The following is a 72,089-nucleotide window of genomic DNA, read 5'->3' on the forward strand; positions in this document are numbered from 1 at the left end:
CATTGATTTCGGAAATAGTTGGGATCGACATTTACCATTAGCAGAATTTTCCTACAACAACAGCTATCATTCAAGCATTGAGATGGCACCGTTTGAAGCACTTTATGGTAGAAAGTGCAGGTCTCTGATTTGTTGGAGTGAAGTGGGGGATAGACAGATTACGGGTTCAGAGATAATACAAGAAACTACCGAGAAGATCATCCAAATTCAACAACGGTTGAAAACCGCCCAAAGTTGACAAAAGAGCTATGCCGACATTAAAAGAAACGACATAGAATTTGAAATTGGAGAAATGGTCATGCTTAAGGTTGCACCTTGGAAAGGTGTTGTTCGATTTAGTAAACGGGGGAAATTAAATCCAAGGTATATTGGACCATTCAAGATTATTGATCGTGTCGGACCAGTAGCTTACCGACTTGAGTTACCTCAACAACTTGCGAATGTACATAACACTTTCCACGTCTCGAATTTGAAGAAATGTTTTGCTAAAGAAGATCTCACTATTCCGTTGGACGAAATCCAAATCAATGAAAAACTTCAATTCATTGAAGAACCCGTCGAAATAATGGATCGTGAGGTTAAGAGACTTAAACAAAACAAGATACCGATTGTTAAGGTTCGATGGAATGCTCGTAGAGGACCCGAGATCACCTGGGAGCGTGAGGATCAGATGAAGAAGATATACCCGCATCTATTTCCAGAAGATTCGTCAACACTTTCAACAGCTTAAAATTTCGGGACGAAATTTATTTAACGGGTAGGTACTGTAGTGACCCGAACTTTTCCATGTTTTTATATATTAAATGAAATTGATATTTACATGATTAAATGTTTCCAACATGTTAAGCAATCAAACTTGTTAAGACTTGATTAATTGAAATAGGTTTCATATAGACAATTGACCACCCAAGTTGACCGGCGATTCACGAACGTTAAAACTTGTAAAAACTATATGATGACATATATATGGATATGGATATATATATATATATATATATATATATATATATATATATATATATATATATATATATATATAGTTAACATGACTACTAACTTAATGATTTTGACAATGAACTACATATGTAAAAACAAGTCTTAACATATCATTAAGTATATTAACAATGAACTACATATGTAAAAACAAGACTACTAACTTAATGATTTTGAAACGAGACATATATGTAACGATTATCGTTGTAACGACATTTAATGTATATATATCATATTAAGATATATTAATACATCATGATATCATGATAATGTAATAATTTAACATCTCATTTGATTTAATAAACAATGGGTTAACAACATTTAACAAGATCGTTAACCTAAAGGTTTCAAAACAACACTTACATGTAACGACTAACGATGACTCAACGACTCAGTTAAAATGTATATACATGTAGTGTTTTAATATGTATTCATACACTTTTGAAAGAATTCAAGACACTTATCAAAATACTTCTACTTAACAAAAATCCTTACAATTACATCCTCGTTCAGTTTCATCAATAATTCTACTCGTATGCACCCGTATTCGTACTCGTACAATACACAGCTTTTAGATGTATGTACTATTGGTATATACACTCCAATGATCAGCTCTTAGCAGCCCATGTGAGTCACCTACCACATGTGGGAACCATCATTTGGCAACTAGCATGAAATATCTCATAAAATTACAAAAATATGAGTAATCATTCATGACTTATTTACATGTAAACAAAATTACACATCCTTTATATCTAATCCATATACCAACGACCAAAAACACCTACAAACACTTTCATTCTTCAATTTTCTTCATCTAATTAATCTCTCTCAAGTTCTATCTTCAAGTTCTAAGTGTTCTTCATAAATTCTACAAGTTCTAGTTTCATAAAATCAAGAATACTTCCAAGTTTGCTAGCTTACTTCCAATCTTTTAGAGTGATCATCCAACCTTAAGAAATCTTTATTATTTACAGTAATATATCTTTCTAATGCAAGAAATTTCAAGCCATCCAAGGATCCTTTGAAGCTAGATCCATTTTTCTCATTTCCAATAGCTTTATCCAGAAAACTTGAGGTTCGTGAATCGACCAGTGGCCAAGTCTTACTTCCCGACGAAGTAAAAATCTGTGAAAGTGAGTTATAGTCCCACTTTTAAAATCTAATATTTTTGGGATGAGAATACATGCAGGTTTTATAAATGATTTACAAAATAGACACAAGTACGTGAAACTACATTCTATGGTTGAATTATCGAAATCGAATATGCCCCTTTTTATTAAGTCTGGTAATCTAAGAATTAGGGAACGGACACCCTAATTGACGCGAACCCTAAATATAGATCTATTGGGCCTAACAAACCCCATCCAAAGTACAGGATGCTTTAGTACTTCGAAATTTATATCATATTCGAAGGGTGTCCCGGAATGATGGGGATATTCTTATATATGCATCTTGTTAATGTCGGTTACCAGGTGTTCACCATATGAATGATTTTTATCTCTATGTATGGGATATATATTGAAATACGAAATCTTGTGGTCTATTGTTACGATTTGATATATATAGGTTAAACCTATAACTCACCAACATTTTTGTTGACATTTAAAGCATGTTTATTCTCAGGTGAATATTAAGAGCTTCCGCTGTTGCATACTAAAATAAGGACAAGATTTGGAGTCCATGTTTGTATGATATTATGTAAAAACTGCATTCAAGAAACATATGTCGATGTAATATATTTCTATTGTAAACCATTATGCAATGGTCGTGTGTAAACAGTATATTTTAGATTATCATTATTTGATAATCTACGTAATGCTTTTAAAACCTTTATTGATAAAATAAAGGTTATGGTTGTTTTAAAAATGAATGCAGTCTTTGAAAAATGTCTCATATAGAGGTCAAAACCTTGCAACGAAATCTATTAATATGGAACGTTTATAATCAATATCAATGGGACATTTCAGGAAAGATGTAGGAATCTAAGAGTGATGATTTTGATTATATCTCGAGTTGAATTATGAGATTTAAAAATCAGAATATGTAATTGAATCTTGAATGAATATGGTTATTTTGATTATGAAAGAATGTATATTGTTGAGAAAATAGTGAGTATAGTTGATGACTACTGAATCAGTTTCGAAGAATGTAACATATTAATTGTGAATTTATATATTCCTCGGGTATTATCTACCCGTTAAAAAATTTTCACAATTAATATTTTGTACAAACGAATTCAATTACAATCTTTATGAAAATATATATTTATATATGTATATATTTTCTTTAGATGTAACATAGATTTAATGAATTAATATTAAATTAAACTCATTTGATTTACGATTGAAACTAGAATTGAGAAATCCCTAAAACTTTAGAAATTACATAAGTATTTCTTCAATGATATTGAAATTATGAATCAATACTTTGTTATTTGTTGAAGCATGATGTTGGTTTTTGTGAAATTCTTGTGAGCTTCGCAAGGTACGAATGATATTTCTTAGAGAGTTTTGGGTATATCGAAGATGAAGGTGTAAAATCAAACATATATTTGAATAATACACTTGATTTATTATGAGTTATAATTTATTGAATTCGAATGGAAATTGTAGTTAACGATGGTTAAGTTACGGGCAAACGACGTACATTATTGCATATTTGTAATATGAATTAAACGAGTAGTTAAGATTCACACACAATAGCTTAACACGAAAAGATTTATTTTTATTTCACAATATATATATATATATATATATATATATATATATATATATATATATATATATATATATATATATATATATATATATATATATATATATATATAATATACATATAATTTCTTCAGAGGGAATGAAATGCCCCGTTCATATACAATATAAATGATTCACAATAGTTGATTACATCGCGAGGTACTTAACCTCTATATGATACATTTTACAAACATTGCATTCGTTTTTAAAAGACATACTTTCATTTCATCGAAAGTTGACGGCATGCATACCATGTCATAATATATCCAACTATAATTGACTTAATAATAATATTGATGAACTCAACGACTCGAATGCAACGTCTTTTGAAATATGTCATGAATGACTCCAAGTAATATCTCTAAATGAGCAAATGCACAGCGGAAGATTTCTTTCATACCTGAGAATAAACATGCTTTCAAGTGTCAACCAAAAGGTTGGTGAGTCCATAGGTTTATCATAAAACAATAAAATTCATCATTTTGATAGACCACAAGATTTAAATGCTGCATGGTACAAATGGGCCCGAATCCTATACCCACCTGTAATGTATATGCGATATCTTTTAAATACAGTACACTTTTATCGTATACGAAATCCTTTTTCATAAATCTTAGTAATCGTACACATATCTCGTGCACAAAAATAACATACACATAACCTGTGTATAAAATCATTCTCTCGATACATAACATTCACTTTGCTTTCATAGCTTGGCTTGGTAACCGACCTTAACATATAATGCGCATAATAATATCCCCAAAACAGAACAACTCGTCTGTATAATAATCATATAAACTTCGAAGTACTAAACACCACACCCACTAGAAAACACGACTCTTTTTTTTAAAACAACAAACAGTTTCCGCCTGACCATATGCGCGGCGCGCATATGGGTGCACGGCGCGTGTTATGATGTAAAACCATTCTAAAAGTTAACAATAGACCTGGCCACCAGCAATTGGCCTTATGCACGGTGCGCAAGGCCACGCGTGGCGCACGTTAAAGCTGGGAAATCACTGCATCCCATTTTAAGCATGACAAACCATTTTTCCACAATTCGAGTTTCATTAAACCCCAACCAATTCCAACACTTTCAAACATTAAACAACCGGGTTTTTAATTGACAAAAGTATGTTACCACCCATGGGACTCTAACGACCCAAAATTACATGAAAGTGACCATTTCGACCCGTTTATTTTAACACAAAATAAAGACCGAGCATGGTTATTGGGGATATGCTAACCAATACTAATCAATCCAAAAGTACGTCTTCTAAAGAAACCTACGCAAGTCCACTAGTTCCCATGCTTACCCGAGCCACCACCTCCACTCCTATCTATAAAAATGTAAACAACAAGAGGGTAAGCTATGAAAGCTTAGTGTGTATAAACATACTATATACATACATATGCATACAATGAATACATCCACCGCAAGCACAATTAATAAGCACATACCGCAATCCATGTATAACATACACAAGCTATACGATAAGCACATACACAAGGTAGCTACACGCTACATAACTCCAAGCTAACGCCGTAAGATTTGCTACAACACAACAATATATATATATATATATATATATATATATATATATATATATATATATATATATATATATATATATATATATATATATATATATATATATATATATATATATATATATATATATATATATATATCCATATATAGTATATAACCAAATCCGACAAGGTTAACCCCTTAACCTTAAACATATGAAGGTTGGCCGAACTACCCTGGCCTTAGTGAATTTGCACCACCCGAGATTCACTACCTTCATTGTTTCAACAATCGAGGTTGGCCGAACTACCCGTGCCTTAGTGAATTAGCACTACCCAAGAATAGGGATGACCGAACTACCCGCATCATCGTGAATCCGAACTACCCGAGATTAGTCTCCTCAACATCATCAACATCGACGGGGTTGGCCCAACATGTTGACATGAATCCGTATACTCCAAAGATTCACTATCCCAAGGGTGGTAACCCAAAATGCATAAGCGTACAACATGGACCCAAAACTCCAAGAATCCATCATCCCATCATATGTAGATTGAATCCGAGCAAGGATCACTCTACCGACCCGCACCCATCCTATGCATACATACGCATATAATATATTTACACTCACCTTAGCACCATGATGAAGGCAATACCAAAATCCGCAATCGCCAATGGAAAGTACCTATTCCATTTAACACATAACAAACAACACAATTAGGGTGGATTACAAACCAATCCAAGTTGACGCTTAGTGCAATTTTGACCCAAATGCACTTCCAAACGCAAACCACGCCCAAACTAACCCATATCCACTAACAAAAGTGAAAATGGTCCTAATACACCAATTTAACCAAATCATAAGTGTTAAACACTTATCTTACCCAATTTACCACATAAACCCTAATTTTGACCCATTTCAAAATTAGTTAACCAAATACACCCAAATGGGTTTCAACACTTTCATAATCACTAATACTAGTGATTATACCCAAATTTACAACCCCTAATCATGGCCAAGTTGTAGTGACCCGAACTTTTCCATGTTATATATTAAATGAAAACTATATTTGTATGATTAAATGTTTCCAACATGTTAAGCAATCAAACTTGTTAAGACTTGATTATTTAAATTGTGCTTCATATAGACAATTGACCACCCAAGTTGATCGGCGATTCACGAACGTTAAAAATTTGTAAAAACTACATGATGATATATATATATATATATATATATATATATATATATATATATATATATATATATATATATATATATATATATATATATATATATATATATATATATATATATATATATGGTTAACATGAGACTATGATAAGTAAGTATCTCACCAAGTATATTAACAATGAGTGATATACATAAAAATGAGTTTATTGAATTAAGAAACTCGAAACGATATATATAACGATTATCGTTATAACAACGTCTTACTAAATACATATGAATCATATTAAGATATTGATACACTATGTTTAACATGATAAAATGATAATTAAGTATATCATTAAGTGTGTTAACAATGAACTACATATGTAAAACAAGACTACTAACTTAAGAATTTCGAAACGAGGCATATATGTAACTATTATCATTGTAACGATATTTTAATGTATATATATCATATTAAGATATATTCATACATTATAATATCATGATAATGTAATAATTTAACATCTCATTTAAGTATAATAATAATGAATTAATTACATTTAACAAGATCGTTAACTTAAAGGTCTTAAAACAACACTTACATGTAATGACTAACGGTGACTTAACGACTCAGTTAAAATGTATATACATGTAGTGTATTAAGATGTATTAATACACTTTTGAAAGACTTCAAGACATATATCAAAGTATTTCTACTTAGCAAAAATGCTTAAAATTACATTCTCATTCGTTTCCATCAACAATTCTACTCGTGTACACCCGTATTTGTACTCGTACAATACACAGCTTCTAGATGTATTTACTATTGGTATATACACATTTAATCATTCATTCTTAGCAGCCATCTTAGAGTCAAAAACATGTGGAACCATTATTTAACAACTTGTATGAGTAATGAGATAAAAACAAACTTAAGGATCTTTTTTTTTCTCTTTATAATAAGTAATTTCGTTTTTATGATTTCACCCCATTTTTCCATTCCATTTTCTCATACTTACACTCCAAATTCTCTCTCAAAATACTCCTAACATCATACTTGATCATCTCCAAGCATTTTCACCATCTTTTAGCTTCAATTACAAGCTTTAATCATCATAAAAACAACCATTCAAGAACACTTCAAGAAATCCTTCTAGCTTACTTCCAATCTTGCAAATCCATTTTAAGTGATCATCCATTCTCAAGAAATCTTTCTTATTTACAGTAAGATATCTTTCTAATTTAAGGTAATACTCATATTCAAACTTTGATTCAATTTCTATAACAATCTTATTTCGAGTGGAAACCTTACTTGAACTTGTTTTTGTGTCATGATTCTGCTTCAAGAACTTTTAAGCCATCCAAGGATCCTTTGAAGCTAGATCCATTTTTCTCTTTTCCAGTAGGTTTATCCATAAAACTTAAGGTAGTAATGATGTTCATAACATCATTCAATTCATATATATAAAGCTATCTTATTTGAATGTTTAAACTTGTAATCACTAGAACATAGTTTAGTTAATTCTAAACTTGTTCACAAACAGAAGTTAATCCTTCTAACTTGACTTTTAAAATCAACTAAACACATTTTCTATATCTATATGATATGCTAACTTAATGATTTAAAACCTAGAAACACGAAAAACACCGTAAAACCGGACATACGCCGTCGTAGTAACACCGCGGGCTGTTTTGGGTTTGATAATTAAAAACTATGATAAACTTTGATTTAAAAGTTGTTCTTCTGGGAAAATGATTTTTCTTATGAACATGAAACTATATCCAAAAATCATGGTTAAACTCAAAGTGGAAGTATGTTTTTCAAAATGGTCATCAAGACGTCGTTCTTTCGACTGAAATGACTACCTCTTACAAAAATGACTTGTAACTTATATTTTCGACTATAAACCTATACTTTTTCTGTTTATATTCATAAAATAGAGTTCAATATGAAACCATAGCAATTTGGTTCACTCAAAACGAATTTAAAACGAAGAAGTTATGGGTAAAACAAGATTGGATATTTTTTTATTGTTGTAGCTACGGGAAATATTGTAACAAATCTATATTAATCATATCCTAGCTAACTCATATTGTATTATACATGTATTCTAATATATTATGTAATCTTGAGATACCATAGACACGTATGCAAATGTTTTGACATATCATATCGACCCATGTATATATATTATTTGGAACAACCTTAGACACTCTATATGCAGTAATGTTGGAGTTAGCTAAACAGGTTTGAGGTTGATTCCAAAAATATATATACTTTGAGTTGTGATCTAGCCTGAGACGTGTATACACTGGGTCGTGGATTGATTCAAGATAATATATATCGATTTATTTCTGTACATCTAACTGTGGACAACTAGTTGTAGGTTACTAACGAGGACAGCTGACTTAATAAACTTAAAATAGTAAAACATATTAAAAATGTTGTAAATATATTTTGAACATACTTTGATATATATGTACATATTTGTTATAGGTTCGTGAATCGACCAGTGGCCAAGTCTTACTTCCCGACGAAGTAAAAATCTGTGAAAGTAAGTTATAGTCCCATTTTTAAAATCTAATATTTTTGGGATGAGAATACATGCAATTTTATAAATGTTTTACAAAATAGACACAAGTATGCGAAACTATATTCTATGGTTGGATTATTAAACCGAATATCGCTCTTCAAGTCTGGTAGTCTAAGAATTAGGGAAATGGCCCCTAATTGACGCGAATCCTAAAGATAGATCTATTGGGCTTAACAACCCCCATTCAGGTTATGGATGGTTTAGTCCTTCGAGATTATTATACAGACGAGAGGTTCTATTTTGGGGATATTCTATGCATTAAGTTAACGTCGGTTACCATATGTTCAACATATGAATGATTTTTATGCACTTGCGAGTGTAATGATATTTATGAAAAATGAGAAATCTTGTGGTCTATTATTATGATTTGATAATATATAGGTTAAACCTATAACTCACCAACAGTTTTGTTGACGTTTTAAGCATGTTTATTCTCAGGTGATTATTAAGAGCTTCCGCTGTCGCATACTAAAATAAGGACAAGATTTGGAGTCCATGCTTGTATGATATTGTGTAAAAACTGCATTCAAGAAACTTACTTTGATGTAATATATTTTTATTGTAAACCATTATGTAATGGTTATGTGTAAACGGTATATTTTAGATTATCATTATTTGATCATCTACGTAATGCTTTTTAAACCTTTTATCGATAAAATAAAGGTTATGGTTGTTATAAAAATGAATGCAGTCTTTGAAAAACGTCTCATATAGAGGTCAAAACCTCGAGACGAAATCAATTAATATGGAACGTTTATAATCAATATGAACGGGACATTTCAGTTGGTATCCGAGTGTTGGTCTTAGAGAACCAGAAATTTGCATTAGTGTGTCTTATCGAGTTTGTTAGAATGCATTAGTGAGTCTGGACTTCGACCGTGTTTTCTTTAAAAATGATTGCTTAACATTTTTGTTGGAAACTATATATTATTAACATGTAAATATTATGTGATATATTAATCTCTTAACGTGTCTGATATTGTGTGATAGATGTCTACCTCTAGCACGAATCCCATTGACTCACCTAATAATAATGAAGAGTCAAATATATATTGGGAAGATTCACAAATTTCTGAAGAACCGGAAGAAGAAGAAGAACCGGAAGAAGAAGAAGAACCGGAAGAAGAAGAAGAACCGGAAGAAGAGGAACCGGAAGAAGAAGAGGTTCCGGAGGGGGAAATATTAAGAACAACAGAAAAATGGTCAAATAAAAGGAAATCCTCAACCAATGGACCAAAGTTAATAATGGTCAATGGTGTTTCCGCTAAGGAAGCAAAATATTGGGAAGATGATAGGTCAGATCATGTTGAGATTGAGAGAAATGATAAGATAGAATGATATTCGGTATGTAGGAAGGAGACTCGGTATGAGAGAGAATCGGTAAAATTACATTCCACAGCTTCTAGAACTCGGTTACAATACAATGGCTATTTAATTAGGACTACTTAGGTTCCTTATATAGCCCTCTTCTAAGGAACCTTCATTTAAGCTTAATTCACATTAACACTATACAACTTTGGGGTCCTAACAATCTCCCCCTTAGTGTTAAATGTGAACTTTACAATATAATCCTATCGTGAAATCTTGAGAGGTCCAAACGTTAGTTTCCATCGTGAGCCATCTGGTTTTGAAACTTCTACTTGATTTTTTGAAATTTGCTTAGAAGTTTTCCAGACTCCCCATGCTTTCCTTGGATCTCCCTCATGTAATGGATATTCATCCATTTCCTTGAAATACCTTCTCTTTCTCTGGCCACGAAGAATCTCAAATTGTCTTGTACGGATTCGGAGCTTTAAACGATCTCTGATATGCTTTATAAACTCTCCAAGACCGATTTTTGTATCAAAATCATCAACCTTGCTTTGACGAATTTTAAGATACTTCAGTGCAGCCTTAATTGTTCCATCTGAATATTTGTTCAGCTCTTCAGAACGAATGAACACCTTTTCTTTTTGAGAATTTACAAATACAAACCCTTCGGGTTCGAATTGCATTTGAAACATCCTCATATCCTTCAGTCCCTCCGTAAATTGATTCGGACACGTTATTCGAATCTTTTTCCTATTTACTTCGAGACCTATTTGAGAATCTTCACATCTCATCAGTTTAATTGTCTCCATCATGTATCTTTTCACAGCTTCCAAAGCTTGAGCTTTAGCAAAAGGTCGAATGGTGATGATACTGTGGTAGTTGTAGATGTGAATGATGTCAAGCATATCAAGATTATAAAAATTTGCTTCTGTGAACTTGTACTCTTTCTCATCTTCTCTAATAACGTGGAACTGACTGATGACGTCTTTCTTTTCACTTATCTCTACTCCAACTCGAGTAATATTCAACACTTCTGAAATACGATATTTTCTTTGAAGCCACAAATCATCTTCATCTTTGTTGATATGTTTCCTCCACATAAACTCATACCAATTCCTTTCACTTACTGGAAGCAATCGTGAACCTATATAAGTAAACCTTTTACTCCTTAGTGTATCATTGATGCGGAAGATGTTGTAAGCATTTTCTTCGATGAATGTGTTTCGTAACGTTATAAAATCATGTTCAACTCCCAATAACAATCTTTTTTTCCTGATTCTTAAAGAATATTCCATGGTTGTATTTGAATCTGGAATTTACTGTTTCACTTGATGTAGATGTACCAGAAGTTGAGCTTCCATTAGCATTTGTTGGATGTGAACTCGATGAGGGTGTAGAATTTGATGAATGATCAGTAGGATTTGTTGCATCATCATTTGGTACATCATTATCTTCAATATGATCAAAGATATCATCATCATTTGGATTAACATAAAGATTTTCTTCATCGTCATCAGAAGAATCCATTTCAGCATCACTTTCTATTACTGGATCAGGATTCCCTTCATCTACAATCTCTACATCTTCCGGAATTGAAGATACTGAAGATAACTTGCTTAAGATGACAAATCCATCATCTTCCGTCTCTTCAAGATAAAAATCACTTAAGTTCAAATCCTCATCTATTGGTCCACTATCAGCCTCATTATGAACAACTGGAATTATAACTTGCTCAGGCTCCTTATTATCAATTTCATCATATGTAGAAAACATTTCTGATTCAGTCAGAACTTGTTGAGCTTGTGAAGCTAATGAAGTTCTCACACCACCACCCTTGGTTGAAATGTTCACCGATAGATATTCTCCATCTACTCCTATCTCCCCCTCATGGCTATTCTGAGGATCAGAATCGTCATGTTCATCATCACGGTGAGGACTCAAAGGAGAAGAGCAGGAAGTAAGTGGATATCGAACACGAGCACGAAACAATGCTTGAAGCGAAGTGCGTCGAAGAACATCAAGATTGACTCTAGAAAACATACGACTAAAATATTCTTGCTTCAAAGCATCATAGAAATGTGGTAAACGAGAGGGTGATAGTGGAAAAGTAACAATGGGAACAGCAGCAGCAACATCGGTTAGAGGCGATGTCGATGGAAGTGTTTGAGTTACCATGAGGGCAGGTAAGGATGATTGTGCTGTATTATTCTTATATGTAGGGCTGTACATACTACTAGTCAGATTCATGATATCCCCTTCTGATGGAGGTTGGGTAACAACCGGAGTTGTCACCGGTGAAGTTTCTTTCGAAGCATCCGCCTCCATGACTTTAGTCTCATGGGACTCTGATAGAGTAGCATAACTACCCGTCGATTCAGCTCTTGCAGAGATATTGCTATCTCCGACTCCCGAAATCATTGATATACCATGAGGTGGCACATCTCTTTCCGTTAAAGACTCTTCCTCCAAACTCTGAGTTTCAGAATTCGGAAGAGAAGTGGTTTGATCCAATGGATCACTTTCATGAACCAAGGGATCAGTCTGCTGGAAGTCTGATAAATATCCCGAAGGATTGTCATGTTGCCTCGTTTCCATGGGATGCGGCAGATCTCCCTCATTAAGATAAGCCGGACCTCCAGAACCTGTTGTACGTTGAGGCACAAGAGGATTTCCAGCCGATACGCAGGGTGCCTTTTCAAGATTTTTCGGCTCCCCTTCGGCCGTTCTGGACTTCAATGATTGAGTTTCCTCAATCGATTGAGTCAACGCAGAATTTACTGTAGAGGAAGACTTTACTTCCTTAGATGCCGAAACATCTTGCTTTGTAGGATTTATTCTTAAGTCCTGTTTAGATTGGATGGGCTTAGTGGTCTTTTTACCATCGGTGCATTTAGATATCTTGCCTACCGAAGATTGCGCTTCATTTAGCATAGGGCTTACTGTTATTATTGGATGTGATACGGAGATGGGTGAGGGTGACCTAATAGGCTCTAGGTCTTGGTCCGTATCACCAATGTATGTAGTAACTGTTTGGTGGACGATAGGTGTTGAAGTCCTAGATCTAGTTACTCGTTGGGTTGGCGGAGTCTGAATCATCTCATCAGGCACATATCGAGTTCTCTTAGGAGAATGTTCGGGAGACGATTCAGATGCTGTTGCTGAAGTGTCGGTGTCACTGCTCACTTCGGGTGTTGTGGAAAGGGTTGGTTCAATCCTAGTTGAACTAGGTTCCCTGATCCTCACGGGTTGAGCTTGGTATGCTGCCCTAGATCGTTTGAGGTTCACCCTAAGTGGAGGATTTGTTGGTCTGGTTGGTTGAACTACAGGTTCCTCTACAACCTCTGGGGCTGGAACCGCGGCGGGTTCAACTTGTTCTTGTTGTACCGGGTTCGGAAGAGGTATTCCTACAGCCTCAAAATAAGAACACATACGAGCGTCTTGGGGTTCAGCTAGCCTCACTAGCCAATTTGGAATCGGCGCAGTGAATTAATTATCAGATACCATCGAGGTATTCATCTTCAGCTCCCCAAATCGTTTCATCTGTAATCCATGTATACCTGGTACAAATATATTTGCATTTCTGCAAGCATTTATAGCATCATGGATAAAGATACAGAAAAACCTTTCGCAAGGGATGTATGAACCCCTTGGCTTATCAACTTGAGCTTGAACCAAATCCCATATTATTTCTGCATAGTCAGGAACTTCTACTCTTATGAAAGAGTAGAACAACTTCAGCATTGGCACAGTCAGGCTGTCAGATCCACTCCTTGTCATCAGTAAGCATCTGTTGATGATTGAGAAGATCACATACCACCTTGAGTGCAGATATTTCTTCTGAAACTTAGCCGGAGGAACATTGCGGGCTCTAACATAACCAAGATCAAAGATAGATGACATCATCTGCTGAGTAGTAGGAAAAGCAGGAGCATTCTGCACTACAGGAAGTCTGAATATCCTCCTAAAATCAGCCTTAGTGATACTCCTCCTCCCTTGAACTCCTCTTAGTTGAAATTCAAAACGAGCTTGTGTTCCCTCTGGATTTTCAGCAGTAGGTTGTGTAGCTTCCACAAACCTAATTGTTCTGTTAAGTAGCTCCAGATCTGTTACAGGTACACTGACTGTAGAGTTTAGAGCAGGCCACAGAGTGTGCCTCTCTAGAATTGCAGTCCAGTAGTTACAGGGAATGTTGGTTTCAGAGTTGATGAAGTGATTGTTCGTCATTTAGCTGTATAAATAAGAAATAGAAGACCACAAGATATTTAACATAAAGCATATATCTCTATTCTTATTTGCCTTTGAAATCCTTTGTATATGTTTTATCTTTTATATTTTATGTTTTTTTATGGTTTTTCAAAGATATAAAATCCTTTATTCTCAAATATGAACAAGTAATTGACAATCATGACATTCATATGATATTCATCACAATACAAATTCATCATGCAAAGTCAATTATATAACACAAAGAATCAGAACAACACTTAGTCAATTTTTTAAACACAATTCAAGCAGATTCGGTAGTCATGAAAACTTGAGATTCTGTAACCAAATAAGCTTGAGTTTTCAGATCAGAAAGATATAGAATAAACATGTTAAGTGTTTGAAGATAAAAATCAGAAAGTTTCAAGGTACCAAAAGTCAGACTCGGTATCAAGAGAAGAACAGATTCGGTATCTCCAAAATTAACATAAAGTCACTCAAACACGCATATTCTATCATGTAAAATCACAACCATAATCAATTAACCACTCAATTAGAAGCAGAACAACATGTTAATCGTATGAACAGACTCGGTACTGTAGATAGAACATATTCGGTAGATACAGAATCCATCAAACAATCAATTAAACATGTAATCAAACTTGGTCAAATGATAGATGAATTAATATAACTCTGACTAGACAAGAATTCATGTTAATTAACCAAATCAATTAAGTTTAATCAAAGATTAGTAGCATACAACTCATACTCGGTATAATCAACAAAATTTCAAAATTGAGAGTCATAATCCAGTTATTTTGAACTTTCTGGTTGAAAAACATTTAATTATCTCAGATCTACATGTATGTATCTAAAGCAATGATTAAAATGAAATTATACCAAAGATTTGAAGAAACAGAAGAACGGACTCGGTAGATTAGGCAGATTCGGTATGTTCAGTAAAACTCGGTAGGTAATTAAGCACAGTAAGAGAGTTAGTTTGACTTTGACCCTCCTTTATTTAGATACCGAAGATAAAATACCGAATGGGCTTTACCGAATGGGCCTATTTTACCGAATACAGTCCACTATTCAAAACTTTATCAATTTAACTTCAAAATCTTGACAAATTGACTTTTCCTCTTAAAATTCATTTCAATCTTTTCATGGAAAACAATTCTGAGACAATTTTTGGAAAACATTGAACTTACCGAATCTGTACTGTTGGATGTTAGATTCGGTATAATGCTAAAAATAGCATTTATTCAGTAAAAATCAAATATTTTTGGATTTTATCTTTTCCAATTTTTATGAATTTTTCAAAATAAGATTTGTACTTAAAAGAACTTTGAATTTGTGAACAAAGTACAAATCTTCAGTGATACCAATTGTTAAAACGGGTTGCATACTGAGATGTATACAAGCCTTAGTGAATTATTTCAGATAAAAAATAAAGAATTTATGAATTAAGTTTTGAAAAACAATATTTTTGAGTAATTTTCTCATTTTCTCCCTTTTTCTCCCCCTCAAAATGTGATATACAAGAAAGTAAATCAGCATTTTGATAAAATTCTCAAGAAAATGAATTAACTCCTCCTTGAAATATGATATCAATGAGTTACCTCCCCCTTACGTAACCATTGAACAATTATATCTAGGAAGTTATCATAAGTCTAAAGGCTCCCCCTTAAAAGATGATATCCAAAGCATATGAAAGTAGTTGCTCCCCCTAGAAAGTATCTACTCTCCCTAAACACAAGATCCCAAGAATAAGGCCCAACAGATCTAAGGAATATTAAGCACTATACTCTACCATGCCAATCTCTTTGATCAAGAACTTTAGCCCAAGTTCATCTAAGGGCTTAGTGAACATGTCAGCTAATTGTACTTTGGTAGGCACAAAGTATAACTCTACATCCCCTTTCTCTACATGGTCCTTAATGAAATGATAGCGAATATCTATGTGTTTGGTCTTAGAATGCTGGACCGGGTTGCTTGTAATTGCAATAGCAATTTGTGAATCACAATAAATCGGGGTCTTAGAAAACTTAAAACCATAGTCTGAAAGTTGAATTTGCATCCACAAAACTTGTGAACAACAATGAGCTGCAGCAATGTACTCAGACTCAGCTGTTGATAAAGACACACAGTTCTGCTTTTTGGATGACCAACCAACTAGCCTATTCCCCAACATCTGAATTGATCCAGATGTGATTTTTCTATCAACATGCAACCGAAATGATCCGCATCAGTGTAAGCAGTGAGATTGAAATCGGATCCATGAGGATACCAGATCCCAAGGTTAGGTGTACCTTTAAGGTACTGAAAAATCCTAACAACCGCTTTGGAATGAGATTTCTTAGGGTTTGACTAAAAACGGGCACAGACAGTTACAGCAAGTGTAATGTCAGGTCGACTTGCAGTCAGATACATTAAAGAACCAACCATACTTCGATAAAGCGTAATATCAAAGGGTTCCCCATTAGTATCAGCATCCAGTAAAGTCCTCATTGGGGTTGTCATTGCTTTTAAAGCAGTCATTTTAAAACGTTTTAGCATATCATTGATATACTTTATTTGACTGAGAAAAATCCCATTTGGTAATTGTTTTACTTGTAACCCCAAAAAGAAATTTAACTGGTCAAGCATGCTCATTTCGAATTTATTGGCCATAAGGTCACCAAATTCTTTGTATAAGGTCGGGGACGTGGAACCAAAAATAATGTCATCAACATAAATTTGAACCAAGAAAATGTGACCATGGTTTTTACGGATGAATAGCGTTGTATCAATCGTTCCACGAGAAAAGCCATTGTCCAGCAAATACTTGTTAAGGTCTCGTACCATGCACGCGATGCTTGCTTCAGACCATACAAAGCCTTTTCCAAGTAGTATACGTGATTTGGATGAATGGGATCGACAAAGCCTTCTGGTTGATCGACATAGACTTCCTCTTGAAGATGGCCCTTCAGAAAAGAAGTTTTGACATCCATTTGAAACACCGTAAACTTCATAAAAGAAGCAAAGGCAAGGAAAAGACGAATAGCCTCAATCCTAGCAACCGGAGCAAACATCTCGTCATAATCAATACCCTCTTGTTGTCGATATCCCTTGGCCACAAGACGTGCCTTATTCCGAACCACAATTCCATCAGAATCCTTCTTGTTCTTAAAAATCCACTTAACCCCTATTGGTCGTTGACCCGTTGGACATGGAACTAATCGCCATGCTTTCAACCGTTCAAATTGATTGATCTCTTCTTGCATTGCAACCACCCAGTTCGGATCTAGTAAAGCTTGAGCAACTGTTGTTGGTTCAATCTTACTAAGAAAGGCAGTGTATAGACACATATTCCGAGTAGCCCTTCGAGTTGAGACTGGAGCAGATGCATCACCAATAATAAGATCTATTGGATGACTTTTAGTCCATCGGTTGTGTGGAAGAGGTTGTACATCAGTGGTATCCATTGAAACATCAACCATTGTTGACGTTGAGCCTTAATCCGCTTGATCTGATGCAACATTATCTAATGGATTCAATTGAATATCTGGATAAACAGCTGGAGTTGTATCAACTGATGAATCTTGAATAGGTTCAAGATTATCAGTAACAGGAGGTGGTAGGGAGGATGAAGAAGCAACAGGTGAATCAGTTGGTGTTGTATCTTCATCAAAAAGACTTTGTTGAGTCTCCACAGTAGTTGACTGTGACGGTGTAACCGGTACGGCTTAAAAATTTGAATTCCGTTGAGGAGCATAAAGTCTATCAAACAAGATATCCAATTCCTCTGATGTAACCGTAGGAACACCCTTCCTCGAGAAAATTGAGTTTTACGCGGAAGAAGTAGTAGCCAGGGTAGGATCGGGTTTTGAACTGAGTTGTTCAAAAGCCATTCCTGGAAATTCATCGAACTTGACATTTATGCTCCCTTTAATCGTTTTTGTCCGTTTGTGATAAACCCGAAAGGCAACTTTGTTCGAAGAATAACCGAGAAATATAGCTTGATCGCCATTTGGATCAAACTTTCCGAGGCTGTCAAAATCGTTAAGCACATAGCATATACAACAAAAGACACAGAAATATTTGACATTCGGGCGTCTACCATATAATAACTCGTATGGAGTTTTATCAAAACGTTTATTAACAATACAACGATTTTGGATATAGCATGCAGTTGAAATGGCCTCCCCCCACAATTTTGGATGTAGTTTGGAGTAAGCAAGCATCGTTCGAGCTGCTTTTTACAACGTACGATTACGTCGTTCGACTACTCCATTCTGTTGGGGGGTCCGAGCAGCAGAGAACTGATGTTTAATGCCTTGATCTTTCAAATAACTATCAAGCGGGTCATTCTTAAATTCCGTCCCATTATCAGTTCTAATGCTCTTAACATGTTTGTTAAAAGAGCGTTGAGTCTTTTTAATGAACTCAATGATAATGGCGGGGGTTTCTGACTTAGTTCACAAAAGAAAAATCCATGTAAATCAAGTATAGTCATCGACAATAACAAGCACATGTTTCTTGCCACCGAGGCTAGAAATACGCATGGGTCCACATAAGTTCATATGCAATAATTGCAAAGACGATGAAGTACTGGGGTTTTGCTTAAGCGGATGATTAGTCCGTTTCAGCTTACCCATCGCACATGATGGACACACATGATGCTTATCATATTGAAAGTTTGGAATACCATCAACTAAGTCTTTAGAGACAAGTCGATTGATACCCTTGTAATTCAGGTGTGACATCAGATGATGCCATAACCATGAATTTTCTTTGGTAGAATGAGTAGCCAAACACATGGTTGTATGTGAAGGTGCATCATTGAGGTCAATAGTATATAGTGAAGCACAACGTTTACCAACAAGAAGATCATTTCCTTTGGTGAATTTCACCGAGCATTGTCGACGTTCAAACAGAACTTTAAGATCTCCATCGCAGAATTGACTCACACTAAATAAACTGCACCTCAAACCTTTAACATATGAAACCCGTTTGATTGTTATGCCATTTTGCACATAATCTCTGTAACCCGTTATCGCTGCAATTTCATCATTTCCAAATGTAACCGTTCCTAGGAATTTGTCAATGAAGTTGACAAGCAAGGATTTATCGCCCGTCATGTGTCGAGAACAACCAGAATCGATATACCAAACACAGACGTCGAAAGCCTCATCATCGTCAGATGTTGAGTCAGAATTCTCCAATGCTTCCTTAGCTTTGATGAGTTTAGTCACCTTGCAAACATTTTCATGTTCCACCTCTGAGTCTGAATCATCAGTCCAGTTAAACCAAGTATCATCAACCGGTTTCAGCTCTCCCCCAGTTTCCACAATCTTAGCCATCAACATTTTCTTCTTGTAGTAAGCTGCGTCCTTCTTCTTAGGCATCTTGCACTCACGAGAGTAATGACCAGCTTTGCCACAATTGAAACAGATTGAATCTTCCTTCTTGGAATCATCAGCACGTTGTTGTTTGGATTGATCAGCTTTCTTGTAGTACGAGGAAGATGATGAGTTTTTGCGTTGATTGCTTGATGTGCCTTTAAATTTGTGTTTATTCAAGGCGTTTGTGAACATGGCTGCCATCTTGACTAATTCAAGGTGAGAATCATCAACATTAGAAAGATTCAACTCTTCAGAATCAGGTGATTCTTCAACAAGCACTTTCTTGGACAAGCTTTTGGAAAATGATTTGCTCTTCTTTTTGGCAATTAGGGCAAGAGGATCGCCCGGAGAAGACTCTTTCCTTCCTTCTTGAAGTTTAGACACCTCAGGTTGGTAATGCATAAGAACTCCAACAAGCTCATGAATAGTCAACTTGTCAATCTCTTTGGTAGATCGAACAATGGTTCCATAAGGAAGCCAATCAGCATTGAGCTTTTTGAGGAATTTCATGTTGACTTCAGCATGTACTTTTACAATCTTACACCTTTTCAACTCATTGAGAACACCATTGAAACGACGGTAGGTATCCTTGAGTTATTCTTCTGGTTCCTGCTTGAAATATTCATACAATCCCAGAGCCTTATTCAATTTAGTAACATCTGACATGTCATAACCTTCTTGTTGTCATTTGATCTCATCCCATATATCTTTTGCAATAGTGTTGCTATCAACATTTTTAAATAGCTCATATGGGATAGCTTGCATGACAATATTCTTAGCCTCTATGTCACCCTGAGCTCTTTCACGTTTATCACCAGAAAGTTCATAGACTGGAATTGGCATACCAGTATCCGGATGAAAATCAACAACTGGACCATCTCTCAGAGAAGCCCATATATGTTTAGCTTTCTCACCCTTATAGTCTATGTACTAAGTGATACGATGAAGCCACTGAGTGTACTTGCCATCAAACAATACTGGAGGTCAGGAATCTGATCCAATGATAAGAGTATCTTGAGTAGACATCTTAAATTGAGGTAGATTCGGTATCGATTCAGTATTAAACACAATCTATGATCAGGGTTCAGTATAAAATCTAACAAGAATGTCAGATTCGGTAAAGATTCGGTACAGTATCAGAGTCGGTAAGTGGTTTGGTACTGTAGCAGATTCGGTAACAATTCGGTAAACCAGATTCTGTATCAGAAACTGATAAGAATCACAAGTAACACACCCAGATTCGGTATGGATTCGGTAACCACACAACTTGAAGCCTCAGAATACTTAAAACTAAAGAATTAAGCGAAACCGAGATTCTGATTCGGTAAATGACTCGGTAGTCAAATTCTGTAAAATATTATGTGTAAACACAATCCAATTCCCTTGAATTAGATTAAGTAACCTTACTGCACAAGAAAACAAGTTAGTAACAAACAGAATATCAATGATACTTAAGATTCAGGATGCCGAATGTCAACTGTAGCAGTTGGTAATACCGAGTCAAAGTCTAAAACTTAGAAATATAACAGAATCCTTTCTCAAACCACACCAATTAGTTACGTATATTCAAATCGAATGTGATAGAATCACAAACACACCACAATCTGCAACACTTAAGATGAATTTTCAGTAATGAAGCAGACTCGGTATGACGGTTACGATACCAAGTGTTGATCAAATCTTCAAAACTTGAAGAATTGAAGAAATTGAACCAACAGAAATGTGATTTAACACTTCACGAACACAACTGAATCTTTAAATCTTCACAAAAATCCAGAATCAAGCTTAAATTAAGCAATACCGAGAATTTTAGCCACAAACTCTAAAAATCAACTTGATTCTCCATAATTGAAGTTAAAAAGCTGTAATGATGATCGAAACTCTTTCTAATAGACCTAATACACCTTCGCTGAACTTATCACAAGAATCTGAACGTCAGATTATCAAATTCGATAATACCGAATCTGATTCATTTTACCGAGAGTATTCAGATTCTATAATCTACAATCTCTGGATCGATATAGTGATGTAGAATCACTTCCTGGAAGCTCTGATACCAAATGATAGGTCAGATCATGTTGAGATTGAGAGAAATGATAAGATAGAATGAGATTCGGTATGTAGGAAGCAGACTCGGTATGAGAGAGAATCGGTAAAATTACATTCCATAGCTTCTAGAACTCGGTTACAATACAATGGCTATCTAATTAGGACTACTTAGGTTCCTTATATAGCCCTCTTCTAAGGAACCTTCATTTAAGCTTAATTCACATTAACACTATACAACTTCGGGGTCCTAACAGAAGATTACCAATTCTCTAATGAATCGGATCCCGATGAGGATTCCGATGATGTTATAGAAATTACCCCGACTTAAAGAGGCAAAAAAAAATAATAAGGGAAAAGGTATAAAAATAGAGAAACTTGATTCCAACCCTGATGAACTTTATATGTGTCGGCAACATCCGTATTTTCTAAATTGTAACAATAACCTGGGAACCTCTAAACCACCAGGTTTTTCTAAACCATTGTGGAAAACGACAGCTCGTATTAGGGGAGCACCATATATCCCTAGAAAATTAGCGAAACGAACTAAGTCCGAAGAAGAAGAAACAAGCGAGTCGGAATAAAGGGTTGTAATCATGCGGTGTAATGTATGTAATATAAGTGTGCTTGTACTTTTATGTTGTATGTAAAAAAAAAATTTGGTTGTATTATTTGATAATTATCTTTTACAAATCTAATCCTCGTTTGTTTTACAGTATAAAAACACAATGGACGTTAAGGATAGACAACCAAAAATTTTAGAAGACCTACCCGGGGACATGATTGATGAAATCTTGTCTAAAGTTGGTCAGAATTCGTCGGCACAATTATTTACGGCGAAATTAGTTTGTAGAACATTTGATGAAAATTCCAAGAATGCCTTAGTTTATAAAAGGAATTCCTTTGAAAGTTAGGGTATATCACATTGGGGAGACCGTAAGCTACGTCGTGTTTTATTTAAAGCATTAAATGCGGGGAACCCAAGTGCAATTTTACGCTACGGATTAAGAACCTATTTTGACTCAACTTATCCCAACATATGACTTCGTGAATTAGAAAGAGCTTCTAACATACAACATAAAGAAGCATGTTATGCTTATGGGTTAGTGGTGTTCGCTTCTCACCAAAGTGAGAAAAAGAACATCGGATTACAACTATTAAACAAAACATTCCCACAAGTAACGGACTCAGTAGTTGGGGTGAGAAAAAAAGTTTTTAGATTGTTACGGGGCTGTTGGGCACTACGAAACCCTCGTCCTTTTGACGATGTTACAACATGCTGTCTTATCAACGGCCACAACGGTTATGTTCCAAAAACCAAGGATGGGAAGTAGTCTTAGTAAAACCATAATGCATGATTTGTTTCTGGACTTATGAACTACGTGTCTTTATTGCCTTTGTTGAACGACTTGCGTATTAACTAGGATTGTCATCAAAACTGCTTTGTATCAATGTTATTGTGTGCTATATCTTATGCTATATAGCGGTATTGTAAGTTTGTAAAATATTGTGTAATAGTTTGAACGCGAAATATTATTATAATCAGTTTCTCATATAGAATTGTAGTGGTTGAATTGTATAGTAGCTACTAAGTATGAACTTAACGGGTTGGTACTACCCGAATGGGAAAAAAAAAACTATAAAACGCTAATATGAAGTAAAAGCTTTTATAAATAAGTTCATATTATGCTACGAAATACTATTGACTACTCTTGATATTCTATATGATTAACTAAATTCTTTTGGCTATTTTTGAAGGAAATGGCACCAACTACTCGACACACCATGAATATGAGCGAGGAGGAATTCCGTGCTTTCCTTGCAGCAAACATAGCCGCAGTACAGGCTACGATGCAAAATAACAATAACTCTGAATCCAGCAATGGAACTAACGCCACGAGAACTTGTGTAGGATGCTCCTACAAAGAATTCACTGCATGTAAACCTTTGGAATTCGATGGAACCAAGGGTCCAATCGGATTAAAACGGTGGACTGAGAAGGTTGAATCAGTGTTTGCCATAAGCAAGTGCACTTAAGAAGACAAAGTAAAGTACGCTACGCATACCTTCATGGGTACTGCGTTAACAGGTGGAACACTTATCTAGAACATGTGGGACAAGATGCTGCTTAAGCACTACTGTGGTCAGCATTCAAACACTTAATGAACGAGCAGTACCATCCTAGAAACGAGGTCAATAAGCTCAAGGTAGAGCTTAGAGGGTTACAAACACAAGGGTTTGATATTAACACGTACGAACGATGATTCACAGAGTTGTGTCTATTGTGTCCGGGAGCGTTCGAAGATGAAGAAGAGAAAATCAACGCATTTGTAAAAGGGTTACCGGAAAGGATCCAAGAGGATATAAGTTCACACGAGCCCGCCTCCATACAAAAGGCAAGTCGAATGGCTCATAAACTTATAAATCAAATTGAGGAAAGGATTAAAGAACAGGCAACCGAAGAAGCCAATACGAAACAAGTCAAGAGGAAATGGGAAGAAACCAGTGACAAGGGTCACAATTTCAATAATTAACCCAACAATCACAACTACAATCGCACTAATTTTCGCAACAACAAACGCAACAATAACAACCATCCCAGTAACAATTACAACAACCGTTTCAACAACAATAACAACCGCAACAACAACAATCCCAACAATAACAACAAGAGGCAGAAATTCTGCCAGAGATGTGAAGGATACCATCCAACTGGGCTCTGTACGGCAGTGTGTACTAAGTGTAATAGAAAGGGCCATGGTGCGACAAAGTGCGAAATCTACAGATCAATGGCTAAGGGAACAAATAATACCGGAACAAGTTATGCCGACATTACCTGTTTCGGATGCGGGAAGAAGGGCCATTACAAAAATATGTGTCCAAATCAGGGGGATAATAATGGGCAAGGCCGAGGAAGAGTCTTCAATATTAATGCGGTTGAAGCGCAGGAAGACCCGGAGCTTGTTACGGGTACGTTTCTTATTGACAACACATCTGCTTATGTTTTATTTGATTCGGGTGTGGATAGAAGCTATATGAGTAAGGATTTCTGTGCTAAATTAAGTTTTCCATTGACGCCTTTGTATAATAAGTTTATACTAGAATTAGCAAACGGTAAATTAATTTCAGCAGATAATATATGTCAGAATCGAGAAATTAAACTGGGTAGCGAAATGTTTAAGATTGATTTGATACCAGTAGAGTTAGGGAGTTTTGATGTGATAATCGGCATGGACTGGTTAAAAGAGGTGAAAGCAGAGATTGTATGTTACAAAAATGCAATTCGCATTGTACGAGATGAAGGAAAACCCTTAATGGTGTACGGAGAAAAGAGCAACGCGAAGCTAAATCTTATTAATAATTTGAAGGCGCAAAAGCTAATAAGAAAGGGTTGCTATTCTATTCTAGCACACGTCAAGAAAGTACAAACTGAAGAAAAGAGCATCAATGATGTTCCCATTGCAAAATTCTCGATGTATTTTCGAAAGAATTACCGGGATTACCTCCACACCGATCTGTTGAATTTCAAATAGATCTTGTACCGGGAGTGTAACATCCCGCGTTTTTCCGTTAAATTTAATTTTAACACCGTCTTTTTTTTTAAAAAACATAATCTTTCGTATTTAAATTAATAGTTTCCGTGAGTAACGTTCATTATATTTCCGCTATTTAATTTTGACATCACCCGTTTACTCGAGCGTTTTAAAAATATTCGATCGGTTAAATCCCGCACCCGCTTTGAAACTCGAGGGACCGGAGTTGCCAAATGGGCAAACTAGTTGACTAGGTCAACTAGTCAACCCATTTTTCATTCATTCCATCATCTCCCTCCTCTCTTTTCTCTCCATCTCAAGAACACACACACAAACCCATTCCATTCATTCATCATCTAAATTCAATCTTGGGAGCTCACAACAAATCCGACTACATATTCTTGATCCTCTCATCATCCTCTACGATTTGATACTAACTTCATTGATTTTGGGGTAACATTTCTAAAACTCTAGATTTCTCTAAATTCGTGTTTTTGATTTGAAATGGTGTTAGTTAGTGTCTATGGCTCAAGTCTAACATGAATATACGTTTGGTTTGCTCGATTTGTTGTTTTTGGAGTAACTAGCATGAACTTGAAATGGGTGTGCTTAATCCTTGATTTTGGATGAGTTAATGTTGTTAGATTGTTAAAGTGCATGTTTTAATTGTGTTACTAGTATCACTAGCTTCGTTTTGATGCGTAGGTTGATTAAGAAAACTTCAAAAACATGAATATTGATTTTGTGATGTTTGACTAGGGTTTGATAGTTCTTGACATGAACTTTTGATGCTTGAATGCCATGGAATGTTAATTGTTAGTGTTTAGTTGTAATGTATGCGTTATTACCTTCAAAACGGCATGTCGTATGTGTAAATTGGATTCCCGAATCATAAAATACGTTTTACGAACTTGAAACTTTGAAAATAAACCTTTCTTGATCAATTGACGAGTTTTCGGTTATTGTAAATGATGTTTTTGATTGATGATATATGGTTAATTGTATTTCTCGTCAAAATACCTTTTCGACGATATATGATAGGCATTATAAGTGTTTGCGGGTCAAGAATTGGGTTGGAAAAGGTTTTGGTTCGTGCACACTTGGAAAAACTGACCAGAATTCTCTGGCCAGGTAGTGGCGCGGCGCGCCACATCCCCGCGCGGCGCGCAGAATCGCCTGGCCAGATTCTGCTCACTTTGTCACATTTCACGCGAAATGTTTGACTAGCTACCGACCTCCGATTCACATGAAACTTGTTCTAATATGCTTATATATGAATAAAAACCTCAGAAAAATAGTTCGGGACCGAACCCGAACGTGTTGACTTTTTCGTTGACTTTGACCAAGTTTGACTTTTAGTCAAACTTAACCAAACTTTTATACAATCATTCTAACATGCTTTTATACTTGTTTCTTGTATGAAACTTGACAACGTGATTCACATGCTATACTTAATCGATTCGTAACGAGCCATAGGACTAATTGAACACATTTCACCCGACCTTGTGTCGTAACCGGTTAATTGATATAACTTACTTGTTTAGGTCAAGGCTAAGCAACTTTCATGCACACGTTTACTTGTTGAAGTACTTTTATACTCGTGCACTCGAGGTGAGATCATAGTCCCACCTTTTCAACAACTTTTTATACTTTTAAATTGTGGGCTGAGAAACATATACTTTGTTACATTTTGTACTACTTGCTTTTATACTTTGAACACAAGTACAAGGAAAACAACCATTCCACAGCGAGTTAGAACAAAAATCCTCAATTCGATTATCATTAGTTACACTTGCAGGGTGTAAGCGAGAACTTATATTGTGTGGCCATACGGGTTTGACAAACCCTCATTCGGACGGTTCGCTACCGTTATGCGGATGAAATATATTTTTGAGAAACAGTGTATGTTCTAACACTATTGTGATGGGGTTCTATGGAAGGAAACGTTAAGTCTTGATAATTGGGTGCTCGCGAACAATACTTTTGGAATGCAAACGATTTTGATAATCAACTATGGGAATACTAAATCTTGTGGTTCAAAAACAACGTTTACAAATACATCTATGATTTCACCAACGTTTTTCGTTGACAGTTTTCTATATGTTTCTCAGGTTCATACTTGGCTATTTGATACATGCTTCCGCGTACACTCATACTTGCTTGGAGTCGAGCATACATGCATACACTCTGATTTCTTGCTTGGGGTCAAGCATACATACATACATTACGCTAGGGATAGCACTTTTGGATTCAAACTTTTGTTTACATACTTACGCTATTTATAGCACTGTGTTTTTCAACTTATATTATGTCGCAAGTTATTTCATTTATACCTTATGACTTTTGTAAACTTAGACTTGTTGTCGAACGGTTTTGTAAACTAAACTTGCAAGTCTTGTGCCTTTCAAATGAATGCGACATAATTTTGGTCAAACGAGTCTCATATAGGGACTACGACCACGCAATGGGACCTAAGTTAACGGCGCCGTCAATAATGGTTTTGGTCGGGTCGTTACAGATGGTATCAGAGCGTTGGTTGTAGAGAACTAGGATGCATTAGTGTGTCTAACAGAGTCGTTAGGACGCATTAGTGAGTCTAGACTACAACCGGATAGTTAGCCATTGCATTCTGACATACATTTGCTATAGATAGCACTTACTTGACTACTTGTGCATTATACTTGAATCATTCTTAGGCAAACTTTTTAATGGTACCCAACCTTCATCATACGAACTCGTATTCCGCCACTTTTTGGTAACACACGTAAATTCATGATTCATACACGTATGGATGACGACGACTTCATTAGTCACACTTGTTCGGGAACTCTGTCTCCCGGATTGTTGTTTGCCACCGTTTCAACTTACTATCGGTTTCCCACTGGTGTTTCTTACTATCTACTTTTTGGTGTTACTACCATCACTACTCTAGGTGAGTATCGTCATCAACATTTATCACTACGGTTGCGTACAACTCGTTATCATGACTCGTTACTCTTTTCATACCTGAATACCTTATTGTCTGACTCGAACCACATTGACGTGAACAATCATTTATACACTTCCCTCGGGGAACGCTTCTTTATGGTTGCACTAATTCTTTCGATTCAATACGAGTCACGTTAGAGACGTCGTTACACTTTGTTTATTTTAAACTTCACGATTACACGAACTTGAATCTATAGAGTGATGTGGGAATGGAGGTATGAGTTAGCGTAATATAACGACACTCGATCAACGTGGTTATATTACGGTAAGACATACCAAAGTTCTAGTGACGCGTGATGGTGGTTAGACTCGATCAACCTAAACACCACCATGTGCCATGTACATGACTTCATCTTTTCAGGTTTGGACATCCGAAAACTCCGAGAATATTTATAACAACCATACCGGGGACACACCTTCAATTATTGTCAAATTATATTTATGCTTCCGAATGAATTACCGATTCCATTCGACTTCATCCGTATGTCACACGGGTATACTAGCTCGTCCTCGCGCAGTCTTATTGACTAACTACAATTTACTCGTTATGCTCACATCGGGGCGGGAACTTCTTTTGCATCACCCTCGTACTTCCGGTTCAGGAGGTCCTTATTCTAAATTCCCAATGGAGAGAGACTCTCCACGTTATACTAGTATTCACCTCGAGGGTGAATAGTTCCGACGAACGTTTTTGGAAACAGATAAATCTTCCGCGACGCGAATTTTTCTTGAGAAACTTGTCCTAACAAACTTGTTCAAATATACCTTACGGAATGTACTCCATTTCGGACCGAGATCCTCGTTTCATTTCTAGACTTCGGAGTGTCTTACAAAAAGCCTCGGGACCGCGTTTAGACGTGAGTACCGCGTACCATCCACAACCCGACGGACCGAACAAACATGCGATTTAAACCTAGGAAACCATAATACAAGTTTGTATTACCAACTTCAAATTTACTTGAGAAAAGTATTTTCCTTTAACCGAATCCTCGTACTACAGTGATTTTCATTCGAGTTTTAACGTCACACCTTTTGAAACCACATGTGACCGGAAACATCATCCTCCTTTTTGTCGAAACCAAGTAAACGATGATCAATTCACCGGGGTCGAGAGGATTTATTCATGAGCAATCGAGAGGATTTATTCATATTCAAGTAAAACCCTACGCGACTCGTAATCACCAAGAGCTACGCCGATGTTAGACGTAAACATTTCAAATTCCACGTGGGAAACCGCGTCACGTTAAGAGTCGCACCTTGGAAAGGTGCAATCCGTTTCGGGAAAACGTAGGAAGCTAAATCCGCGATATGTTGATCCTTTAAATTCTTGGGGTGTTTTGGACCCGTCGCTAACCGTTTAGACTTTTCCGACTCATTTTGGGTCTCCGTTTATCCTACATTCGATGTATCAACTCAGAGACGTGTTTTGCGAAACGAGAACTTGTTATCTCCTTTGATGAACTCACTATCGACGATAACCCTCACTTCCTAGGAGGACCGGTTGAAACCATGAATCATGGAAGCCAAACCTTAAAACAACATATGATCCCGACCGTCAAAATTCGTGGAAATACTCAAGGACGCACCTTCACTTATTCGTAGAATTTACAACGCAAGGTCTCGAGTAAGATTCAACAACTACTACTTCCAACTAAATTTCGGGACGAAATTTCTTTTGAGGTGTGGATAATGTAACATCCCGCGTTTTTCCGTTAAATTTAATTTTAACACCGTCTTTTTTTTTAAAAAACATAATCTTTCGTATTTAAATTAATAGTTTCCGTGAGTAACGTTCATTATCTTTCCGCTATTTAATTTTGACATCACCCGTTTACTCGAGCGTTTTAAAAATATTCGATCGGTTAAATCCCGCACCCGCTTTGAAACTCGAGGGACCGGAGTTGCCAAATGGGCAAACTAGTTGACTAGGTCAACTAGTCAACCCATTTTTCATTCATTCCATCATCTCCCTCCTCTCTTTTCTCTCCATCTCAAGAACACACACACAAACCCATTCCATTCATTCATCATCTAAATTCAATCTTGGGAGCTCACAACAAATCCGACTACATATTCTTGATCCTCTCATCATTCTCTACGATTTGATACTAACTTCATTGATTTTAGGGTAACATTTCTAAAACTCTAGATTTCTCTAAATTCGTGTTTTTGATTTGAAATGGTGTTAGTTAGTGTCTATGGCTCAAGTCTAACATGAATATACGTTTGGTTTGCTCGATTTGTTGTTTTTGGAGTAACTAGCATGAACTTGAAATGGGTGTGCTTAATCCTTGATTTTGGATGAGTTAATGTTGTTAGATTGTTAAAGTGCATGTTTTAATTGTGTTACTAGTATCACTAGCTTCGTTTTGATGCGTAGGTTGATTAAGAAAACTTCAAAAACATGAATATTGATTTTGTGATGTTTGACTAGGGTTTGATAGTTCTTGACATGAACTTTTGATGCTTGAATGCCATGGAATGTTAATTGTTAGTGTTTAGTTGTAATGTATGCGTTATTACCTTCAAAACGGCATGTCGTATGTGTAAATTGGATTCCCGAATCATAAAATACGTTTTACGAACTTGAAACTTTGAAAATAAACCTTTCTTGATCAATTGACGAGTTTTCGGTTATTGTAAATGATGTTTTTGATTGATGATATATGGTTAGTTGTATTTCTCGTCAAAATACCTTTTCGACGATATATGATAGGCATTATAAGTGTTTGCGGGTCAAGAATTGGGTTGGAAAAGGTTTTGGTTCGTGCACACTTGGAAAAACTGACCAGAATTCTCTGGCCAGGTAGTGGCGCGGCGCGCCACATCCCCGCGCGGCGCGCAGAATCGCCTGGCCAGATTCTGCTCACTTTGTCACATTTCACGCGAAATGTTTGACTAGCTACCGACCTCCGATTCACATGAAACTTGTTCTAATATGCTTATATATGAATAAAAACCTCAGAAAAATAGTTCGGGACCGAACCCGAACGTGTTGACTTTTTCGTTGACTTTGACCAAGTTTGACTTTTAGTCAAACTTAACCAAACTTTTATACAATCATTCTAACATGCTTTTATACTTGTTTCTTGTATGAAACTTGACAACGTGATTCACATGCTATACTTAATCGAGTCGTAACGAGCCATAGGACTAATTGAACACATTTCACCCGACCTTGTGTCGTAACCGGTTAATTGATATAACTTACTTGTTTAGGTCAAGGCTAAGCAACTTTCATGCACACGTTTACTTGTTGAAGTACTTTTATACTCGTGCACTCGAGGTGAGATCATAGTCCCACCTTTTCAACAACTTTTTATACTTTTAAATTGTGGGCTGAGAAACATATACTTTGTTACATTTTGTACTACTTGCTTTTATACTTTGAACACAAGTACAAGGAAAACAACCATTCCACAGCGAGTTAGAACAAAAATCCTCAATTCGATTATCATTAGTTACACTTGCAGGGTGTAAGCGAGAACTTATATTGTGTGGCCATACGGGTTTGACAAACCCTCATTCGGACGGTTCGCTACCGTTATGCGGATGAAATATATTTTTGAGAAACAGTGTATGTTCTAACACTATTGTGATGGGGTTCTATGGAAGGAAACGTTAAGTCTTGATAATTGGGTGCTCGCGAACAATACTTTTGGAATGCAAACGATTTTGATAATCAACTATGGGAATACTAAATCTTGTGGTTCAAAAACAACGTTTACAAATACATCTATGATTTCACCAACGTTTTTCGTTGACAGTTTTCTATATGTTTCTCAGGTTCATACTTGGCTATTTGATACATGCTTCCGCGTACACTCATACTTGCTTGGAGTCGAGCATACATGCATACACTCTGATTTCTTGCTTGGGGTCAAGCATACATACATACATTACGCTAGGGATAGCACTTTTGGATTCAAACTTTTGTTTACATACTTACGCTATTTATAGCACTGTGTTTTTCAACTTATATTATGTCGCAAGTTATTTCATTTATACCTTATGACTTTTGTAAACTTAGACTTGTTGTCGAACGGTTTTGTAAACTAAACTTGCAAGTCTTGTGCCTTTCAAATGAATGCGACATAATTTTGGTCAAACGAGTCTCATATAGGGACTACGACCACGCAATGGGACCTAAGTTAACGGCGCCGTCAATAATGGTTTTGGTCGGGTCGTTACAGGGAGCTGCACCAATAGCTCGTGCTCCATACAGACTCGCACCCAGTGAAATGAAGGAACTTCAAAGCCAATTACAAGAACTTCTAGAGCGTGGTTTCATACGACCAAGTACATCACCATGGGGAGCTCCTGTTTTGTTTGTCAAAATGAAGGATGGTACATTCAGGTTGTGTATCGACTACCGAGAGTTGAACAAACTTACCATCAAGAACCGTTACCCACTATCGAGAATCGACGACTTATTTGATCAACTACAAGGCTCGTCAGTTTATTCGAAGATCGATTTACGTTCCGGATATCATCAAATGCGGCTAAAGGAGGATGATATTTTGAAGACTGCTTTCAGGACGCGATACGGTCATTACGAGTTTATGGTTATGCCGTTTGGTTTGACTAACGCACCAGCTGTGTTCATGGACCTCATGAACAGAGTGTGTGGACCATATCTCGACAAGTTTGTCATTGTCTTCATCGATGACATACTTATTTACTCAAAGAATGATCAAGAGCATGAAGAACATTTGAGGAAAGTACTAGAATTGTTGAGGAAAGAAAAACTGTACGCTAAGTTTTCAAAGTGTGCATTTTGGTTGAAAGAAGTTCAATTCCTCGGACATGTTGTGAGCAAAGAAGGTATTCAGGTTGATCCGGCAAAGATTGAAACCGTTGTAAACTGGGAAACCCCGAAAACTCCGAAGCATATACGTCAATTTTTAGGATTGGCTGGTTACTACAGAAGATTCATCCAAGATTTTTCCAAAATAGCAAAACCCTTGACTGCATTAACGCATAAAGAAAAGAAATTTGAATGGAAGGATGAACAGGAGGAAGCGTTCCAATTGTTGAAGAAAAAGTTAACTACGACACCTATATTGTCATTGCCTGAAGGGAATGATGATTTTGTGATATATTGTGATGCCTCAAAGCAAGGCCTCAGTTGTGTATTAATGCAACGAACGCAGGTAATTGCTTATGCGTCCAGACAATTGAAGATTCACGAGCAAAATTATACAACTCACGATTTGGAATTGGGCGCTGTTGTTTTTACATTAAAGATTTAGAGGCACTACTTATATGGGGTCAAAAGTATCATATATACCGACCACAAAAGTATCCAACATATATTTAATCAGAAACAACTGAACATGAGGTAGCGTAGGTGGATTAAGTTATTGAATGATTATGATTTCTAGATTTGTTACCACCCGGGGAAGGTAAATGTGGTAGCCGACGCTTTGAGTAGAAAGGACAGAGAACCTATGCGGGTAAAAGCTATGAATATAATTATTCGTACTAACCTTACTACTCAAATAAGGGAGGCTCAGCAGGGAGTTGTAAAAGAAGGAAAGTTGAAGAATGAAATACCCAAAGGATCGGAGAAACATCTTAATATTCGGGAAGACGGAACCTGGTATAGGGCTGAAAGAATTTGGGTACCAAAGTTTGGAGATGTGAGAGAAATGGTACTTAAGAAAGCACATAAAACGAGATACTCAATACATCCTGGAGCAAGAAAAATGTACAAAGATCTCAAGAAGCACTTTTGGTGGCCGGGTATGAAAGCCGATATTGCTAAATATGTAGGAGAATATTTGACGTGTTCAAAGGTCAAAGCTGAACATCAGAAACCATCAGGTCTACTCCAACAACCTGAAATCCCAGAATGGAAATGGGAAAACATTACCATGGATTTCATTACTAAATTGCCAAGGACTGCAAGTGGTTATGATACTATTAGGGTAATAGTTGATCGTATCACCAAGTCAGCACACTTTCTGTCAATGAGAGAAGATGATAAAATGGAGAAGTTGGCGAGATTATACTTAAAGGAAGTTGTCTCCAGACATGGAATACCAGTCTATATAATCTCTGATAGGGATGGCAGATTTGTTTCAAGGTTTTGGCAGACATTACAACAAGCATTGGGAACTCGTCTAGACATGAGTACTGCCTATCATCCACAAACCGATGGGCAGAACGAAAGGACGATATATACTCTTGAAGAAATGCTACGAGCATGTGTTATTGATTTTGGAAATGGTTGGGATCAACATCTACCATTAGCAGAATTTTCCTACAACAACAGTTACCACTCGAGTATCGAAATGCACCGTTCAAAGCACTTTATGGTAGAAAGTGCAGATCTCCAATTTGTTGGAATGAATTGGGGGATAGACGGATTACGGGTCTGGAGATAATCCAAGAAACTACAGAGAAAATCATCCAAATTCAACAACGATTGAAAAGCTCCCAGAGTCGACAAAAGAGCTATGCGGACAGTAAAAGAAAAGATATAGATTTTGAGATTAGAGAGATGGTCATGCTTAAGGTTTCACCTTAGAAAAGCATTGTTCGATTTGGTAAATGGGGGAAACTAAATCCAAGGTACATTGGACCATTCAAGATTATAGATTGTGTTGGACCTGTAGCTTACCAACTGGAGTTACCTCAACAACTTGCGGCTGTACATAACACTTTTCATGTCTCGAATATGAAGAAGTGTTTTGCTAAAGAAGATCTCACTATTCCGTTAGACAAAATCCAAATCAACGAAAAACTTCAATTTATTGAAGAACCCGTCGAAATAATGAATCGTGAGGTTAAAAGACTTAAGCAAAAAAAGATACCAATTGTTAAGATTCGATGGAATGCCCGTAGAGGACCCGAGTTTACCTAGGAGCATGAAGATAAGATGAAGAAGAAATACCCGCACCTATTTCCAGAAGATGCGTCAACATCTCCAACTGCTTAAAATTTCGGGACGAAATTTAATTAACGGGTAGGTACTGTAGTGACCCGAACTTTTCCATGTTATATATTAAACAAAAACTATATTTGTATGATTAAATGTTTCCAACATGTTAAGAAATCAAACTTATTAAGACTTGATTATTTGAATTGTGCTTCATATAGACAATTGACCACCCAAGTTGATCGGCGATTCACGAACGTTAAAAATTTGTAAAAACTATATGATATATATATATATATATATATATATATATATATATATATATATATATATATATATATATATATATATATATATATATATATATATATATATATATATGGTTAACATGATACTATCATAAGTAAGTATCTCACTAAGTATATTAACAATGAGTGATATACATAAAAATGAGTTTATTGAATTAAGAAACTCGAAACGATATATATAACGATTATCGTTATAACAATGTCTTACTAAATACATATGAATCATATTAAGATATTGATACACTATGTTTAACATGATAAAATGATAATTAAGTATATCATTAAGTGTGTTAACAATGAACTACATATGTAAAACAAGACTACTAACTTAAGAATTTCGAAACGAGGCATATATGTAACGATTATCATTGTAACGACATTTTAATGTATATATATCATATTAAGATATATTCATACATTATAATATCATGATAATGTAATAATTCAACATCTCATTTAAGTATAATAACAATGAATTAATTACATTTAACAAGATCGTTAACTTAAAGGTCTTAAAACAACACTTACATGTAATGACTAACGGTGACTTAACGACTCAGTTAAAATGTATATACATGTAGTGTATTAAGATGTATTAATACACTTTTGAAAGACTTCAAGACATATATCAAAGTATTTCTACTTAGCAAAAATGCTCAAAATTAGATTCTCATTCGTTTCCATCAACAATTCTACTCGTGTACACCCGTATTTGTACTCGTACAATACACAGCTTCTAGATGTATTTACTATTGGTATATACACCTTTAATCATTCATTCTTAGCAGCCATCTTAGAGTCAAAAACATGTGGAACCATTATTTAACAACTTGTATGACTAATGAGATAATAACAAACTTAAGGATCTTTTTTTTTCTTTATAATAAGTAATTTCGTTTTTATGATTTCACCCCATTTTTCCATTCCATTTTCTCATATTTACACTCCAAATTCTCTCTCAAAATACTCCTAACATCATACTTGATTATCTCCAAGCATTTTCACTATCTTTTAGCTTCAATTACAAGCTTTAATCATTATAAAAACAACCATTCAAGAACACTTCAAGAAATATTTCTAGCCGAAAATCCATTTCAAGTGATCATCCAATCTCAAGAAATCTTTCTTATTTACAGTAAGATATCTTTCTAATTTAAGGTAATACTCATATTCAAGCTTTGATTCAATTTCTATAACTATAACAATCTTATTTCGAGTGGAAACCTTACTTGAACTTGTTTTCGTGTCATGATTCTGCTTCAAGAACTTTCAAGCCATCCAAGGATCCTTTGAAGCTAGATCCATTTTTCTATTTTCCAGTAGGTTTATCCACAAAACTTGAGGTAGTAATGATGTTCATAACATCATTCGATTCATATATATAAAGCTATCTTATTCGAAGGTTTAAACTTGTAATCACTAGAACATAGTTTAGTTAATTCTAAACTTGTTCGTAAATAGAAGTTAATCCTTCTAACTTGACTTTTAAAATTAACTAAACACATGTTCTATATCTATATGATATGCTAACTTAATGATTTATAACTTGGAAACACGAAAAACACCGTAAAACCGGACATACGCCGTTGTAGTAACACCGCGGGCTGTTTTGGGTTTGATAATTAAAAACTATGATAAACTTTGATTTAAAAGTTGTTCTTCTGGGAAAATGATTTTTCTTATGAATATGAAACTATATCCAAAAATCATGGTTAAACTCAAAGTGGAAGTATGTTTTTCAAAATGGTCATCAAGACGTCGTTCTTTCGACCGAAATGACTACCTCTTACAAAAATGACTTGTAATTTATATTTCTGACCATAAACCTATACCTTTTCTGTTTAGATTCATAAAATAGAGTTCAATATGAAACCATAGCAATTTGATTCACTCAAAACGGATTTAAAACGAAGAAGTTATGGGTAAAACAAGATTGGATATTTTTTGACTGTTGTAGCTACGGGAAATATTGTAAAAAATCTATATTAATCATATCCTAGCTAACTCATATTGTATTATACATGTATTCAAATATATTATGTAATCTTGGGATACCATAGACACGTATGCAAATGTTTTGACATATCATATCGACCCATGTATATATATTATTTGGAATAACCATAGACACTCTATATGCAGTAATGTTGGAGTTAGCTTTACAGGGATGAGGTTGATTCCAAAAATATATATACTTTGAGTTGTGATCTAGCCTGAGACGTGTATACACTGGGTCGTGGATTGATTCAAGATAATATATATCGATTTATTTCTGTACATCTAACTGTGGACAACTAGTTGTAGGTTACTAACGAGGACAACTGACTTAATAAACTTAAAATAGTAAAACCTATTAAAAATGTTGTAAATATATTTTGAACATACTTTGATATATATGTACATATTTGTTATAGGTTCGTGAATCGACCAGTGGCCAAGTCTTACTTCCCGACGAAGTAAAAATCTGTGAAAGTGAGTTATAGTCCCATTTTTAAAATCTAATATTTTTGGAATGAGAATACATGCAATTTTATAAATGTTTTTCAAAATAGACACAAGTATGCGAAACTACATTCTATGGTTGGATTATTAAACCGAATATCGCCCTTCAAGTCTGGTAGCCTAAGAATTAGGGAAATGACCCCTAATTGACGCGAATCCTAAAGATAGATCTATTGGGCTTAACAACCCATATTCAGGTTATGGATGGTTTAGTACTTCGAGATTATTATACAGACCAGAGGTTCTATTTTGGGGATATTCTATGAATTAAGTTAACGTCGGTTACCAGGTGTTCAACATATGAATGATTTTTATGCACTTGCGAGTGTAATGATATTTATGAAAAATGAGAAATCTTGTGGTCTATTATTATGATTTGATAATATATAGGTTAAACCTATAACTCACCAACATTTTTGTTGACGTTTTAAGCATGTTTATTCTCAGGTGATTATTAAGAGCTTCCGTTGTTGCATACTAAAATAAGGACAAGATTTGGAGTCCATGCTTGTATGATATTGTGTAAAAAATGCATTCAAGAAACTTACTTTGACGTAATATATTTTTATTGTAAACCATTATGTAATGGTCGTGTGTAAACGGTATATTTTAGATTATCATTATTTGATAATCTACGTAATGCTTTTTAAACCTTTTATCGATAAAATAAAGGTTATGGTTGTTATAAAAATGAATGCAGTCTTTGAAAAACGTCTCATATAGAGGTCAAAACCTCGCTACGAAATGAATTAATATGGAACGTTTATAATCAATATGAACGGGATATTTCACAAGTCGGTTTCCAACCCAAAACCCACCAACAATAATAAACCCGATTACTTGCATCAATAAACTCACTTCAAGGGTTTAAATAGGTTTCTCAACAAATCAAGTTCAAACCCTAACTTTGAATATCAAATCAAACAATGAAATTCAGAGTTAGAACTTACCACCACAACCAAAATGTAGCTGTGAATGAGATGAACAACTTTAATACTTGAGACTTTACCAGATTCACTCTTCTTCTTCCTCAAACTAAGCTCTCTCTCTCTAACTCTCTATATATATATATATATATATATATATATATATATATATATATATATATATATATATATATATATATATATATATATGGAAATGGGTGGAAGGGGTGAAAAATGAAATAAGATAAGCATTGGGTCAGTTTTGAGGCTCAAAAACCGACCCTCAAGTGAAAAGACCCAAATGCCCTTCTAAAATATTAATAATCACGAATGGGGTCTTTTTGCCCGGCGCACACTACAACATAAAAGGGAGACAACACAGTTCTAGAAATACAGGGACTGAAACTGTCAGATTCTGATTTTAATGTAAAATCTGAAAATGCATAAGTGTTAGGTTCACTTTTAGTGACACTTCTGAGAACACTCTCTGGTGACACTTTCCGGTGACACTTTTTGATGTATTAAAATTCAGGGTCTTACACTTCTCTTCATTCGAACCTTCATTTTTCTTCTCTTCATTTGAGCCTTCATTTTTCTTCTCTTCATTCGAACCTTCATTTTTCTTCTATTCATTCGAGCCTTTCTTTATCTTTTCGAGTTTCTCTTTAACAACAAATATCTATGTGTCTTCCTCTTTATCCGTTTTATCCTACGAACATCTATACAAAGCTGCAACAATCTTTTGTTGAATAATTAGAAAAATTGTATGAGTGTTTACCTTTGATGCATGTTTTTCAATTTTTGGCATAGTTAATAATTTTAGATTTTTCTTGATTATCTGTACATCCAAAGATTCTTGCTTTGACCTCTATTTTAACATGGCAGATTCAAAGCCGTCCATAAAAGTTAACAGATTTGATGCAGATCTTGTAAAGTGTGAAAAAAGCATTTTCATTCTCTGATCTTGAAGTAGTTCGCATCAAACCAAACATTCCAGTTTCAATGAAATATGCGGGTATCCAACTTGATCTAATATTAAACATATGTTTGAACCAACTGCCATTCTTCAATGAGAAATCGTCCATCAACTTTTCCCATTTTTCTTCAAAAACAGTTGGTTCGATGTACATATTCCAAACAATCTTATCAAATCTCTTCTTGAAGTCTTTCTCTTTTCCGTTTTCAATATTAGGATTTGCTTCTTGAATCTGTAATCATGTTTAATTGGTTAATCATTCATATTAAGCAAATTATGTATATGTATCATTAACCATGTCAATCACATTTGATTAGTTACATGTAGTATTCAATAACAAAACTCATACCTTTGATGGCACCTTTCGCATAATGTGTCACATGCATAGTCTTTGCTTTGCCGTCTTAAAGACCTCTTTTATGGCTATCACCATTGCTTTGTCGTGATCTGTCACAATCATGTTTGGCTCTTTCCCGAATGTCTTCATGAAGCAATTAAGAAGACATGTGTAACTCTCTGCTGTTTCATCCCTGATTATTCCCGCAACAACAGTGACACACCTACGGTGGTTATCTATGGTAGTAAATAGTACAAACTTGAGGTTGTATCTGTTAACAAAAATATAATGTTAGAAACTCAAATAAGCCAAATAACCTATAAATTACATGAGATTAGAAAATGTAATAAACCAGATAACATACCTGTTAGTTCTGTAGGTTGCATCAAATGAGATAATGTAACTAAACTCTTTGTAGTTGCACTTTGCAACTTCATCCGCCCAGAAAATGGAATGTAATTGACTTTTTTCAAGCTTGTATTCAAATGAAAAACCGGAAACATATTTTTTCCTCTATTTCATTTTATTACCGAGCATTTGAGAATCATTTGCATTGATAAACACATTCAAATCTCATTTCTAGTTTCTGAAGTCAATTACAGTTCCATGAACATTTTTTCAGACCCTTTCATATTGCTGTAAACTTCGTATTCCTTTGTTGGACCAATATTTGATACCGTCGAATGGTATATAAACAACTGTTCTGCATACCTCATTTGTCTTTTCTTTTTACTTAAATGTCGGTATTCTATTAGTAGCAACTCATGATTATGTTGTTCTTCAAAGTCAACAAGGAAAAAACTATTTGTTCCATACACCCATTCAAATCTAACTTTAGCCCTACATCATGTGCATTCCATGTTTCTTTTCCTAATTGGCTTTTTAGTTTCTTGCAATGTGTCAAAGGACACTTCCTTTGGTGTGCCAACCTTGTTTCATAAGTAATATTTTTGTTTGACTAACCCAGATTTTGCAGTTTTCTGACCAGCCTTTCTTATGTCAAAACATGCATTATATGCATATAACCTATACATTTCTTCACGTTGATCAAGTGTTTCATAATTATTTCCAATGACCGGTAAGAAACTTTTGTCAACAATTGGTGCATAATACGATGATCCACCTGGTGTTTCGTTTTTACGTGTTGTAGTTGTTGTTGGTGTATTATAATTCAGTGGAAAACAAATTACACATGTGATTTGAATGTTTAACTGAAATAAGAGACGATATACATATCACATAATGTATTATCAGAAAACACAATCACATTTGATTGAATAAGTAAAAGTTTACAAGAGTTCGATTTTATTTTCATTGTATTGATCAGTAACACTTCAAATCGCTGTAATGTATTATCATAAAACACTTACATGTGATTTTACAAGAAATACATGTGATTTTACAGGAAATTACTTAAAGTCACAGTAATCATTAAAATCTAATCACATGTGATTGAAGAAGAAACAATATACATACCTTCATCATTCTGGATTTCATTAATTTCTTCATCATTGATATCGTATCCTGGTTCCATTGCTTAAATTGAAGGTGAATATGAATTGATTGAACAATGAATTCGTATAATAAGCAATTCGGAGTGAATGACTGTTTATGAATCGTATATTTAGTAATCGAAGTTAATGACGGTTACAAAATCGTATAATCAGTAATCAGAGTGAATTAATGGTGTTAATGAAGGTGAAGATAACTGATTGTTCTCCGGAGAAACTTCAATCGCCATTGTCGGGTGCTTTTTAGGGTTATTGAAGGTTTTTCGTTCACGATCAGCTTTTTTGTTTGGTTCGTAAATGTCTAATTTGAAAACTAACCAGAATAATATCCCTATATTATTTGGTGTTTTAATTTGTTTCATTGATCAAAGATGATCCAAGGGCTGAGAAGCGCTCCTTGGATTTCAACCTTTTTAATGGTTTTACGGGATTACTTCTCTTTAAAAATATTTGTATCATGAGTGTTTATATTGTTACCGTTATTTCTTATACATATCTACTACTTATACATTATACATGAATACTTTTTATGTCAAGTGAAAAGACCATTTAATAAAGACTATTAATCATAACGCTCATATATTAAACTAACTAAAGATACGCTCTCCAAAACAAAATTTTCAAAATGCCATCGCAAGTCGTATGATTGGCTTGCGAATCCTGATTGCTAGGTCATGAACGAGAAATTCGGAGTCACGACCTGAATTTTACAGTCATGGCCGGTGAATCACAAGTCGCCAGGTATCCCTTGATCTTGCGAATCTTGAGAACCTTGCGACTTGTGAAAGTTTTTGCCTACTTATTATTACTCGGTTAAAAAACTCAACATTACGCTCAGACAAAAAACACTCTCGTGATTTTTACAATTTTGTGCGTCGGATACAAAGTTTACCAACCAAGAACGGTTACAAACCCCATTATATCTCAGTTTCGTCGATTAGTAAACATAAAACAACAAAATCAAACCACCCACAACAACCTACCACGCTGTCAACCACCGCCGCCAAAAAGATATAAATTCAAAAGGTTCTTAGAAGAATTCGAAGGTGTAAGCTTGTAGATATAACAATTATTTTAGTCCCTACATATGTACAATGGAAAAATAACAAGGTAAATTTCTACACTCTTGTTATTTCCTTACAAGCATTTCATTGAATAGTTAGTGTGCAGTAGATTTTAGAATTCTTCGACTATGACTGTTCCCAAGGTTGTTTACGACCTTGCCATGACGCTGCGAACCTAGTGCCAAATCAATAACTCAAAAATTACTGGTCATGACTTGTTCGCAAGGTTGTTTGCAACCAGGACATGACCTTGCGAATCATGCATGGTATTCGGTCATATGCTCTGGATCGCAAGTGATATGTATGAGTCACAAAGTTTCTGTGGTGACCATGATACTCTTAATGACATAAGTGTTTTTTTAATTGTTTCAGTGATGAATATTAAATTCATTGACTATGAAGAACAAGCTCACTGAAATGACCCTCGAATCGGCCCCAAGAGATGCACGAGCCGAATGCCCGTCACAACCCAAGAGACAATTGCCCCTCATAAGCGCAAGAAGTGAACTAACCGGGTATCTCCAGGTTTCAACTAAAAACCATGGTGGGAGATACTAAGTAGCCACAACTCTAAGCTTATAAGGGACCAATACTTTCAATGTCTAGCTGATGTGGGACGAGTTGTTACAAACTCCACCACTTAAATTCTTGACGTCATCGTCAGGCCGAAATATTCTTAATACCCAGGATCCATACCTCATGGAGCATCATGCCCGTCACACCCCGTGAGCATACCGCAGGAGATGCACCAACCGAGTGTCCGTCACATCCTGAGTGGCCTATGGCTCTGATACCATTAGTTGTAACACCCCCGTCACAAACAAGAAACGGGAGGTCACGTTTATTTCTAAGTCTTTAAAGTCTTAGTTAAATAATCTTTGTTTTTTTTTATAATTATAAATATTATCTTTAATGAACATTTAAATTCTATACATGATATAATTCCAAACTAATAAATAAAGGTAGGCCTCTAGGCTGTCTTCAAATCTTGAAGCTCTCGCTCTCATCCCAAATTACCCTGAATACCTGCTGCAGGGAAAAAAAATGTGGCTGAGCTAATTTCTCAGTGCGCGGATGTATTGACATATATAAACAGTAATAGTAACATTAAAATATTTTAAACAGTAAGAGTGAATGGAACTAAAAAAGTTTTCTTTCTTTAAAAGTCTCCACCGAGTACCACCACAACACCAGAATAAATAAATGAATTATAGACTGAAGCAACGAGGGGTTGGGTTATTTATATCGAGTACACCTAACAGAACAGAATTTCAGAATCGCACACACTGGTACCAGAATATTTCACATATCATATCACATATCACAATCACACACTGGTCGCGACTCTAGGTGTCATCTTAATCGCAAAGTGTGTATGACACTACATCACACATCCGTCTACATAATCACATCATAGCATATCATAACTTAGGATGCATCCATACGCCTCCATAATAAATCAAAACACTCTCCCACGAGCAATAATCACATAACATAACATAACGCTCTCCCATGAGCAGTAACAGAAGTGGAGACGCCGTGGTCTAATGCCACCGCCACAGATGGTGCCTTGTCATTGGTCGCCACAATGACAAGCCTGTGGTACCTCCTGCCTCCACATGTAGTTGACTCGGTATACCTAACTCATGTCTACAGAATCTAGGGTTCTATGGTAGCACAGTGAACATAGTAACCAATGCCAGAATTATGTTCACCATACATATGAAACCTAATTAAATGAATCAAGAATGCTCAAAAATAGATATAACTTCACAAAGTTTTCCAGAATCATTTAATTTTACAAAATGTTTTCTCAAAACCACTTTAACTAAGGTTCTCATAATTAAATCATGTTCTACGCAAAACCTTTTCTCAAGAATTTCCGTAATAATCATTCGTCAAAAGTTTCCATAAAATAGATTTCTCAAAAGTGAATGTAAACACATTTCTAAAAAGTTATCACAAATATAAAATCTCAAATTTTAGTTTAGCTCAAATAAGCAAAATCAAAACGCACAACCCATAATGAAAGAGATAACGAGATATCAAAGATTGAAATAACGCTAAAAGAAAGTATAAAACATTCGTACCTGAATTAATAGCTAAAGATCCGTTAATCGGCATGATCCTCCCAAATTCTTGACAGTGTCTACATATACAATGTACTAAACTTAACACCTCGATAACACTATCCTAGTTTTATTTTCCCTTCTCTGGATGTCCCCATACCGCATTACTTATCGTATAAACACATCAATAAAAATATGTGGATAGTTATATATGAATATTTCAACTCTCGTAAATGTAATCATATTTCATTCGTATTGTGGGTGTTGCCATTTACAATGTAAGGCCATTTACAATGTAAATGTAATTATATAATTATTTTAATTTAACCAATACAATATAGTTTCCATTTACAATGAAAACATATTCGTTAAAATTAAAATCAGGGGCTAAAAATAAGAATCATAAAATCATATCATCTTCATCATTTCATTCATATAGTCTGATTTATCAAATTTAAACTATTGGATTTTATGAAAACTTTGACCTTTAAGACATACACAGCAAAACATAACTTATAATATAAGATTGATGTTTAACCATGTTGGTTTCGGTTGTTTTTGATCAAAGTTGTGAACCATCGATGATTAACGAAATTTATTGACAGATCATTGGTTGAGTTAGGATTAGAAGTACCTTTAAAAGGAGATCGAATTTGCACCGTAAATTATGTAAAGCTTCTCGTTCCCGATTCACCCTAATCGCCTCTTTGGGTTTATCTCTAGTTTATTGTTTACCGGAAAGTGTTTGTGATGTTATTATCCGTAAGTGATTCATGCTTAAATGAATATGTATATTCGTTATTATTTAATAAGAAATACCATGTGAGCTTTGTGGAGTAAATGACACCAATCATGGCAAATTAATTCGAATTGTCAGTTACATAAATTTTATTCGTTTTAAACGTACGATTATATTATATGCATGCCATACAACTAATATTATTAACTCAACTAATGTAAAAGCTACAACTATTATCAACTTATTGCTATGTAACCATCTTAATTATATTTCATATTATTATAGTTATTTAACTTAACATAATATGGTAATTCTACTATCAAGTCATTAAAATTATACCCGATTATTACAGGAGAGTTGCAAGCATTTTATATACTATTGATGTGTCTTTAGAGACAAAACAAGTCACTATTTACGGCAGCTATGTGTCCATGGCGAGCAAATTGGATCGGGCCTCCGACAGAGACAAGTTGGGACTATACTGATGTACCCGAATATGATCGGTACTTCCTTCAAAATCGAAGAATAGATTGTGATCAATACCAAAATCGTTATGATTGAAATAGATTTCAGGTTTGAGTGCAAAATTATGGAAAAAAGTGGATCGAATGTTTTAACTCTGTTGGTCCCTTGATAAACAACAGGAGTATTGTAGAGGGGGTGAATACAATTCTTTTAATTAAATTAACAGTTATTGAAATGCCCCATTCATATCGATTATAAACATTTCATATTAATTGATTTCATTGTGAGGTTTTGACCTCTACATGAGACGTTTTTCAAAGACTGCATTCGTTTTTAAAACACACCATAACCTTTAGTTTATCGATAAAGGTTTAGAAAAAAACATAACATAGATTATCAAGAAATGATAATCTAAAATATATCGTTTAGACACGACCATTACATAATGGTTTACAATAATAATATGTTACATTAAAACAAGTTCTCGAATACAGTTTTTAAACAATATGATACAAGCATGCTGACTCCAAATCTTGTATTTATTTAGCATGCAACAGCGGAAGCTCTTAATAATTACCTGAGAATAAACATACTTTAAACATCAACAAAAATATTGGTGAGTTATAGGTTTAACCTATATCATAAATCGTAATAATAATAGGGCAAAAGATTTCAAATATTTAACCGCACACGTAACCCGTGTACAAAACATGATACACATAACTTGTGTATAAAAATCATTCATATGGTGAACACCTGGTAACCGACATTAACAAAATGCATCTAGAATATCCCCATCATTCCGGGACTCTCATCGGACATGATAAAATCGAAGTACTAAAGCATCCATAACCCGGATGAGGTTTGTTAGGCCCAATAGATCTATCTTTAGGATTCGCGTCAATTAGGGTTTCTGTTCCCTAATTCTTAGATTACCAGACTAAAAAGGGTGATATCCGGTATAATAATCCAACCAAAGAATGTAGTTTCAAGTACTTGTACCTATTTTGTAAAACATTTATAAAACTGCATGTATTCTCATCCAAAAAATATTCGATAGTAAAAATGGGACTATAACTAACTTTCACAGAGTTTTACTTCATCGAAAAAAGACTTCGCCACTGGTCGATTCACGAACCTATAACAAATATATACATATATATCAAAGTATGATGGAAATATATTCATATTAATTTTTATTGACGTTTTAACGTATTAAGTTGTCAAGTTAACAGTCCAAAGTTAGTAGTCTACAATTAGTAGTCCACAAATACAAGTCGTTTTTGAAAGAGGTAGTCATTTCTGTCGATAGAACGACATCTTGATGACCATTTTGAAAAACATACTTTTACTTTGTGTTAAACCATGATTTTTGGATATAGTATCATGTTCATATGAAATATCATTTTTCCAGAAAATAAACTTTAAATTCAAAGATTAAGATAGTTTTTATTTTTCCAACCCAAAACAGCCCCCGGTTTTACTACAACGGCGTATGTCCGGTTTTACGGTGTTCTTCGTGTTTCCAAGTTTTAAATCATTAAGCTTGCATATCATATAGATATAAAATATGTGTTAGGTTGTTTTTAAGAGTCAAGTTATAAGGATTAACTTTGTTTGCAAACAAGTTTAGAATTAACTAAACTATGTTCTAGTGATTACAAGTTATATTCTTCGAATAAGATAGTTATATAAGTATGAATCGAACGATGTTATGAACATCATTACTACCTAAAGTATAGTAGGTAAACCTACTGGAAAATACAAGAAATAATCTTGAGCTTGAATGAATCTTTGATGGCTTGAAAGTTATTGAAGTAGAATCATGACACGAAAACAATTTTAAGTAAGATTACTACTGGAATTAAGATAGTTATAGTTATAGAAATTGAATCAAAGTTTGAATATGAATATTACCTTGAATAAGAAAGATAACCTACTGTAAATAATAAAGGTTTCTTGATCTTAAGATGATTACTTGGAATGGATTTGAAAGCTTGGAAGTAATCTTGCAAACTTGAAAGTGTTCTTGATGTGTTCTTGAGTAGTTCTTTTGTAGGTTGATCAAAGGTTGAATTTATGGGCTAGATTGATGTAGTTTTTGATGAATATGATGAAGAACACTTAGAACATAATCATAGAACAAAAGAGAGTTCAAATGGATGAAAGAAAATTGAAAAATGCAAGTGTGTGTGTGAGTGAAGAAAACGTGAACCATGGTGTCCATATATGGTCACATTATTTTGATTTTTAGTGTAATCATTCATGCTAGTTGCCAAATGATGGTTCCCACATGTTTGATGACTCGTTAAGGCTGTTAAGGAGCTGATCATTGAGTATATATACCAATAGTATATACATTTAGAAGCTAGGTATTATACGAGTACGAATACCGAACAAATACGAGTAGAATTCTTTGATTAAAATGTATGAGAATGCAATTGTAACCAATTTTCTTAAGTACAAGTATTTTGATATATGTCTTGAAGTCCTTCAAAAATGTATTAATATATCTTAATACACTACTTATATATACATATATAAAAAATATATATATATATATACATTGTTTTGAAACCTTAAGTTAACGATCTCGTTAAATGTAATTAATACAATTATTATTATATCTAATGAGATGTTAAATTTTTATGTTATCATGATAACATAGTGTGTTAATATATCTGAATATGATATATAAATATTAAGACGTTATTACAACGATAATCGTTATATATAGATATCGTTTTGAATTCCTTAAGTTAGTAGTCTTGTTTATGTATACAGTTTGTTGTTAATATACATAATGAGATACTTAAATATCATTTCATCATGTTAAACATATATATATGTCCATATTGTTGGGATTTAACAAGTTTGAAACTCTTAAAACCATTTAAGAATCATTATAAAACGAAAGCGTGAAAATACCAATTTTACTTGTTATCATTAAACCAATTAAAGCTAAATACCGTCTTGGATCAAGTTGTGAAATAATGCTTACTAATTAACAAGAAAGGAAGAAAGATTATACCTCCTCAAGCTGAGAAATGAGCTGAATTTGGACAGCAGAATGTTGATGAAGATGATGCAAAATGAGCTTCTAACTTGAAGCCACAAGAGTGTAATACCCACAAGCCCTTTTGCACCAACACTACCTTTGAAAGAGTTAGGATTTAAGACACTTAATTACCTAGATTTAGCAAGCAAAACCTCTTCCTCTCCTCACAAAGCTCACGGCCAGCAGGCCTTGTATGAAGAACAAGAGAGTTTTAAAAGCTTAGTCCCTTCCTTGAGTCAAAACATTGGTTAAAACATTAGCATCTTTTCTTAGGAAGTGTGTAATTGAAAAACACAAGAAAACAAGCATGGGTGGAGTCTTGGAGACCCCCAAAACCGTCCACCCCTCTAGGGAATTTTAAAATGGTGATTTTTTTATAAAACATATCTTGTTATGTCATGTTACTTGTACATTTTTATAAATCATATACAAAATGTAACACAAAGTATTTATTTAACCCCAGAAATAAATAATTCCTTAAGAAATAAATTAACCAAATAACTTGACTCAAGTGATAATATTTTAGAAATCCAATTTTCTAAAATCTAAGTGTCGCGTATTTATTCAACGATCCAATCGTCAAAATTGAATACATATAAGGTGTCGGTTAGCTTGTTATTGGGTATGACCCGACTTGGATCATAACACATTAGCCACATTAATTTAGTATGTCTCTCGGGCATACGAAAAACCTTCAATCTCCCACTTGCACGAGAAACATAAGAAATTAATGCAAGTGATGGATACCACCTAACGACCGTCCATCACCCCCATTATGTTATGACTTTGTGCCATTCAATAACATCATCCCTTTCGAGTTTCCATCTCGAATATGAATAGGTGAATCTTTCATAATATCCTTTCGTCCTAGATGTCATGTTAAATCTAAGAGATACAGAATGATCACTCTCTTTTAGATTTAACTTTATCAGGCCTTAGACATCTGACTCTCAACGAATAAGAGGGACAAATTCCATCTTGACTACATACGTCCTAGATATGTACCTTGCATTATGCCTGAGCTCTTCCTTGTGAACTACCATATTTCAGAATAGCGAAGGAAAGAATCAAGGCACGATACTCGGTAAATATCCTAACCCAATATGTATCTCAGGTCAGAGGATACAATGATATTCGCCTTTACTCAAGATTACATGTGATCAACCACAAAGGCTCCATTTAGTAAATCTTGAGGGCGGGTCTTCCAATATTTGTATCCCACAAATATTTATGAACCTTGGTTGCAACCTTGCCCCACATTCATCACTTGAATGTATACCAATCCAAGTTCATAATAGTCTAAACCTCACACTTGTTCCCACGAATGTGATCGACTACGGAATTTAGAATAATTACTTATTCATGGATAAAATATGCAACATAGGAACATGACTCAAAATAAATTAGTACCATAATTATATTAGTGAGTGTGAACAATTTCGTTCCGTTACAATACTCAAAACAGATCATGACCAATCACTAGAATATCGAAGCCCTAATGCACAAACATGTCCTGCATGTTTTGATCCAATAAGAGCTTCGTGAGTGGATCCGCTATATTCAGATCTGTGTGAACTTTGCGAATACATATCTTTCCTTTTTCAACTTCATCCCTTATGTAGTTGAATCTCCGCTCAATGTGATGGGTCTTTTGGTGAGCACGAGGTTCCTTGATTTGAGCAATCGCACCTTCGTTGTCACAAAAGATCTCAAGAGGGTCTTGAATGGTAGGGACCACTCCTAAGTCGTCGATGAATTTCTTCATCCATGCAGCTTCCTGAGCTGCCAATGAGGCGGCAATGTACTCTGACTCTGTAGTGGATAATGCAACAACATCCTGTTTTGAACTCTTCCAAGAGACCGCACCTCCATTTAATGTGAAGACATAACCGGATTGTGATCGAGAATCATCACGATCAGTTTGGAAACTCGCGTCCACGTAACCTTTTACAGCGAGTTCCTCCTCACCAGACCCATATATCAGAAACATATCCTTAGTCCTCCTAAGGTATTTCAATATACTTTTAACAGCAATTCAATGACTGTTTCCTGGGTTATTCTGGTATCTACTTGTTAGGCTAAGAGCGCATGACACATCCGGTCTAGTGCATATCATTGCATACATGATTGACCCAATGGCAGAAGCATATGGGACTTTCTTCATTCTCTCATGTTCATCTTTCGTGGTGGGGCACTGAGATGAACTGAGAAGTGTTCCCTTTTGAATAGGTACCAAACCTTTCTTAGAGTTCTCCATCTTGAACCTTTTCAAGATCTTTTCAATGTATGCACTTTGATTTAAACCTATCAGTTTCTTGGATCTATCCCTGTAGATCCCAATCCCCAAAACGTATTGTGCTTCTCCAAGATCCTTAATGGAGAAGCATTTGCTTAACCAAGTTTTAACACCTTGCATTGCCGGAATATCATTTCCAAATAACAATATATCATCCACATATAGTACAAGGAACATGATAGTGCTCCCACTAGCCTTCTTGTATACACAAGCTTCATCACCATTTTTAATGAAGCCAAATTTCTTAGCCTCCTCATTAAAACGATGATTCCACATTTTAGACGCTTGTTTCAATCCATAGATTGACTTCTTTAACTTGCATACCTTTTTAGGATATTTCGGATCAACAAAACCCTTAGGCTGAACCATATAGACATCTTCCTCAAGATGTTCGTTTAGGAAAGCGGTCTTGACATCCATCTGCCATATTTCATAATCATAATGAGCAGCAATGGCAAGTAATATCCTAATAGACTTTAGCATCGCCACAGGCGAAAAAGTTTCATCATAGTCAACCCCTTGAGTTTGAGTGAAACCTTTTGCTACAAGTCTAGCTTTATATGTATCCAAGTTTCCATGTATGTCGGTTTTCATTTTGAACAGCCATTTACAATCAACTAGCCTAGAGCCAGGAGGTTGCGCAACAAGTTCCCAAACTTGGTTGTCATACATGGATTGCATCTCAGCGTTCATGGCTTCCTGCCATTTATCTTTATCAATCCTTGATAAAGCATCTTGGTAATTTATTGGTTCATCCAAATCAACCACATAGCAACCATCCATGAGAAACCCATATCTCTCAGGAGGATTACTAATCCTACCAGATCTGCAAACGTCTTGTGTATTTTGATCATCCATCTGATCACTTTCAACATTTTCATGTTGAGTGCTAGTGTCAGCCAATTGTGTATCATCTACTTGATCTTGAACCTCTTCAAGATCTATCTTCCTTTCACTTTTGCCTTCCATTAGGAACTTAGTTTCAAGGAATTCAGCCTTCCGAGCAACAAATACATTCTGCTCGGAAGGATCATAGAAATAGTATCCCATATCATCCTTGGGATATCCTATGAAGATACACTTCGTGGATCGAGCATTCAACTTATTAGGGACGTAACGCTTAGGATAAGCTTCACATCCCCATACCTTTAAGTATGATAGAGATGGAGGTTTTCCAAACCACATCTCATGAGGTGTTCGTTCCACTTTCTTGGTTGGGGCCATATTTAAAATACGAGCCGCTGAGCATAGACAGTAACCCCAGAATGATAGAGGTAACGAGCTTCTAGCCATCATAGATCGAACCATATCCATTAGGGTTCGGTTCCTCCTTTCGGATACACCATTAAGCTATGGTGTCCCGGGTGGAGTAAGTTGCGAGATAATCCCATAACTTCCAAGATGATCTTGGAAAGCATCACTTAGGTATTCACCTCCTCTATCGGTACGAAGTACCTTTATTGTCTTGTTGAGTTGATTTTGTACTTCGTTTTGATATTCTTTGAATGCTTCAAAGGTTTCGTCCTTGTGTCTTAATAAGTAGACATATCCGAAATGACTAAAGTCATCAATGAAAGTAAAAAAGTATCTTTCACCATTCCTAGTCATGGGTTTAAAGGGTCCACATACATCCGAATGTATTAATCCCAATAAATCTTTAGCCCTTTCATAGGTCGCTTTGAAAGGTGCTTTAGTCATTTTGCCTTGTAAACAAGATTCACATACATCAAATGAGTCTAGTTCATTTGATTTCAAAAGTCCATTCTTTTGAAGTGTATGCATTTGATTCTTGTTTATGTGACCAAGGCGACAATGCCATAAGTAGGAATCACTCAAATCCCTTTTGAGTTTCTTGGTGTTTGCATGGTATATTGAGCTATTGTATGATGTGTCATCATGAACCAATTCATAAATACCATTCGAAGGCGAAGCCTTAAAATAGAACACATTATCTAAATAAACGTGGATATCATCATTAACAAAATTAAGATAAAAACCACATTGTTTTAAACGGGAAACTGAAATAATGTTTCGACATAAATCCGGTGCATACAAAACATTGTTCAAAATAAGTTCCAAACCACTTGGAAGCTTTAATACAAAGTCTCCTTGAGCCTTCACTTGCACCCTTGCTCCATTTCCCATGAAGAGACTTGTTGTTCCTGCATCTTGATCACTTCTTTTGAACCCCTGCAAAGAATTGCAAATATGAGTTCCACATCCTGTGTCTAATACCCATGTATTAGAAGAAGTAATACTAAGCTCAATGTATACCATATATACATTACCTGAGGTTTACCCTGCACCCTCTTTTCCTTCAACTCCTTAAGGTAGACCGGGCAGTTGCGTTTCCAGTGACCCATTTCACCGCAACCGAAGCACGGGTCTTCCTTGGGGTTTGCTTGTCCGGCAACCTTTTGCTTCTTGTTCTTGGTTTTGGTTGGGGTAACCATCCTCCCCTTTCCCTTGCCTTGATGGGCGGGTCCTTTCCTTTTAGCCGCCTTTGGCTTAGAGGTGTTGTTACCTTTGGACCCACCATCATTGATCATTAGCACGGGTGAAGTCCTCTTACCCATGCTAGTTTCCGCCGTCCTGAGCATGCCATGAAGTTCGCCAATGGTCTTATCCATCCCATTCATATTGTAATTAATTACAAATTGGTCAAACCTCTTTGACAAGGAGTTTAGGATAAGATCGGTGGCTAGCTCATTAGATATGTTGAGGTTAAGACGGTTTGCGCGATCAATGAGGCTTTTCATTTTGAGGACATAAGAGGATACGGATTGGGTGTCATCCATACGACATGCATGTAGTGCTCGAACCGTTTCGAAGCGCTCGACACGTGCTTGTTGAAGGAACATCTCCTTCAATTGCGTAATCATGTCATATGCACTATGATGTTCGAAATCCTTTTGGAGTTCGGGTATCATAGTGCCAAGCATTAGGCAAGCGACTTGCACCGAATCGGCACAATACTTGTCATAATAAGCCATGCCCTCTAGATCTTCCTCATCCGGTTGGTCGGGAATAGGGTCCTCCAACACATACGCTTTATCCTCAAGTTTGAGGACAATCCTAAGATTACGGAACCAATCCATAAAGTTCGTATGGTTGAGTTTGTCTTTCTCGAGGAGAGACCTTAACGATAGGTTGTTTAGGTTAAGTGGTGCATTTTTCATGTTGTTGTTATTGGTGGCCATCTACAAAATTAACAAAGTTCATTTAAGTATTGTATTTTATATTTAACAAACAATACCCTTTAAATATTAATTGACTTATTAAATATTAGAATCCAACGGTAAATCAAATTTCAGTTAGGTGACCTTTATCCCGTTATTCGATTCAGCTAGGTAGTCATTATATGACAATTGCAATCCTTTTGCAACTTCTAAGTTATGGGATCATGCAATCCTTTTGCATGGCATATTATCCCATCAACGCCTATTTGTTCATCATGCTTCGGTGACCCTAAGTTCATGATTCACAAATCAAGTCGTCCTACTTGTGCTAACGTGTAAATTCAACATACTAGTGGTTAGGTGACCTTTATCCCACAAGTGTGCGAAATTCACCTCAATCATATTAGTTTGCTCATAACGGTTAGGTGACCTTTATCCCATTAAGAGTTCCCTAATATTTTTAAGTGTTTCCACAAAAGGATGGCGTTAAACTTGTTTACCTTGTCGATTAAGGGATTTTAAGTTTTCGTTAATTCTAGTTTAAGAAAACATTTATGCCATACACCAACATGCATTTAGTGTATGGTTCATTTGAAATCCATTTTCAAGTCTTGTAATTTGCCAATTACTTGATATAAACCATTTTATATATATGTGATCCTTTTCTTGTTCTTAATAACCATTTATTAAGGTCTTTAGTTGCTTTTAATTTAACCAATTAAATTGTCGTCTTGCATGTTATCAATACGTCTAATTTAACCAATTAAATTGTCGTTTTGCTTGTTGTTATCTTGTGATTAATTGTATCAACCAAATATACAATACAATAAACAAACAAACAACCACACATGCAAAACAAGTATGTTCACAATCTAGCCATTTAGGTGGACATTTGTTTAGCCGAAAACAAATGTCACCGGGTTAAGGGGTAATAGTACAAAGTAGGAGATTTCAAGTCTCCCACTTAACCTTGCATCCATATGTTCCTTGTGTTCTTTAAGTCTTCATCATCTTGTATCTTCATTTTACAAAATGTGTATCCTAATACATTTTTATCTAGAAAATGAAAATACAACCTATTCTATTTTACATACCAAATGTAAAACAAATTACATAGCCAAAATAAATATTACATCCAATTGAATGAATTAATATTACATACCAAATGAATATTACAAATTAACCAAACATACAACCATAACATGCATTCAACACAAGGTCAAGGCTATGATTGTGAACATGAACATGCAACCAAATATGACCAAATGAAAGAGCCCAAAACCCACTTTTGGAACCCAAACAATTCGGCCTAACACATAAACCCACCCAAACCCATTGATTTTTACAATCTACATTCATGCATGTTCATAGATTGCAAATATAGTGGGTTTAAAACAACATTACGAAGCATATTTCAACAACCTCGGCTCTAGATACCATTGTTGGGATTTAACAAGTTTGAAACTCTTAAAACCATTTAAGAATCATTATAAAACGAAAGCGTGAAAATACCAATTTTACTTGTTATCATTAAACCAATTAAAGCTAAATCCCGTCTTGGATCAAGTTGTGAAATAATGCTTACTAATTAACAAGAAAGGAAGAAAGATTATACCTCCTCAAGCTGAGAAATGAGCTGAATTTGGACAGCAGAATGTTGATGAAGATGATGCAAAATGAGCTTCTAACTTGAAGCCTCAAGAGTGTAATACCCACAAGCCCTTTTGCACCAACATTACCTTTGAAAGAGTTAGGATTTAAGACACTTAATTACCTAGATTTAGCAAGCAAAACCTCTTCCTCTCCTCACAAAGCTCACGGCCAGCAGGCCTTGTATGAAGAACAAGAGAGTTTTAAAAGCTTAGTCCCTTCCTTGAGTCAAAACATTGGTTAAAACATTAGCATCTTTTCTTAGGAAGTGTGTAATTGAAAAACACAAGAAAACAAGCATGGGTGGAGTCTTGGAGACCCCCAAAACCGTCTACCCCTCTAGGGAATTTTAAAATGGTGATTTTTTTATAAAACATATCTTGTTATGTCATGTTACTTGTACATTTTTATAAATCATATACAAAATGTAACACAAAGTATTTATTTAACCCCATAAATAAATAATTCCTTAAGAAATAAATTAACCAAATAACTTGACTCAAGTGATAATATTTTAGAAATCCAATTTTCTAAAATCTAAGTGTCGCGTATTTATTCAACGATCCAATCGTCAAAATTGAATACATATAAGGTGTCAGTTAGCTTGTTATTGGGTATGACCCGACTTGGATCATAATACATTAGCCACATTAATCTAGTATGTCTCTCGGGCATACGAAAAACCTTCACATATATATATTATCATGTCATATACAAGTTATAACGTTCGTGAATCATCGGACAAACTGGGTGGTCAAACGTTTACATAAAAACCGTTTCAATTAATCAAGTCTTGACAAGTTTGATTTCTTAACATGTTGGAAACATTTATTCATATAAATATTAATCTCATATAATATATAATCATGGAAAAATCCGGGTTATGATAGTACCTACCCGTTAAATAAATTTCGTCCCGAAATTTTAAGCTGTTGTAGGTGTTGTCTCTTCTTCTAGAAATAAGTACGGGTATTTCTGCTTCATCTGATATTCATGCTCCTAGGTGAACTCGGGTCCTCTACGAGCATTCCATCGAACCTTAACGATTGATATTTTGTTTTGCTTAAGTCCTTTAACCTCACGATCCATTATTTCGACGGGTTCTTCAATGAATTGTAGTTTTTCGTTGATCTTAATTTCATCTAAAGGAATTGTGAGATCTTTTTTAGCTAAGCATTTTTTAAAATTCGAGACGTGGAAGGTATTATGTACGCCGGCTAATTGTTGCGGTAATTCAAGTCGATAAGCTATCGGTCCGACACGATCAATAATCTTGAATGGTCCAATGTATCTCGGGTTTAGTTTTTCCCATTTACTAAATCAAAAAATGCCTTTCCAAGGTGATACCTTAAGCATGACCATGTCACCAATTTCAAATTCTAAATCTTTTCTTCTAATGTCCGCGTAGCTCTTTTGCCGATTCTGGGTGGTTTTCAACCATTGTTGAATTTGAATGATTTTCTCGGTAGTTTCTTGGATAATTTCTAGATCCGTAAATTGTTTATCCCCCTACCTCACTCCAACAAATAAGAGACCTACACTTTCTACCGTAAAGTGCCTAGAACGGTGCCGCATCAATACTCGAGTGGTAGCTATTGTTGTAGGAAAACTCTGCTAATGGTAGATGTCAATCCCAACCATTTCCAAAGTCAATAACACATGATCATAGCATGTCTTCAAGTCTCTGCATCATTCTTTCACTTTGGCCATCAGTTTGTGGATGATAGGCAGTACTCATGTCTAGACGAGTCCCCAATGCTTGTTATAGCGTCTGGCAAAACTTGAAACAAATTTGCCATTCCTATCAGAGATAATAGAGATTGGTATTCCATGTCTGGAGATGACTTCCTTCAAGTATAGTCTTGCTAACTTCTCTATTTTGTCATCTTCTCTCATTGGTAGGAAGTGTGTTGATTTGGTAAGACGATCGACTATTACCCAAATTGTATCATAACCACTTGCAGTCCTTGGCAATTTAGTAATGAAATCCATGGTAATGTTTTCCTCTATTCCGGGATTTTGGGTTGTTGAAGTAGACATGATGGTTTCTGATGTTCATCTTTGACTTTTAGAACAAGTCAAACATTCCCCTACGTATGTGGCAACATCGGCTTTCATACCCGGCCACCAAAAATGTTTCTTGAGATCTTGGTACATTTTTCCCGCTCTGGGATGTATTGAATATCTAGTTTTATGTGCTTCCCTAAGTATCATTTCTCTCGTATCTCCAAACTTTGGTACCCAAATTCTTTCAGCCATATACCGGGTTCCGTCTTCCTGAATATGACGATGTTTCTCCGATCCTTTGGGTATTTCATTCTTCAAATTCCCTTCTTTCAAAACTCCTTGTTGCGCCTCCTTTATTCGAGTAGTAAGATTAGTATGGATAATTATATTCATAGCTTTTACTCGAATAGGTTCCCTATCCTTTCTACTTAAAGCGTCGGCTACCACATTTGCCTTTCCTGGGTGGTAACGAATCTCGAAGTCGTAATCATTTAACAGTTCAATCCACCTACGCTGCCTCATGTTTAGTTGTTTTTGATTAAATATATGTTGTAGACTTTTGTGGTCGGTATATATAATACATTTGACCCCATATAAGTAGTGCCTCCACATTTTTAATGCAAAAACAACAGCGCCCAATTACAAATCATGAGTCGTATAATTCTGTTCGTGAATCTTTAATTGTCTAGACGCATAAGCAATTACCTTCTTTCGTTGCATTAATACACAACCGAGACCTTGCTTTGAAGCGTCACAATAAATCACAAAATCATCATTCCCTTCAGGCAATGACAATATAGGTGCCGTAGTTAACCTTTTCTTCAACAATTGAAACGTTTTTTCTTGCTCATCCTTCCATTCAAATTTCTTCCCTTTATGCGTTAATGCAGCCAAGGGTTATGCTATTTTGAAAAAAATCTTGGATGAATCTTCTATAGTAACCAGCCAATCCTAAAAATTGGCGTATCTGCGTCGGAGTTTTCGGGGTTTCCCACTTTTCCACGGTTTCAATCTTTGTCGGATCAACCTGGATACCTTCTTTGCTCACTATGTGACCGAGGAATTGAACTTCTTTCAACCAAAATGCATACTTTGAAAACTTAGCGTACAGTTTTTCCTTCCTCAATAATTCTAGAACCATTCTCAAATGTTCTCCGTGCTCTTGGTCATTCTTAGATTAAATAAGTATGTCATCAATGAAAACAATGACAAAGTTGTCAAGATATGGTCCACACACTCGGTTCATGAGATCCATGAACTCGGCTGACACGTTAGTCAAACCAAATGGCATAACCATAAATTCATAATGACCGTAACGCGTTCTAAAAGCGGTCTTTGGAATATCATCTTCCTTTACCCACATTTGATGATAACCAGAACATAAATCGATCTTCGAATAAACTGACGAACATTGCAGTTGATCAAATAAGTCATCGATTCTCGGTAGTGGATAACGATTCTTGATGGTAAGTTTGTTCAACTCTCGGTAATCGATACACGACCTGAATGTACCATCCTTCTTTTTGACAAACAAAACAGGAGATCCCCATGGTGATGTACTTGGTCGAATTAAACCACGCTCCAAAAGTTCCTGTAATTGACTTTGTAATTCCTTCATTTCACTGGGTGCGAGTCTGTATGGATCATGAGCTATCGGTGCAGCTCCGGGTACAAGACTTATTTGGAATTTAACGGATCGGTGTGGAGGTAGTCCAGGTAATTCTTTTGGAAATACATCAGGAAATTCTTCTGCGACAGGAACATCATTGATGTTCTTTTCTTTATAATTGATTTTTTCTCGACGTGTGCAAGAACGGCATAGCAACCTTTTCTTATTAGCTTTTGCGCCTCTAAGCTACTAATAAGATTTAACTTCGCGTTGCTCTTTTCTCCGTACACCATTAAGGGTTTTCCCTTTTTGTGCAGAATACGAATCGCATTCTTGTAACAAATAACCTCTGCTCTCTCCTTTTTCAACCAATCCATGCTGATTATCATATCAAAACTCCCTAACTCTACTGGTATTAAGTTGATCTTAAACGTTTCACCGACCAGTTTAATTTTTTGATTCCGGCATATATTATCGGCTTTAATTAATTTATCGTTCGCTAGTTCGAGTAAAAACTTATTATCCAAAGGCATTAATGGACAACTTAATTTAACACAGAAATCTCTATTCATATAGCTTCTATTCTCACCTAAATCAAATAAAACATAAGCAGGTTTTTTATCAATAAGAAATGTACCCGTAACAAGCTCCGGGTCTTCCTGCGCTTCAGCCGCTTTAATATTAAAGACTCTTCCATGGCTTTGACCATTATTATTCCCCTGGTTTGGACACATACTTTTGTAATGAGCCTTCTTCCCGCATCCAAAATAAGTAATGTCGGCATTTTTTGTTCCTTTAACCCCTGGTTCGTAAACTTCACACTTTGTAGCACCATGTCCCTTTCTATTACACTTGATACATGATACCGAACAGTAAGTTGTCGGATGGTATCCTTCACACCTTTTGCACGGAATTTTCTGGTTTTTGATGCCATTGTTGTTATTGAAATGGTTGTTGTTGCGATTGTTATTGTTGTTGGGACGGTTGTTGTAATTGTTTTGGTTGTTATTATAGTTGTTGTTGGGATTGCGATTGTTGTTTTTGCGATTGATGTTGCGGTTGTTGTTATTGTTGTTATGATTATGGTTGTGATTGTTGTTGTTGTTGTTGTTGTTGTATTGGTGACCCTTGTCACTGTTTACTTCCCACTTTCTCTTGACTTGTTTCATTTTGGCCTCCTCGGCCGCTTGCTCTTTAATCCTTCCATCAATATGGTTTATGCGTTTGTGAGCCATTCCACTTGCCTTTTGCATTGATGTAGGCGTGCTTGAACTCACATCCTCCTGAATCCTCTCTGGTAACCCTTTCACAAATGCATCGATCTGCTCTTCTTCATCTTCGGACACTCTTGGACATAATAGGCACAACTCGGTGAATCATCGTTCGTATGTGGTAATATCGAATCCTTGTGTTCGTAATCCTCTAAGCTCTACCTTGAGCTTATTGACCTCATTTCTGGGACGGTACTGCTCATTCATCATGTGTTTAAATGCTGACCACGATAGTGTGTAAGCAGCATCTTTTCCTACCTGCTCGAGATAGGTGTTCCACCATGTTAATGCAGTACCTGTGAAGGTATGCGTAGCGTACTTTACCCTGTCTTCTTCAGTACATTTACTTAAGGCAAACACAGATTCGACTTTCTCAGTCCACCGTTTTAATCCGATTGGTCCTTCAGTTCCATCGAACTCAAGGGGTTTACAGGCAGTAAATTCCTTGTTGGAGCATCCTACACGATTTCTTGCAGAATTTGTTCCACTGCTGGACCCTGAATTATTGTTATTTTGCATTGCAGCCTGTACTGCGGCTATGTTCGCTGCGAGAAAAGTACGAAATTCTTCCTCGCTCATATTCAAGTTTTGTCAAGTCGTTGGTGCCATTTCCTTCAAAAATAGCCAAAAGAGTTAAGTTAATCATATAGAATATTAGGAGTAGTCAATAGTATTTCGTAGCATAATATGAACTTATTTATAAAAGCCTTTTCTCCATATTAGCGTTTTATAATTTTAATTCGGGTAGTACCTACCCGTTAAAGTTCATACTTAATAGCTAGCGCAAAATTAACTACTACTATCGAAATAATATTCTATCATGAAAAACTTAATTCATTAATATTTCACGCTTAAACTTTTGATACAATATTTTACAATCATACCATACCGCTATTTTACATATAGCATAAAAGTACAAGCACGTTATCAGACATATATTACAAGACATGGTAAGAGTAAATGACTTCAACTCTTTTATTCAGACTTGTTTGCTTCATCTTCCTCGGACTCGGTTCGTTTTGCTAATTTCCTAGGGATAAACGGGCCAGTACTCATACGAGGAGTCCTTTTCACAAATGGTTTGGAAAAATATGGTCCCTTAGATGTTCCCGGGCTTTAGTTAAAGTTTATGAAATACGGGTGTTCACAGTATATTCCGTCAGGGTATTTCATGTTAACATATAGTTCATCGGGTTTGGGATCAGGTTTCTCTATTTTGATAGCTTTTCTCTTATTGTTTTCTTTTTCTTTATTAAATTGGGCCGCGGTAATTTCTATTACTTCATCGGAATCCTCATCGGGATCCGATTCATCAAAAAATTGGTAATTTTCCTAATATTTTTCCTCCTCAGCGGAGACACCATCGACCATTTTTAACTTTGGTCCATTGGTTGAAGATTTTCTTTTATTTAACTGTTTTTCTTTGATTTTTAACACTTCCTCCTCCGGATCTTCTTCTTCCGGATCTTCTTCTTCCGGTTCTTCTTCTTCCGGTTCTTCTTCTTCTTTCGGAATTTGTGAATCATCCCAAAATGTATCCGACTCATCATTGTTATTAGGTGAGTCGATGGGATTGGTACTAGAAGTAGACATCTAATACACAATAGTAAGCACGTTAAGAGATTAATATAGCACACTATATTTACATGTTAAAAATATATAGTTTCCAACAAAAGTATTAAGCAATCGTTTTTAAAACAGACACGGTCGAAGTCCAGACTCACTAATGTATCCTAACAAACTCGGTTAGACACACTAATGCCAATTTCTTGTTCTCTAAGACCAACGCTCTGATACCAACTGAAATGCCCCGTTTATATCGATTATAAATGTTTCATATTAATTGGTTTCATTGCGAGGTTTTGACCTCTATATGAGACATTTTTCAAAGACTATATTCGTTTTTAAAACATACCATAACCTTTATTTTATCGACAATGGTTTAGAAAAAAACATAACATAGATTATCAGGAAATGATAATCTAAAATATATCGTTTACACACGACCATTACATAATGGTTTACAATAATAATATGTTACATTAAAACAAGTTCTCGAATGCAGTTTTTAAACAATATTATACAAGCATGCTGACTCCAAATCTTGTCTTTATTTAGCATGCAACATCGGAAGCTCTTAATAATCACCTGAGAATAAACATGCTTTAAACATCAACAAAAATGTTGGTGAGTTATAGGTTTAACCTATATCATAAATCGTAATAATAATATGCCACAAGATTTCAAATATTTAACCGCACACGTAGCCCGTGTACAAAACATGATACACATAACCTATCATTCATATGGTGAACACCTGGTAACCAACATTAACAAAATGCATCTAGAATATCCCCATCATTTCGGGACTCTCATCGGACAAGATAAAATCGAAGTACTAAAGCATCCGTAACCCGAATGGGGTTTGTTAGGCGCAATAGATCTATCTTTAGGATTCGCGTCAATTAGGGTTTCTGTTCCCTAATTCTTAGATTACCAGACTAAAAAGGGTGATATCTGGTATAATAATCCAACCATATAATGTAGTTTCAAGTACTTGTGCCTATTTTGTAAAACATTTATAAAACCGCATGTATTCTAATCCTAAAAATATTCGATAGTAAAAATGGGACTATAACTCACTTTCACAGATTTTTACTTCGTCAGAAAAAGACTTGGCCACGGGTTGATTCACGAACCTATAACAAATATATACATATATATCAAACTATGATGGAAATATATTCATATCAATTTTTATTTACGTTTTAACGTACTAAGTTGTCAAGTTAACAGTCCAACGTTAATAGTCCACAATTAGTAGTCCATAATAATCCAATTATATATATATATATATATATATATATATATATATATATATATATATATATATATATATATATATATATATATATATATATATATATATATATATATATATATATATATATATATATATATATATATAAATATGTATATCGTGTTAGAATTAACTAACACTATTATATATTGTCTTAATATAATTAAGACACATAATATATATATTGTCTGAATCACCCCACGACCCATTGTATACATGTCTCAGACTCGATCACAACCCATGGTATATATATTATTTTAGAATCAACCTCAACCCATTATATGCTAACTCGAGCATTACCGCATATAGTGTCTTATGGGTTATTCAAAATAATATATATAGATGATGTCAACATGATATGCCAAAACATTGTATACATGTCTATGGATATCAAGTCACATATATATATATATATATATATATATATATATATATATATATATATATATATATATATATATATATATATATATATATATATATATATATATATATATATATAGTGTCTTACGATTTTTATTAAGACTATAATATATTGTCGTAGAATTAACCCCGGCTATTATAATTTGCATTTCTACTAATAAGGGATCAACACATGTATAAATACATGTAGGATATAGGATAAGTTAGCTAGGATATGGTTAGTATAAATTTGTTATAAAAATTTTCGTAGCTAAAACTTGTAATTCCATCCAATTTTGTTTTACCCATAATTTTTTCATTATAAATCCATTTTGAGTGAATCAAATTGCATTGGTTTCGTATCGAACTGAAATTTAATAATATAAACAAAAAAAGTATAGGTTTGTAGTCTGAGTAACAGGTTACAAGTTGTTTTTGAAAGAGGTAGTCATTTTCGTCGAAAGAACGACATCTTGATGACCATTTTGAAAAACATACTTTTACTTTGTCTTAAACCATGATTTTTGGATATAGTATCATGTTCATATGAAATATCATTTTTCCAGAAAATAAACTTTAAATTCAAAGATTAAGATAGTTTTTATTTTTCCAACCCAAAACAGCCCCCGGTTTTACTACAACGGCGTATGACCGGTTTTACGGTGTTCTTCATGTTTTTAAGTTTTAAATCATTAAGTTAGCATATCATATAGATATAAAACATGTGTTAGGTTGTTTTTAAGAGTCAATTTAGAAGGATTAACTTTATTTGCGAACAAGTTTAGAATTAACTAAACTATGTTCTAGTGATTACAAGTTATATTCTTCGAATAAGATAGTTATATAAATATGAATCAAACGATGTTATGAACATCATTACTACCTCAAGTATAGTAGGTAAACCTACTAGAAAAGACAAGAAATAATCTTGAGCTTGAATGGATCTTTGATGGCTTGGAAGTGCTTGAAGTAGAATCATGACACGAAAACAATTTCAAGTAAGATTACTACTCGAATTAAGATTGTTATAGTTATAGAAATTAAATCAAAGTTTGAATATGAATATTACCTTGAATAAGAAAGATAACCTACTGTAAATAACAAAGGTTTCTTGATCTTATATGATTACTTGGAATGGATTTGAAAGCCTGGAAGTAATCTTGCAAACTTGAAAGTGTTCTTGATGTGTTCTTGAGTAGTTGTTTTATAGGTTGATCAAAGGTTGGATTTATGAGCTATATTGATGTAGTTTTTGATGAATATGATGAAATACACTTAGAACATAATCATGGAACAAAAGAGAGATCAAATGGATGAAAGAAAATTGAAAAATGCAAGTGTCTGTGTGAGTGAAGAAAACGTGAACCATGGTGTCCATATATGGTCACATTATTATGATTTTTAGTGTAATCATTCATGCTAGTTGCTAAATGATGGTTCCCACATGTTTGGTAACTCATTAAGGCTGCTAAGGAGCTGATCATTGAGTGTATATACCAATAGTATATACATTTAGAAGCTGGGTATTATACGAGTATGAATATCGAACGAATACGAGTAGAATTCTTTGATGAAAATGTATGAGAATGCAATTGTAACCAATTTTGTTAAGTAAAAGTATTTTGATATATGTCTTGAAGTCCTTCAAAATTGTATTAATACATTTTAATACACTACTTATATATACATTTTAATTAATTCGTTAAATAAACGTTAGTCGTTACATGCATGCGTTGTTTTGAAACCTTAAGTTAATGATCTCGTTAAATGTAATTAATCCCATTATTATTATATCTAATGAGATGTTAAATTGTTATGTTATCATGATAACATAGTGTGTTAATATATCTTAATATGATATATAAATATTAAGACGTTATTACAACGATAATCGTTACATATAGATATCATTTTGAATTCCTTAAGTTATTAGTCTTGTTTTATGTATATAGTTTGTTGTTAATATACATAATGAGATAATTAAATATCATTTCATAATGTTAAACATATATATATATCTCCATATATATATTATCATGTCATATACAAGTTATAACGTTCGTGAATCATCGGACAAACTGGGTGGTCAAACGTTTACATAAAAACCGTTTCAATTAATCAAGTTTTGACAAGTTTGATTTCTTAACATGTTGGAAACATTTATTCATATAAATATTAATCTCATATAATATATAATCATGGAAAAATCCAGGTTATGACAGTTAAGACACAGTTTAGTATTCAAGCAAGTAAATTAAATAGAGTCACAGGTAATTTTCAACGGTTTATTCTTTATTGATTGAATCACAAAGAATTACAACTATCATTGGCGGAATGATAGTTGATTGATACAGATTTACCTAGTTTATAGCTATGAGGATAAACTTAAAGCTATTACACGTTTTGTACTCTAAATAATAAAACCCACACCACTAGTTGTTACAATAGAGGATACATCAATTTATAGTAGTCATATTGTCTGTGTAATTGTTCTATTGTCCACTGGTACATAGGATGTCTGTACTTGTGGAGACAACTGGATCAGAGAGCGTGCTCTCCTCTTTCCTCTTTGGTAGCTATTTGCAGGAACACCACAATTTGGTTTGGTACCACTATTTGATTAAACAAATAGAATGTTGTGTTCCCTAAGCGTTGACAAAGGATAACACATGTCTGCATTTGCGTTAAACTTTTGCATTCCCACGTGGTCTTGTAAGGTCACTTGTCAGTCGCCGACACGTGTTCTTTTCTATTCAACTTTTTCTTTGACTTCTGTTGAATAGTATAATTGATGTAGACCACTCAGGAAACCACTATGCTTGTAATGGAGCATAGCTGACTTGTGTAGTAAGCTGCATTCCAGCTATGCTGGTTCTTCATTGCTGAGTCACTTGATATTCTTGAATTGCTGGGTACACATCCTGTGCTAATTGAAGAATACTATCTACCTTGTGCTGGTAGACTAGGTACCATACTAAACACTTGACACAGCGAAATCTGATGTCTATACATAAACAAACTTGTGCTGGCTGCACATTACATTTTAGTGCAAATAAATTCTGTTTTGTCATAATTAAATCCTTAATTACTTTGGAGACTTAACAATCTCCTCCTATTTGATGATGACAAAACCTATGACATATAGAGAAAAAACTAAAGCCAGCACTAAGGGGCCTAATGAAAAATAGGCAGTAAATTTATCCCTTTTTGGTTTGTTTTGGGATCTTTTACTGAGTTATCTATATCTTATAAACTGATATGATTTTGAAGATAAACTCATTTCATTTTCATTACAACAGAGTATATACAATAATTACAAAACATTATAATGAAGAATTAAATAATCAAAAGATACAATTTTAAGTACTTGAAGGCTATCTGTCCTTATCCTTGTCTTTATCTTGTTCCTCTTCAGATAGCTTTTCTTCTTTTACTTTGAGGGCTGCCCAGGCCTCAGGGAATAGGTAAGGTAACACAACAGGGTCATACACTGGAATTTGAGCGGGTAGAATGATGGGATCTCTCCTTTGTGGACCTGCACCAATAGACTTCTTCCTTTTAAGCTTTTGAGAGAGAACTTCTTCTACATTCAGTACTGGTGCATTCCCATACTTTACTTCTTTGTTGAAGAGCTCTTGAAGTTCAGGTTTCAGTGTATCTTTAATACCACTTTTACCTTTACCAATAAAGTACTGCAGTATCTCCATCCATTCACTGAATCCTAAGGATCTTAGATCAGTGTAATCTACCCTCTCCTGAACATTATTTTCCCTGCTAACACTGAAGGCCCTTTTCGTGCCTTTGTGCACCTTGATGATCTTGCTGGGATTGGATCTTCTGGTTATCACATCACTATACTTGATCCTATAGTAATGATCATATAGCTCTATTGTTCGTTCAGTTTCTATAGGAGCTACAGTAGGTGCTTTCTCAGCTGATTCCTGTTCATCAAGTGCCTTATCCTGAGCTTTGACAATGGCTTTTGCTAACTTTAAAGATTCAGCTTCTTGTTGTCTGTCAGCAGCCAAATTGTCTTCTTCTCCCTTAAGCCTCGGCCTCTCAGCATATTCAACATCATCCCTTATTTGCTGTTCAAGCTGAACCCTTGTAATATACTCATTAACCGTCATGTTCAGTAATTTTGCTGTAGCAATCAACTGTCTGCCTTCATCAGTAGTCATGGCATCACAGTATTTCTTTAAGTCCATATCCAGCTGCAGAGCCTCATAAAAGAGAGCTTTCTCTTCATCATTATGTAGCCTTTGACCACTGTTGTATAGATACACACTAACTTCAATGCTAAATTCCAAGGCATTGATGTAGAATTGCTGATCAAGTGGATGGTACATCAATCTGATTTGGCGTATCCTTTCAGGTATATCTGCTGCTCTTTGTTCAAGCAGTTTAGGAACAGTGATCTTCAGCCTGTAAGCCTCTCTTTCATCTGGATTCATCTTTCTTAAGTCTGGCTCACCTTGTACAGCTGAATTATCTTCCCAAGTAGTGTGTTTATCATGACATTTTGGGGAAGATAGAGGATATTTGAAGAATGATTCTGCTGTGCCAGAAGGACCCACGGGTTTAAAATCGGGTTTATCCCGTGTCTTATCAAAATAAGAAAGAGTCCGGGTAGGAATAGGTGATTGAATAAAAGTTGAACTCCCTCCAGCATCAACAGAATTAGCATCATCATTAGCACCCACCTCAACCACCTTAGCTGGGTCTTCATCACTTTTTACACCCAGCAGCACACTTCTGGATGGGTCTTTATTCACAACACTCCTTTCCGTGTCTTCAGTACCAGCTGACTGATTATTATCAGCTGGTACAACTACCACAGTATCTTCACCAGCTGCCTCAAATAAGGGCTCTTTCCTTAGGGCCTGATTGTCCCTAGGGGCAGATTTTACCCTTTGTTTATCGATTGGCTTGGGTTCAGCTGGTGGTTCTTATGTTGATACTGGTTCTTGTCGAGGCAGATAGGGAGTAATAACAAGATACTCCCCCTCAATAATATCATCATCAAGGTTGATGACTTCTGATGGCTGTTGTGGTGCAGCTGGCTGAGCAGTAGATGCTGGTCGAGAGGATTGGCTGGTTTCTAATATAGCATCCAGCCATTTCATGAATACATCAGCTTTAACTCCTCCTGACTCAGTAGATTGCAAATAATCTTACAACTCTTCAGGTGTCATTCTTTTAATCCTGTCTGCTCTCTCAGTATACAGCTTTGCCTTCTTTTTATCATATTTCACCATGAACTTAGCATTTTGTTTTCGAGCATCTCTCTTTTATTTGTTTATGCTGAGCAGTTCATCATGAATATCCATCTTTTCAGGGACTAGGCTTTAACTATGCTCAATTCTGTGTCTTTTGTGAGCAACATAGGCCTCCCATTTTGCGTTAAAGGCATTGTTCAGTTCCTGCTGTCTCTTCTGATGCCTCACCATTTTCCTTTTCATTTTTCTTTGAATCGTTTGAGAGACAACAAAAAATTCAGCAACAGCCAGTCTAGAAACATCACTGGGCTTACTGCCAGAACCAATATCATCCACAGATGTGGCAGACACACTGGGTTGAGATTCACCAGCAGTCTTGACACCTGCTTCAGTATGAGCGTTGCTGGGCTTAGTGCCAGTACCTTGATCAGTACCATCACCACCATCATCACCATCTCTCCTTTGCTGCTTTGGAGCTTTTTCATACTCATGCTCCCCTCAGTTTGTTTTCTCTTTTTGTGCTTCTTAGATTTCTTCTCCCCCTTTTTGTCATCATCAGGGGCAGAAGGATGGTCTGGAAAAACATGTGCATCATGGTCACTATCTGACTCTGGAACATAAAAGGCAAAGTTGTTCCAGTCAGCATCAGCATGAGATAGATGGGCACTAGGATCCACGCCATATTATCTGAGGCATAGGTTTGAAGAACGAACTTAATTCCTTGCAACACCCGTGGCCATTTGATTTACACTGGCTCTTACATCATCTTGAAGAGCAGCCATGCGTTGCATTACCTCCACCATTTGAACATAAGCAGAGGCAGGAATCATTGTAGCCATTTGCTGTTCCTGTGAATCCAACCTCTCTTCTAATACCCTATTCTCCTCATTAAGAAAAAGAATCCTGCAATTAGCAGCATCAAGTTTAGCTTGAAGAAGGGAAATATGATCAGCATATTCATTATGAGAGATGATTTTCTTTTTAAGATCCTCCTCTTCTTCATGGTGTTGGACAATAGCATCCACTGATAGATCTGCAAAAGCACATACTTGTTTGAGCTGGGCTTCAATAGTGGACGTTGTAACGTTCCCAACTCTGCGAATGGCTTCAGACTTGCGATCAGTGAGAGTATCGCGGATGGTTCTTCGGATGTCTGGTGTGATTCTGGCTACAGTGCGATAAACAACCAGAGTAGAAATGGCAGCCACCTCAGTAGGATCAAAACTACTGGTTAAGGGGAGATCACTAGGAGCTACAACAGGAGAACCTCCATGGGGTGGTGGAGGTGGAAGGTCAGAATCTGACTCATCACCATGATCACCACCATTTTTACCTTCACCCGAAGGTTTAGAACCACTGGTATCCTTTGCAGCATCATCATTATTATCATCACTGAGATCCACTGGTTTGTCCTTAGAGCCAGTCACATTATCATGAATGACTGGCTCTTCCTTACAGTACCTTTATCAGCATCATCATCAGACGAAGATGATGAGGAAGAAGCTGAGGAATCAGAAGGTACTGACGAATCAGAAATGTTTTGCATTACACACTTACCAGTAGCAGGATCAATGATGAATTTGAGAGGCCTCCAAGTACCAGGCCACGGAGAAGCAGCTTGTGATGACCCGAAAATTTCTGACCAAATTTAAACTTAATCTTTATATGATTTCGATACAATAAGCAAAGTATGTAATGTTGAGTCTAGAAAATTTTGGAACGATGTTCATATATTCAATTGACCTTCGACTGCTCTCGACGATTCACGAACAATTAATTATAAATAGATATGTGTGTATGTATATATAAATAATAAATCAAAATATAATTTGAATGTATTATATGTTGTTGTTATTAAAAAATTTATAAAATAAAAATAGGATATTATAATATTTATTATTTAAAATATATCTCTATATATAAGTAAAGTATATTAAAAATAAATATTAAATGATTGTAATACTTGATTGATGTTCTGATTGATATTAAGCAAGTTAAATTCAAACTTATGTAATTTTAAAATAAACGGTGATACAAAAATGAGTTCTATAAATTTTAGGCTTATTAAAAATGTATTTAGGAACTATTTTTTAAGTTTTAACACTTTTTATATTTTACCCAGAATTGAGAGGGACAGTTGATGTAATTTTTATTTAACAAATTAAGGATCAAATTTTATACCATAATGACCAAAATAAATAAATATAGTTAATTTAAAAATATGAGATTTTTCTGAAGACTT

The 72,089-nt window shown here is 35.2% G+C and overlaps 1 protein-coding gene across 1 annotated transcript; it reads right to left on the reverse strand.

The window, feature by feature from the left end:
* Positions 1 to 40,022: 40,022 nt before the first annotated feature.
* On the reverse strand, positions 40,023 to 41,930 carry LOC139870748 (protein FAR1-RELATED SEQUENCE 4-like). Its single transcript, XM_071858530.1, has 6 exons — positions 41,925 to 41,930; positions 41,412 to 41,659; positions 41,049 to 41,288; positions 40,813 to 40,821; positions 40,524 to 40,719; positions 40,023 to 40,343 (listed from the first exon to the last, which is right to left on the reverse strand). The coding sequence occupies exons 1-6, from the start codon at positions 41,928 to 41,930 to the stop codon at positions 40,023 to 40,025; spliced, it is 1,020 nt and encodes a 339-aa protein (XP_071714631.1).
* Positions 41,931 to 72,089: the final 30,159 nt, after the last annotated feature.

Source organism: Rutidosis leptorrhynchoides, chromosome 10, assembly GCF_046630445.1.
Source record: "Rutidosis leptorrhynchoides isolate AG116_Rl617_1_P2 chromosome 10, CSIRO_AGI_Rlap_v1, whole genome shotgun sequence".
NCBI lineage: Eukaryota > Viridiplantae > Streptophyta > Magnoliopsida > Asterales > Asteraceae > Rutidosis > Rutidosis leptorrhynchoides.

What these genes read in the sequence shown, in the direction of transcription:
- LOC139870748 (XM_071858530.1), bottom strand. An exon ending in CAGAAAACTGCAAAATCTGG is followed by an intron (nt 41,289 to 41,411) that starts GTTAGTCAAACA and finishes CACATGATGTAG; the next exon opens with GGCTAAAGTTAGATTTGAAT. An exon ending in TGGTGATAGCCATAAAAGAG is followed by an intron (nt 40,344 to 40,523) that starts GTCTTTAAGACG and finishes ACATGATTACAG; the next exon opens with ATTCAAGAAGCAAATCCTAA.